Source organism: Dermacentor silvarum, chromosome 7 (genome assembly GCF_013339745.2).
Source record: "Dermacentor silvarum isolate Dsil-2018 chromosome 7, BIME_Dsil_1.4, whole genome shotgun sequence".
Taxonomy (NCBI): Eukaryota; Metazoa; Arthropoda; class Arachnida; order Ixodida; family Ixodidae; genus Dermacentor; species Dermacentor silvarum.
The window spans coordinates 140,398,436-140,464,437 of NC_051160.1; the positions used below are offsets into that span (position 1 = coordinate 140,398,436).

A 66,002-nucleotide genomic window follows, 5' to 3' on the forward strand; every position below is an offset into this window, starting at 1 on the left:
AAAAGCTAAGCCTTCCTCTTTATTTCGTTGACCAAAAGTGGTCTACATCGAACATTCAAGAAATGAAAGAGCCATGAATTATTGAATCACAAGTTGCCTCGATATGACAAGAGACAAAGCCGCGCCATACGTTTAATTTTATTGTTGGCTTCACACCCTCAACCACTCTACAGATGCAACCGCAAAGAAGAGTACTGATTCTTTAAATCGCGCGATCGTGCCAGAAGCTGTCGTGATGGGCTCACGCTCGCTTAACATCATTGTACTGGTTAGAGCTGGCGTCCGCGCCTCCTTTGTGGTCTGGCGCGCCGGCAAACCTGCGGCGGAGGGGTCCTAAATTACCTTTCTTGTCTTCTGCATGTAATGTCAACGATTGAAAGCGTCTGATTCAGCTTCATTACTTTCTTTCTTCTAGTGCTCGGCTTCTTAACAAATGTTTTGCATGACGCAGGCATCGTCTTATTTATATGTGGCCTATTAATGGTGTAGTCCACATATAAATTTGAGAAAAGCCGTAGGAATCTACCGGTTAGGCGCTATAGTGTTGTATTAGACCCGTTTTCTCGCGTTACCACTGGGAGGCGCATCTTGCACGAGGGACTACGATTCACGCGTATTTTATAGTTCGAAAACGGATTGCTCGCTAGTACCTGCACCCCAACAAACACCCCACAAAGCTATCTAGGCTTAAGTGCTCGATGAATTTTGCCAGCTATCGCGTCCCTACTTCGCGTTATAGGAGAACTAACTCCTGTTTTTTGTGCCTGCAGATGCTCGGTGCTTTTCCCCGTGTAGTGGCCATCTCCTCTTCAAACAACGATACCTCGTTCAAGTGCCTCGCCGCTACTAGAACTCATTTCGACTTGGAAGCAAAGAGGGCGGCCTTTGTGTGGCACTTGGGAGGAAACCGCGCATCCACTGCCACGTGAGAAAGCTTAGCTGCATTTGTTCATAAATGGTTCATCAATTTGTTCATCATAATTCTCCAAGCAAAAGTTGTTCAAATTTTATGCAGTGATTTTGTACCATTGACAGAGCTTGTCTGCCCGCAACCTATTCAGTGCGTAATGTGCGCAAAGCAATGTGCTTTTTTCTTGAAATGGAAATGTATTGAAATGAAAAGGTATTTTCATTTCAATACATTCGAAAATGGATTGAAATTTAAAAAAAGCTTCGTCAGACACGTTGTGCAATGCATTGCACATTGCCTTTGACTTTTCGAAATTCCCTCGGAAGTGAATGCGCAATATATTCATTCTTGGTATCAAGTACCGCTCATGTGTAACTTTGAAGAAGTGGTTTACTCATATTTTGGTCATCCGCTTTCGAGAAATTTGACACTAAATTGATCTAGACCTCTGTGTCGTCCCAGACGGCCGAAAGCAACCTTGAGGTCTGTTTCGAAATAGCTGAGATTGCTTGAAAATTCCGGACGTGGCAGCAACATCGCATTGTACTACACGCAGTTACATCTTCATCTCTACGTTTAAGCAATAAAATTCAGTTTTTACCATAGCAGGGACGAGGAGATTATGGAAATAGTTATTAAGCGAAGATTTATAGGCTCACTTGTTTCTGGGTTGGTGTACGCGTAAGCGCTATCATCATCAGCATTGGCTCGAGCGTCGTCATCTTGTTCCGTAGCTGGCTCGTTGGCACTGCGCTCGTGTTCGGCACGCGTTCGTGCCACTTCTCCCGCGTTCGTCGTCGTCTTCTTCTTCCACAGCTGGCTCTGTTGCTGCTCATCATTACAACGTAGAATTTCATTTCTCTTCTGTCGTCGTAATGGGGAGGCCGCGTTTGCGGGGGTATGAACTATTGCTTAAGGGGACATGGGCCATTCATTGTCTTACGTGACGGGCAGATTTAATTTTGAAGCAATTTAATTTCAAAGAATCGCAAGCGGCAATGGCGGGCGAATGCTGTTAACCACGCCGCCGGGCAAACTCGAGACATCGAACGCAAGCGACAACAGCGACGAGCAGAGAATCGTACAATGCAATGGAAGGAAAAGTTGCACGAAAGGGAAGGAAAGTAGAAGGAAAGGAAAGGACAAGTAGCACGAAAGGGAAGGAGAAGTATAGCAGGAAAGTGAACAAAAAGTTGTAGGTCAGGTACATACACGACAAGCTTCGTTTACCACCATTTTCTCAACAGAGGAGGGCTGGTGATTCTTTTTTCTTTTCTTTACTTCACCTTTATGGAGAAGCATCTCTTGGCATCTAACGGTTTAAATGCGACTGAATTGACCTTCGTGCCGCCGCTCGCTTTGCCGTGAAAACCCAGCCGTGAAAACGCAGCGTAGGGCGCACTTTGCCACCGTCGCAGATGACTTTCAAGATACAGCGGTCCCAGCGACCGCACGCGGCGTAGAACGCGCCCCCTCCCCTACCTACCCTCCCCCCGGAGCTTTGCGGGGCCGCGAGCGCGCGCGGCCGCTCGGGCCTCCCGGAGTTTTCGCCAGTAATACCTTTCATACATGCTATCGTCGATAGTGTCCAGGAGAATCCGATATGCCCAGCAGTCGTGTCGTCATGTAGCGCGTGCAGTACTTCTGAACGCAGTGCTGAGGGAACAAGAAGGTAGGTGGCGCGGAATGGTGAGACATTCTTCCTTACGATGACGTCAATTTGCAGCGAAAACGAAGACAATCCTCGCCTGAAAGCCCTGGGGACAACGTCGTCGTTGCCTTCGAAATACTCGACGAGGCTTTTTAGCTCCGGGTCTGCTCGTTGCTGTTCAGCCAAGTCTTCCGCGCCTATTGTCATCCTCGTCGTATTGCGGCGGCGGGTCGATGGGCGTGCGTCATAGGCAGTCGGCATCAGAGTCTCGACTTGTAGACGAGGGCGATGTTAAATTCATGAGAGTCTCAGACTCCATCTTGCAAAGCGTCCTGAAGGGTCCTTTAAGTTTGCCAGCCAACCAAGGCATGGTGGTCGCTTACGACTTTGAACGACCTGCCATATAGCTAAGGGCGGAATTTCGTGGCAGCCCAAATGACGGCAAGGCCTTCTTCTTGAGTAGTAGAATAATTGGTTCCCGCTTTCGACAGCGACCGGCTAGCGTAAGCAATGACCCTTTCAAGTCCGTCTTTCCTTTGGACTAGGACTGCGCTGAGGCTTAGGCTACTTGCGTCGGTTGGTATTTTGGTGCCGGCATTTTCGTCAAAGTGGGCAAGCACTGGCGGTGACGTCTAATTTTGTGAGAAATATTAATAACGCACCCTTTGGGTACAAGAAACGGAAATATTCACTTTTTCAAGATGTAGGGATACGAAAGCAAGTGTACCAGTTCCAGTACAGTGGGCGGTAATGGGTGAATACGCGATGCATTGTAAGGGCCCATTCACACTTTCGACTAGGTGAGGTCGTGCGACCAAGTTAGTCGCAAAGCGACCAGTCGCAAGTAGTCGCAAATGGTTGCTTGTCTCGAAAGGTGACCGTTTCGGGCCAGTCGCTCGCTGCTTGATTTTTCAGTCGCGCGACCGCAGTCGCAGAAAAATTGAACCAATCAGATGCGAAGGAACAAGACGTCCGTATACGCTGACGCTCATTTTACGCGGCGATGAAATTGCAAGCAGACGTGAACGGCATATCGCAAGACATTTCGGTTTAGTGACTCGTCGGTCGCATTTGTGAGTGTTAACATCGTTCGACTTGAGTAGCTTTCTGGTCGCCAGTCGCAATCGGTCGCGGGACGTCGTCTAGTCGCAAGCGTGAATGGGCCCTAAGAGTGTAGAAGTTGATGTAAAGCGTTCCAATCATTTGTTCAGCATATTTGGTTCTTGAGGGAAGCGCATTCCCTAACCCTTGATTTCGAATACTGCAGTAGGCTACATTCACCGCCAAACTTGCTCACACGCCATGCTTAGGCTAGGATGCAGCATTCCTGCGTCAAGTTTACTCCTCGAGCTTATTTTAAACTGAGAGTAAGTGTAAACCGAATATGGTGGCTCAGAAGGCGTTAGTGGGTGGGCCCTGGAGACCAGCCGTCATATAGGGCTTCCAACGCATAGAGATTATCCTATCGAGCTGGAGGTTGTCCTATTTACTTGATTTCAACAATGCGACATCCCAAACAAATACGGCGTTTGCCATCGTGATTTATTCCATTAGTGTTTTGATTTGTTACGTTATTCCATACAAAAAAGATGATTCCATTAGAGGAGACGATATCAAATAATTCGTAACATATGGTCCTACAATGTATTGTTTTGATTTATGTCCTTTGTTTTGCCTAATCATCTGCAGAGCAGTGGAAGCCTTGGAATTTACTCCAAACTTCCGTTACCGTAGTAACGAAGTTTACCCTCACTTGCATACTAAATGAGCTCTCTAGTAATACCGATCAGCAAGGAATAAGCACAGTGGCCAATAACACTCAATCAAGCACTCAATTACAGCTCCACAAAGAAGTAAGAGATGCTTATGACAATGCTCCTAAAAAGAAAAGGAAAGAAGTTGAATTTTACGAGCAAGTGAAATAAGCGAACAAATACTACGCACGGATGTAGACTGATCTACAGTTCGGCGAAAGTCAACTCAATACTGTCACGTAATTACTTTTTCCCCTTTTGCGCAATAGACGCGCCAAACTAACACCTGTGTGCGAAAGGTGGCTTAGCAGTGTAAGCTTGTCCACCACATGCCTTATTTTGTCAAAGGCAGCTCGCGTTTATTGCAGTTGTAACAAGGGCCCACTGACTGGCATTCGCGATATTGCCAGGTGCGCATCTCCATGCTGTATGTTTGCCCCTTGCATTGCTGTGAACGATGTACTTGTGGTACAAGTTTTCTTTTGTCGTGATAACTCGCGGCTGATTGCTGCTGTAGTAAAGCATGACGTGCACGTCTTATAGAGTTTCGCGATTCTCGGTCAAGGGGTGATAACATGTTTCATGCCGCACTTGAAGAGCCAGCTGCTTCTAGTTGATAGCGTTCGAGCTCACGCCGAACGCCGTTCGTAATGGGCAGGCTTGATGCCCAGCAGCTACCCTGTTATTTTATTTGTGGGCAAAAGGTCAACTCATATATTCTTTCACGTACGTCATCCGCTGCATTAACGCGTGCAATCAGCCATATTTTTTTCTAATAATATTGCACGAGCATTGACCGCATGCTATGTCGGTCTTAGAATGCCGCCTCTCGCGCTTATAATGCCGAGAGGCGGCGACGTCGGCGAGAGCGCGCGCACGTGCGCATAAACACCATTCTAGCAACCGTTGTCTGCTGCGCTCTTTCATTTTAAGGCATGCGAGCGCCCTGTCTTTCTTAAGGGTTGCTTGTGGGAGATAGCACAATTCTAGTTCATGAGCTGGTCTACTCGAAGAGGCGGACATTACTTGCACAAGAAATGGAACTGCATAATCCAATAATTAACAGAAATTTATTAATCAACTTTTTAACTAATTGCCTGATGGCCCATATTGCAATATAGAAATTGTAGCCGTGGAGTTAGCAAGGTGATCCACTTGGAACGAATTCTCGGGATGACACCAGTTTCTAGATATTAATTCCCGAACTTTGCGAAGAAATGCATTGGCGTTCCAGTTAATATTGGGCTTCAATACATAAAGTGACGTTTTGTTAAGAACCTAACTGGAACGCCAATGCATTTCTTCGCAAAGTTCGGGAATTAATATCTCGAAACTGGTTTCATCCCGACAATTCGTTCCAAGTGGATACGCCTTGCGAACCCTACGGCTACAATTTGTAAATTGCAATATGAGCCATTAGGCAATTAGTGAAAAAGTAAATAATAAATTTCTATTAATTATTCAATTATGCAGTTCAATTTTTTGTGCAAGTAATGTCCGCCTCTTCGAGTAGACCAGCTCATTAACTAGAATTGGGTTATCTGCCACAGGCAAACTTAAATAAACTTTGAAAGTGTTCGCTGAAACACCATGTATATATATATATATATATATATATATATATGGCGCAAGTTGGAATACGCTAGCGCAAGACAGGGGTAATTGGAGATCGCAGGGAGAGGCCTTCGTCTTGCAGTGGACATAAATATAGGCAGATGATATATATATATATATATATATATATATATATATATATACCCTCGTGAGTCCTGACACGCCCCTTTCTTTGTTATTTTCTTCTTCTCTGGCACGTGCGCAGTTTCAGTATTACGAAAACAAAAAAAAGGTGGGGCTTCACACCGTTTTTGACGACAAGGTCTGCTTTAGCGAGTCGATATCAATTAGGGGTTCGTGCGATCTGGGCTTACCGTCACTTTCTTTAGACAATTTTAGATTAGACAATTTATGGCGTTGTAGGGCACGCAGGACCCCATGAATTCGTCCAAATGAACCTTGGAACGAAGAAAAAAAAACCACCAAGTAATAGTGTAGCTAGAGCAATGTACTGACCAGTAATATTTCGTAAATACCGAAAAAAAATGAAAAAGCCCATCAGGAAGCCTAGATGCGCTCGTTCAAACAGCGCACGCCTAAAACGAGAACCGGAAGTGCGATTTTACTTAATGAAAAATGTGAGCCAATCCATGACATTGCATGGGCCGATCGGCAATGCGTCATGCAGACTAAAAAGCAAGAAAGTAATAAAGAAAAGGTGATGTAAAGGGCTCACTGTAAGAGTAAGATGTTATAGTAACGCAGGGTAAGGGGGGGGGGGGTGGCGTAAGTGAAGGTAATGTGACTCAACAGTGGTGGTTGACATCGAAGAAAGACAAGGTCTTCGGGGGAGTCTATCTTCCCTCCAGAATAACAAACCTGGACAAAAGAGGGGCAACAGACCACATGGTACACAATTGCGCCCCGGAAGACCTTTTGTTTCTTCGATGTCCATCGTTGCAGGCTTGCCCGTTTTCCTTTGTGAGAACCCTCTGAATGGGTATGTGCCTTCCTTCAATGAACGACACAGTAGACGACACTCGCACTAGAATTTACATGGCACGCTTGCCCGATCTACCACCACTTCTCGTCATCATAAGTAGCTGATGGTCAGAAAGGCCGGCGCTCACGCGATGTTGTTAAAAATCTGGTTGATTCTACCTGCTGTACGTGATAATCAGGAAGGTCGCACCTTCCTTTTGTTATATAGGCACTTTGGCTCGTCTTTTCACTTGAATCGCTCGTAGGATTACCTCCTGACATTCTAGGTTTTATTTTTGTTTTCATGTTCAAGCATACAGAAGTGCAAAATTTCTCATATGAGGCGATAAAAACGAACATTAAAGTATAGAAGAGCCTGACAATGGCAGCGAAGGTTCCCGATACTTGCGAACTACTCCCTTGCAACTTAATACTTGAATGAATGTTGAACCTGGCATATGGAGTGCGATACACTTTAGCCTCATAAGCCCGAACATGCCAACGTATCTACTTGTGGTAGCTTGCAGGATGCACATTGATGTCTTTTGCTGTGACGGCAATTGACTCATTGTTGTGTCATAAACGATACAACAGTGTTATAAATTGATTATTTTGTCTGCTACGGCTATGGTTCTAACTTCTGACATTGCAGAAATACTTAGTGGAGTAAAAATCTGGGGTCAGATTCACAAAGCTTTTCTTTCGTAAGTTCGCTTTGTCATAGGCTGGCCGCCTTTGCTAAAGATATGTCTGGCATTCGGATTGGTTAAAATACTTTCTTGCCAAAAATTCTAGCGTAAGATGGATGGATGGATGGAAAACTTTAATGAACGTCCTGAGGTACGCGACTCAGCGCGCAGCGGGCCGCTCCCACGTTGGGACAGTCAGGCCATGCCCGACCGCCGCATCGTGGGCCCTCTGGACAGCCCATAGTAAGAAGTTTTTGTGAATTCGGGCTCTGTTTCTAAAATTGAATTTTCCTGTAGGTAGCAACAAATAGTCAATGCAGCGTCGCCCTCGGGAGCTGCATCGCTTAGTTTTCCAGAGACCGACGATTTGGCTGCATCGCAGGCGGTCGACGACGAGCCTGAGGCGATAGGGACGATGGTCGACGAACTGGTGACGAACGGGACTGGTGACGTCGGATTGACGACGAGGGACTGTTCCAAGGGGCACAAGCGCCAATGTTTGGCTGTTGCGGTTCAAATGGCGGCTGGTAACGACGCTGGCTCTGTTCCGGGCGATAAATGGCGAATGGTGATCGTCGAGGGGAGGAGCCAGTGCGGCTATTACAATGGAAAGCAACATGACCGATACGCTGGCAGGCAAAACATATTGGCCGATCGTCTCCGGTTCGCTACTCAGCCAGATTTTTGTAGCGTGCAGGATACCGCTGACCAGTGAATGCACAAGGAGCACAGGACAGCTGCGGAGCTGCAACGGCACATACCGAATGAACTCTCTTCGCGGATTATCGCCTGCACGATTGTCACTGTAGGCAAGTTGTTCGGCTAACTGGGGCGGGAGAAAAAGCCTGCAGGAGAGATGGCTTCCAGTTCTCGCGGCTCTATCCACGTCAGGTCATCTGATGATGGTCGAACCGTGCGAACGAGACATGCCAACAGCGTTGCAGTGCGGCGGCTCTTGGCCTGCTCAAAGTGTTGGCACTATTTTATTGCGATATCAATTATATGGACAAACCTAGCGGATTTCTGCTGTTTCCGTGAGGTTGTGTATAAAGTCCATGGGCGATAAAGTCGTCGCCGCGCGCAGTAGCTTGTATACGCGAGTGAAAGCGCGCGTCAGCAAACGTGACATCTCCTTCGCGCGAAACGCCGTGGAGGGATGGAAGCGAAGGAGAGGGGGGGGGGGGGGCACCGTTGTGCTGCGGAACCTAGAATTACAGGATATGCTCTCCTTGGGAAGCAGAGTTGCGCATCTGATTGAACGCGCCGCTCGCGTCCCTATTCGCCAAATCTGGTCACACGCGCAAAAATCACCCTTTTGAGGGAAAGCCAACTTCACGGCTGCACCTGCACCATGGAGTTTTATGGCCTGCACTGCCGCCCGCCGCGCCACCTGGCCTTCGCGGAATGAAGGATCAAGCACACTCGGCTGCTAAGCCGCGCCGCATCCTGCATTCAAGCGGAGTGGCTTTTCAGCTTACCACGGATGCATTGGCGGGCAAGATGGCGGACCTATGCGCAACTCTGCTCCCGTAAGGAGCATATACAGTAACTCTACCGGAACCAACTGCGCATTTAGCGACCCGGCGCAAGGGGATCTGGCGATTCAATCTCGCGCGCGAATGGTGAAAGTGGGAAGGCAGCGTGGTAGGGAGGCGGTGCGGCTTCTACTCTGTCATCAACGGCTCACTTGTACTTTGGGCGGCTGCGAGCGGTCGAGCGCACCGTATCTTGAAAGCGATCTCCACACAGCTCCTACCTTTGTATGTGGTGTGCTTTCGCCTCTCAGTTTCCGTTGAAGCGATAGACCGCACGAATCTTCGCTCGCTGCCGCCGCGCTTGCTCAGGCCAGTGTTTTGACAGCGGTTGTCTGGGGTCATCGAGTGTCATCTTTTAAGTTTGCTTGGGCGCGCTGACAGTTGGCTGACACCATGCTTGGTAATTCAGTTAGTAAGCGAATGTTTCCTAGTTTATACAGCCGATAAAACTACTATCCTTTCTACGTATAGCTTTCTACTATTGTGCTATCGCAGTTGATGAAGCTTCGCCTTTCGGGCGAAACTGCGACGTTTTATGATGTCCTGTACTGTCTCACAATTTTTGTACATGAGCAGGTTGAAAGCATGGTCAGCGATTCCCATCAGTAAATGCGCAGCCTCTTTCTGGCACAGCCATATCGCTGTCGGCCTTACGGCATACAGCCAGCACGTCCTGTATGTAAGATACGTATGATTGTGTGGACGTTTGCATGCGGGTCCCTAGTTCTTTTTTGCGGTGCTCATCCGGCCAGCGGGACGGCCAAACAAGTCCCTCAGCTTCTGCTTGCACGTGTCCTAGTCATTATGTCTCGTGGTTATCATGCCACATCTTCGCCTTGCCTTGCAGGTTAGCTAACATAATCTTCGAATCCTATTTGTTGTGGGCACTTACACGCTCATGTGGCGATCGAGTTTTCCACGTTGAGGTGGTCGGTGCCGCATAACGTGCAGGGATCCCGCAGCTGAGCCAGGAGAACCATCGGGATTGTAGGCGTTGATATGGGGCACGCCATTCCGGGTCTGGTTTCGTCCATCATGTTGTCCAGGCCGAGGTGACGACCACTGCGGAGCTCCGTTGTTGTCGCTTGTGGATACCGGACACCTCTCGCCAATTTGTCACATATAAAGATGTATTTACACTATTTATAGAACAGACAACGATACATAAACAAGATGGCTGTCGAGGCCGAGTCCACCTCTACACGTCAAATTGTCTTCTGAGTGGCGCCAGTCTTGGTTGCGCTGTAATGATATTGTTATTGTCGAATATTGCGGATCATTAGTATAACGAAAAATATAGTGAAGTAAGCAATCGTAGTTGTGGCTATAGTTGTTAGTTGTCACGTTTAATCCCCTAATATTGTTCTCCTAGGAGGAATGTCACTTTCGACATACAAGCGGGAAATGCACCTGACCAGACAACGTACTTCATAGACAACGGTGAGTAAAGTTTTAATCACAGGATTTGGCTGGAGCAGAAATAATAGCGCACTAGACAATGAACGGCCGTAGCAATCAGCACAGGGTGCTGATTGGCTTTATCTCCTACCTTCATTTCAGTGTTTCTGTAAGACCGCGAGAATGCAGCTCTTTAGTACACTGTGCTCTTTTAACTAAGAAAATGCTAGTTTTTGTTGACGATACAGTATTAACATCAGTCTTCTATTTTCTCCATACCTAGGGGGCCGTTATCTCATAAGTTCATTTACTGCGTACGGTAAGAAGGAGGCTACTAATTGATGCCCGAGGAAGCACGCAAATAAGACGGACTGCTCACTTCAAAACATAAAAGGAACGACTTAGCATGGCTGGGCTCTGGAAGCTCACTTCTAATGGTATTTATAAATAGTGAAGCCCTTTCCATGTCCATTAAATAGGAATGTTTGAAAAGGACATCACCTCGAGTACCAAATTGAATACTATTTTAGGGGCGAAGCTCCTTAGGGTGTGGGTCTGTCCCTCCTCTGTAGTATGTAGTAGTAGTAGTCGTCGTCGTAGTAGAAGTCGTCGTCGTAGTAGGTAGCCACGTCTACTTTTATGAGAAAAAAAAACCTCCGAAAGTTGTGTCCGTAGCGGAATCGAACCAGGGCCCCTTGCTTCCGAACGCGCGGCGCTAGCCACTACGCCACGAAGCGCACATGGACACACGCACCACGATGGCAATAAATACCCAACATTAACGAAAGACTGCGCGTTTCTAACGCGTTTGTGCTAGCGCGTTACGGCCCGTGTAAGAAGCTGGTGTAAGACGCTGTGGCCTCTCCGCCTTACCCCCGTATTCATAAACGCTGATGGCGTCGGCAAACGCGGTGCACGTTCCGGCATGTGTAAACGGCTGCGTAAGACGCTGTGGCCTCTCCCCCTTACTAGAGTACTGCACGCTTCAAACGCGTTTGTGCTAGCGTCCCTTTAAGCGGGAGATGGTGCAATTACAATTCAGGGCGCTGTTATAAAATAGGAATTACGTCACATATGGCGCGTGTTATTGGTGGAAGTCAATCGTTCGATTTGGTGCGGCGAGACTGGGCGAATTACACGGAAGATTCACGGTTTACCGATGATTCCCTCCGGAGCTTCGCCCACTCGTCATCATTCACCCCGTGGATATGCGGTGTTTTTTTTTTTTGCAAACGAAAGTGCACCAAAAGTCCGTAATGGAAACTGTAACGTCGTTTCCTATTTAAAACTTTCAGTAGATCTGCTCTCATTCACAAGTGATAGCGTATTCGAAGAAATAAAAGGCAGCCACGTTGGGAAGAAACGGTAGCTACAACTCCGCTGTCGCAACCAGTTGTTTCAACCAATTGAAGCCAGCAGATAATGAGAGCAAGGAACGCACAATTGTTATAATTGAAATGATAATGTTGACGGAAATGAAAGTGGACGAGAAAACAACTTGCTGCCGATGGGAGTCGAAACCGCATATTCCGGAGATGGGGAGGTTGTGTGTTCGGCTCTAACTAGTCTTGCGGTGGATGTGGGTTTGGCTCTCACCGGCGGCAAGCTGTTTTTTCGTCCACTTTCATTTCCCTCAACATTATCATTTCAATTACAACAATTGTGCGTTCCTTGCTCTCATTGTCTGCATGGCTTCAATTGGTTGCGGCTACCAAAATTCAGGGCGCCTCGGTTCCCTGCCATTCTGACCTCCTTCCTCGGTAATAAATATCTTCGCAGCCACGACATTCCCTGCCTTTAACTATTTTTTGTCTATCGTGTTTTTCTAGCAGCGTCGCTCACTTGTAGAGACGGTTTTCGCCCACTGCTTTCCACAGAAATCACCGGGTTGTTCGCGCTGATGCTGGCAGTTCATGCGGTGAGACGTCACGTTGCGTATGACGTGGAAGCGCCACGGATATGACATCTCGATGACGGGGCGTGCGCCTTGTTCCAGAAAACGAAGTCACCTTTGTTGGTGGCTTCCGAAGTCACAAAAGCAGTCTTCTGCTTCTTGCGGTGTACATGGGTTTAAAAATTTGCCGACACAATTGTCCCCACGTGATTTACGCCCTTGTATGATTGATTTGCCCAAATCTGGCGAGAGGCCCTTTACCCCCTACCGCCACTTTGTACTTCTCGCCTTGTACTATCATCTTAGCTATTACTGAGTAGTATTTATTGAATATCAGGTCAAATACAGATAACTTAATAATCATCTTAAACTAAGAAGGTTTCGGAATTATGTTTGGAAGTTTAAATATTCGTGCAGCCGTAGTTTTTCACTTGGCGGAAAGCATTGCATACGACAAACGGTTTTATCTATTTCGATAGCGTGCCCATCATAATTATGCTTTAGAAAAGTCACTTGCAATTGCTTTGCAAGGGCTTCAACTAAACAAATTTTAAATTTAAACAGTTAGTAGAAGTAATATTCTTTCGATGCAACGAGTGGTAATAATGTTCCCGTTTGAAAGGTTATGGCTAAGAACCAAATGAGGATGAACATCTATTAAATTATTTCGATGCAGTGATGACAACTACATCACAAATAGGATTCACGCATGCTGAAGTGAAAGTGATCACCAAAGATTGCATTCCATAGTTCTAAAACGTGGTGACCGTTTTATATACCATGGACTATCTCAAAGAATATAGTTAGCAAACCTGATACAGTACCTCAGTGTAAATATCCATTTGTTCTATTCTTATGACATCTCGCGGCGAGTATTGTTACAGAACCCAGACTACAAATTTTTAGGAGCCCATTCTGTGTATTGATGTGTTTGTCCCCAGAGATATACGTCTAGCTATGTTATTAACAAGATTTAATTTTCTAGCATTTATCTTATCTGTATTCACACTGAATTTCCCAATGCCTAGAATTCTCTGGCGAGTACCCCAGCAATTTTGGTAGCAAAATCATGCAAAAAATAGTCTGTAAAGCAAAAATCGGGACACCTTTCCCACAGGAATACGTAGGGCTCCATAGAAATGCATCGGGTTGGGGTGGGCCAACCTAAATTGGCGGTTGATATGGGAATGGGCCAACCTGAAGTTGGTGTCCGGGCCAACTTGAAATTTGGGGTGAGTCAACAGGGAAAGAAAAGCACAATCTAGGCTGAACATAGGGAAAGAAAAATACGAGCCGAGCCAAAGAACATTACGCATTCGGAGACAATTTTATGTATTTTTTTTTCAGACATGACTCGCCCGTACACTGCCTACTACAACTACACTGACTATGAGACCTGCATGGTGATGATAGTTCCCTACAACAACCATGATCGTAAGTACTCGTTCCAATATGGCCCCACTGCATGCGATTTGCAGTTATCTACAATAATTTTAGGACTTTGCTAGAGTCAGCATGAGCGCGTGTTGTGCTGAGTAAAGAGAGCGAAGCCAATCTAGATTATAAAAAATATTTGTAAAAAAAAGCACTATTCTCTATATAAAGATGCAACTCCGTAATTAGGACGTGATGCGTTCGTACCTAATGGTCGCAATACTTAATTACATCACATTTTTATTTGGACGCAAGAACAACGAAAGTATCAGATCCGAGGGAACGGTCCGTTGCGACGTGGCCAAATGTCATATTCACATTTTGCTGAAAAATAAACAGTTGATAGCTTAGCGCTTGGCGTCCTGTGTTTATGTGTTGGCTTCAGCCTGGTCCTTTTGTAGTTCTTGCGCGCAAATTTACGCATGTTCAACAAAAAATTGACGCTGTCAAATGTTTCTTAATTATAACATAACTAAGTGTCACCAGTTCAGTACACATGCCAAGTGGAGCGCGGAAACGATTCATGAGTGTGTGCTACAATCCGGAAATAGGAAATGGTGCCAGGTGTTATCACAAACCAGTCGTTTGCGTGCCAGTCAGTACGGTGCCGGATTTTAAAGGCATACAATGACCGTGGTGCCGAAAGCTGGCTCTGTGCCGCCAGTCGATCATTCTTTTTTTTTATTCCATGCATATCTGCATCGGGAACTCGTGCAGATGGGCGCTATGCTGACGGTTTTCTCGGAACCTGGGCTTTTCCACTCACTTTCTCTTCTCTCTTGTGCAGTCAAGTGCACAGTGGTCTCAACTTTCCGCGCCACAATCTTGATGAGGGTGCGCACGTGACCACCACTCCCGCTGGTAGCTGCTAGTGGGTCTATTACTAGAGAAGCAAATATAATAGTAATAATAATAAAAACACAGAAGAAATAAACACAAAGCTTGCTGCTGGGGTGTTGAAACTATTATATACAATCAATCATTCAATTCAATTGTATTGCTAAGTAGATAAGTTTGAAATTCCATAAACAGTACTACACCTATGTGACATTATTGTACCTTTACAGTGTGTGATGATTAGGTTCTTTATACTGTGATAGGAAACGCATCCAAGGTGTTGCGCCTTGGTGCTTCCAATAAAAGACAAGGCTGGCTGCAAACCACACGCAAGGGAAACATTTCTCAACAGAAAATAGCACTCTCTTATATACACGGACTAGGAATAACAAAGCGAAAAGATTACAACGACAGTTATAGCACGCGATACACGGATAATTCACGAACACAGCTAGAGTTCACTAAGATACGTAGGGGTAACAAAACAAGCGGAGGTCACGTGAAAGTAAAGTGTTCACCAGTTATAGGCGAGGATGGTGGTCCAGAAGTCTATGTGGAGGTGGCACCAGCAAAATGAAGCCTGGGGTTGGAGGAAGTGAGCATGTTGGAGGAAGTGAGCAGGTTTCGAACGGCCGACGTGACGCTGGCTCAAGCAAGGTCTTGCCGTTGAGAAGAGGTCACATATGTTCGTCTCGAGTGTCTCCAGCAGGTCCGCTGTGATCGAGTGGAAGGCCTAGGTATCCAGGCCCAGTCACCTGGCAGCTCACTCTTCCGCGCCACGTCGTCCAACTTCCGAAAGCGCTCACTGTCGAGCAAACCGTAGCTTGCTGTGAGTAGATGCCAGGTCGTCGGCAAGTGCAGAGCCGGCCAGGTAGAGGCCTCGTAAGCCCGGGTCCAAGCGCCCGTCAAGCTCACACCTCTGCACCCTAGCCGCCTGCCCTTGTTCCAACTTGCTTGCTTGCTTGCTTGCCTTTAAAAGTGGCTCGTACCCACTATGGGGGATTGACCAAGAATCGGGTGATTGAAGGAAAACAGTTATCAGAGTCTAATCAGGAACACTTTTGAAAATTTTTGAATGACGAAAGGAAATTATTTATATATAATTCCAACTGCCGACGTGTCTTCTCCCTCTTTGATGATCATGATGATGATCTTCCATCATGGCACGTACCCACTCTTCCGTTCTTCTCTTCCTCTTCTTTTCTCATAGTCTCTCGTGGACTTTTCTTTAGATGTTGCTTTTTTTCTTGCATCGCCTCGCGCACTTCACATATCACACAGTGATAGCTTCCACTCCATATGCCGGATATGAACATCCAAAGACACTTTGCTGAAAACACAACCTATTGCGGATTTAATATCGCACTTGATCTGTCTGGCTTTTCTCTTGCAGACTGCTTGTTGTGGGTGAAACCTGCCGTGGCACATGATGTTCCGAGGCACTGCTTAGACCACTATGAAGAGTCTTGCGACGTCCGGGTTCCTCAATATGACAATGACCTCTGCGGCAACCTGTCATAAAGAGATTTTACTGAAACTCACTGTTGAAACATTCTGGTCGCAGGAGCTAATGCCCTCCCCCCCCCCCCCCGGCCCTGAAAATTGATTTTGTAGTTTTCAACCCTTTTTCCGTAATCCGTCAAGAAATTCTTCAAAAACGAGGCTCTAAAACCTTTATGTGAGCCATGAATGGATGGTGATGGTTATGCTTCACGGACATGTATTTGTGAAAACCTACGGTATTTTTTAAAATATTAACATGTACCATCACCTTTTTCAGATCGCTTACGTTTAATAAGCGCTCAAATTCTGATTTCTGTGGGTATTTTGGATCATTGACAGAATCTTGATGCGTCCGCTGCAGTACACGTGAAGCCTCACGAAATATGTAACAACCACAATGAAGGCTAACCTTCGCGACGGATGACATGTACACGTGTTTAATCAAAACAAGTGGTCCTCAATAACTGCCGATGACGAACTTTATGAAAAAGATGTATTAATATGCCGCGCACATGTTAAAATCTATGTGCAGTGAAGCTATGGGAAACCGGTAATAAACGCTTTACAACCAACGGCGATGGTTCTGTTTACTTTGGTTACATGCAACGTGTCTTCTCGTGCAATCTCTATATTTACTCACGACATATGTGGAAACTTTATTCTTATCCAATTCTTGTGTTTACTACACCGCTCACAAGGGAAGCAGAACTGCAAACCAGAAATCAGGCGGATGCACATGTAAGACATACAGGCCCACATCGACGATAACGATATATTACGCTTGTCTAGGGAAGCTATATGCATAGAGAAGCTCGTATGACACATGCATAGCTACATTTCAGCATACATTACGTTTTGAGACGCAGGGCCCATACGAATTCTGGAGGGATGGCCAAGAATAGGCACAATGATACATATCAAATGTCTAAATCGAGGAAAATCAACTAAATCAAAGAATCTATTGAATACAATGTTGTATTTCAATTCAATTTCAATTTCAATTTATTTGCGAGAGATGCATACAAAAACGGGTGACAAAAGCATCTGGGCCCTTAGCAATTTGCTAGTTCGGGCCCATGCAATAAGTACACAAAATCAAAGCACCCAGGCGCCAGTAATAAAACATGAATATAATGTTTGAACTTTTACATGCATAAAAGATGGGTTACATGAAAATAATAAAATAAAATGAAAGATAAGAAGTTGGTGTGCTTTGCAGGTACCTGTGAGCCGATGTTATAGAATAATGCTTTATGTAAGAATTTCGTATTTTATTACGTAGAATATTGTGCGCTTACTGGCACTATTTATCGCTCAGCATACAGGGGTTATATGAGCCCGTCTGCTGTTACTTTCATTGGGCGCACATATAAGCTTCTTTTTTTCTTTATTGTATTGGTATAAAAGTCAACCACGTAGTGACAAATTCATAATTTTAGAACTGTTTCATGTGTAGCAAGCATTCCATACGGGGCACCCAATCGGGTACACACTTTTTCACTTTTTCCATTTCGAGAAATGAAATGAGAGACTCGCGAAAGTACTCGATTGCAGAGTGAGCATCAACATCTGCATGGCGAACATCCATGCGTGACGTCCAAATACTAAGCAGAGTCAGTAACATAGTAATATCACATGGAAAACCATCCTCGTTGTCAACCATTAGGTACCTTATTCCTTGTGCATCCAAAGGGAAATCCTTCTTTAAGGTCATTTGCAGAACATCCCACAAGAACACGTCATCCCAGCATTCCAGGAACACGTGTTCAATCGTTTCAGGTTTGCGGCAAAAGAAACAGTGGTCACCCCACGGAACGAAGAATTCCTTATCAGAAAGCCACGTCTTAACTGGAAAAACGCCTGCATGTAATTTAAAGAAGAAAGTTTTCACCCCAGGACGCACAGGCATGCTTATTACACGTTTCAGCACTTTCGCGATCTTCCTCAAGAGAAATGAGTCCGGTACAATGGAATTGGGAGAACAATATCACATAAATCATTATACAATTTTTTACGAGACACTGCGCTTAAATATTCAATCGAGAAACGGGCCTCCAGGAAGCGGCACGACTCAACAACCTCTTTAAGGTAACCCTGTTGTTGACCTTCCATTTTATTGGAAGAGATGACAAAGTGGGCAAAGCGCTGACCAGTCGTACTTGGCAAACTGTGCGCAGGAAAGGATCCTGAGCATCTCGAAGGTACAAAAAACGATTTACAAGCTGTCTCAGAAATAAATGCGATAAGCTTAAGCCCCCACGACGAACAAGCCAAAAAATGTTCGTCCGACTTGTTCGTTCCCATGTCGATCCTCATATAAACACGGCAAATACTCGATGAAGTCTTCGCACACCCGAAAAGCAGCCATGGCAGTCAGCGTTGTCGACCATAACCTTCAAGAGGTGGTCTCGATGAGAGTCCGCACTGCCAACGCCCTCGAAGCGGAGGAGACAGCCATCGCCTTAGCCATCACCTCTAGTCAAACCAAAGAACACGTTCCAATTATTACCGACTCCCAAGCAGCTTGCCGTAGCTATGCCAGAGGCAGAATATCTTCCATCGCCGCCCGACTCCTCAAACAAGCCTCTCAATTAACCGACGTTGAAATAGTATGGACTCCAGGACACGAGTCCCTCCGTGGAAATCAGCGTGCGCACGCTGTAGCCCGAGCTCATGCCACCCGGGCGCCACAAGAGAGGGATACGGCCGCATCTATGGATCCTGTACCTTTACAATACATCGCAATATTAGAACACCACAGATTGAACAGACGACAATACCCACCCCCACACAAGACCCTCTCACGCGAAGACGCAGTAGCATGGCGACAATTACAAACCAACACATACCCCCATTTAAGCAGATTACACGCAATACACCCTGCACTGTACTCGTACAAATGCCCCCTTTGTAACGACTACGCGTCCCTATATCACACCACATGGGCATGCCCCAGAATACAGGTAGCCCCGCATATACCCAACCCCACACCCGAGCAGTGGGAGGCCGTGCTGACTAGCTCGGACCCTCGTGACCAGCAACAACTGGTACAGCAAGAGCCGCAGGAGCCCTGGACTGAGGGCACCTCCCAACACAAGCAGGAAGACGCCTGCTTGTTTTTTTTTCTTTTTTTTCTTAATAAATGTTTTTCTCCTCCTCCTCCTCCTTTGCACATTCAGTCGAGAACAGTAGAGTACTTGCAACACATACCACAATTTACCAATGAAAAACAAATTGCAAACCGTAGCATGAGCAAAGATTGATTAATCTCTGCCCTTCCATTTCTCGGCTTTTTCTCGGATTTCTTCTGTCTGTCTCCTCCAATAGGGACCACTGTCGGTGTAATGTTCTAAGGGTACGCCTAAATACTTCACCGGGGTTGTTACCCACTGCACATTTAGGAAAAACTGTCGTGTGAGATCCCAATCGCCATGCCAAAAACCAATACATTTTCCCCAATTACCTGCACTACCGCTTACCTGACAAAAATGTTTTACAATGGTAATAACCTCCGCAATACTTTCGAGATTTGAACAAAAAACACCTATATCGTCTGCATAGGCCAGAACGCGTACTTCAGATACATGTAGCCTGAAGCCACTAATTGTACTTCGGTTTATAATACTGAACATGTTACTTAGTAGCGCAAACCTCGAAATAAAAGACAACAGTGAAAGACGAGAGGAAAGGAAAGACGAACGCTCGTCTTTCTTTTCCTCTCGTCCTTTCCTCTCGCCTTTCCTCTCGTCTTTCACTGTTGTCTTTTATTTCTAGGTTTGCGCTACTAAGTAACATGTTCGGTAAACACCAACTCGCCCAAGAAGAAGTTATTTTATAATACTTAGGCAAAAGCTTTCAATAAACATGCAAAAAAGGAGAGGGGAAATCTTGGCGAACTGAGTGTGGCACTTGGATGAGACTTCCAACTTCTTTGTTAACAATGAGCCTAGTACTGTACGCCATACGAACAGCTTCAGTTATTACTGCGCCAACATTTGCATGTTCTAGGACACTTACAAGGAAGTCATGTGGCACACGGTCAAAGGCCTTTTCAAAATCAATCTGGAGCATCGCAACTGCACCCTTCACGACGTCACAACTCTCTAATACACACCTCGCTTTGTGAATGTTGGTAAAGATGCGTCTGCCCTTTATTCCACATGTTTGATGCGGGCCCACTATTTCTTTTATTACGCTTTGCAACCTTCTAGCCACTATCTTCATAAAAAATTTGTAATCAACATTTGTCAGACTGATAGGATGAGAGGCTGATACCTGCCAAAGTTTAATAGAATCGTTCGTTTGAGGAATAAAAATGGTATGGGAAGTGAGAAATGAAGGAGGCAGAGATTTAAACTCAAAGTTCTCATTGAATAAGCGCCCCAATATCGGAGATATTTCTCGCTTGAAGGTCTTATACAAAGCCGCACTTAGCCCGTCAGGGCCAGGGGAATTCCCGGGATTTAGGTCTTCGATTGTTTGCTCTACCTCTGCTACCGAGATTGAAAGTTGCAATCTACCCTTTCTTTCGTCATCTAATTGTGGCATGTAGGCCAAAAATTCACTTTTGAAGTGGTCGCTATCTACCGTACCTAAAGAAAACAGAGCACTGTAATACTCGTAAAAGGCTTCCTCAATATCGTCTTTAGCACTTGTCAAGGCACCATTGTATGTTATTTCTGCAATTATATTACGTTGCGCGTAATTTTTTTCCGTCCCTTGTGCGCGCTTTGTAGGCGTTTCGGCCATTACCGTTTTCTCTGCTCTCGCTCTTATAATTGCACCCCGAAATCTGTCCATATCTAACAACTCCAATTTTTCTTTCACCACACGGATATCTCCATTAAAGGTTCCAGGCGTTAGACAGTCTTCTTTGACAAGAGGTTGCAAGTTCGAACGTAACAGTCTTTTGCGAATTCGTTCTTCATGCTTAAGTATGCTGCTTCTTTCTACAGCTTTCATTTAAATTTTTTGCTTAAATGTTTCCCATTCCGGCCCAACTTCTGAGTTGTTGTCACCGTACAGTTCTTGTATGCCCTCATGTACTAATGTTTTGAAAACATCATCATCAATTAATTTATTAGTAATATTCCATGAGTCCGAGTTAAATTTTCCCTTTCTTTCTTTTTTGCTGCAAATGCTAAACATCACGAGGCAATGGTCAGTGAAGGAGAGGGGTGTTACGCAATAATCCTTACACAGAGGCACAATATCCAGCGACACATATGCACGATCTAAGCGTGCGCGACTAGAACCTTGAAAATGCGTGAATTGGACATTATACCCACTGGTAATACATTCTCCCACATCTTTCAGAGCGAAGTCGTTGATGATATCCATTAACTTTATCGTGCTAGTCTCACAATGCGGCGTAGTACTCGTTTTGTCTCGTGCTGAGCATACACAATTAAAATCACCGAGAAGGATCAGTATACGATCAGTGTTACAATACTCACTAATGCAGCAGAAAAAAATTTAGACGCTGTGCCACGTCAGTTGGAGCATACAAACAAGCCACGCGCCATTCATTGCCGGCAAAAAAATGACAAACTACAAAGCGGCCCGATGGACAGCTTATAACAGACTGTATAACAATCCCTAAGCAACTACGCACAAATAATATACACCCTCCTGACGTCCCCACAGCACGACTGAGGCACACACTATAATGCGCCGAGAACGGGCGTAACATGCCGTCGGTCTGGCCCTCGCCTTGAACTTTAGTTTCCTGCACTGCGATTATATCCAACTCTTGTTCCATCGCAATACAATACAACTGAGTTTGCCTTCGTTTAGTCGCTAATCCTCGTACATTAATTGTTCCTACGCGCAGGGACCTTACAACGACACAATTTTCGTGCCGGACGAGACCGCCGGCGAGACCCCCCCCCCAAAAAAAAAGAAAAAAGCGCATATAAGCTTCTTGATATACCCGCAAATACCATATGCGCCGAGATGCCGACTGGTTTAGCAGCACACCGTAAGCAGCAGCAATGGTAAAACTGGGAGCGAAGGCAGAGAAAGCTTCACTTTAGAATAGCGCAATGTGAAAGACCTATTTCGTCAAGAGTGAAAAACGTTAAATGCAGGAAAACCGTCTAGCAAAGCCAAGCGATTCTCACCTGATTCCTCGATTACGCTTTTACTGAGGAACAAAAAACGAGCCAAGCTGACAGTTCTGAGCGTCCATGGTGCTACCGTAGTGGGCACTTTCTGCGGGGTTTGTAACGTGCGCGGCCTTGATTCTGAGTGGTGACGCCAGCGCATATTTTTCGGAGACAAAGGCAGGCAGTCATCGCACAGAGAGCAGCCCACATCGTCATCTTTTTTATTCAGGAGGAAGCAGCTCTAACGACTAGAAAAATGTGAGAGTACCGCCGTCAGCACGCTTAACACGAACGCTAGGCAACGTGGCCTGGACCGACTTGGAGTTTTGGATAAAGCCCGTCTTGGAGTCACGCCACCGCCGCGACGTGTTGCGCGCTGTTATCTCGGCATGTTTGCGGTGGCTGACGATAGCTGGAGCGCAGCTCCATTTGACTGTTCGACTTGCCTTTTGCTTGTCTCTGACCGGCGGGGAGAGTGCGCCCACTTGTCTGGGGCCGTTTCGCCACGTTTCGCTCGTGGCTGTGGTCTCACGTGCGCCCAGAAAACAAGTTGCGGTTTGCTTATCTCGGCAAAGCGAAATGGCCAGCGACAGCTCGCTTTGCCGAGATATACAAACCGCAACGTGTTTTCTGGGCTGCTATGACGACGCACGTGACGTGAAGATTTCATTCCTGCGCACATACCATGTTTTGTTGGTCTTCTTCCCGGAGCCTGTGTATTGTATATATTGCATCCCCCGCAATAAGAGAGTGGTTGTTAGTCAGCAGCTTGTCAATTGTACTCACTTCTTCCCGTCCAAGCGCTGTTTGTTCCTGCCCTAATGTTTTAACGAAAGGGCGAACGCCTTAGCTCGAGCGCTAATCAACCAAGCGGGGCAAAACCAATCGTCTCATCAATCCCCACCCTTTACCTTTGTGCCCCTGCCATTAAATTACTGCGACCGACTCGAGATCTAGCGACTCAACCGAAGGATTTATCCTCCCCCTCACAAGAAGCTCAGCACTGAAGAGGCAGTAGCTCTCAGGCTGATCCAAACAAACACATTCCCAAACCTACAGAAATACAGCAAAATATACCCACAAACATATCGCGGCATCTGCCCCTGGTGCGGCGACACATGCCCTACACTCTTTCACATCTCGTGGGGGTGCGGGGGCAAACCTCAACATTTAAAGACGCCTAACACGTCATTTGAGCGGTGGGAGGTTCACTTGACCGGCGATACCCTGGCGGGACAAGAAGCTCTCGTGCAGCAATTACGTCGAGCAGCCATGGCCAGTGGAGTCCTGGTATGAGGACACCCCCCACTCGTCCCCAAGATCAACGACCTCGATGGTCTAAATAAATGTTTTCTCTCTCTGCTCTAATGATGTACCAACCAGCCAAGACCAGCACACCCCTTCATGATGGCGATAATCAAACGCCGTACAAAAATGCAGTGATAGCGACAACTACAACACAATCAAAATTTAATCAAACAACCGTCACAGGACTTACGAAACGCTATCATAGTGAAAATCATAAGGCACTTGAATCATAGAGACAGCCATAGGACAAAACAAACTATAATTGAAACGACAGTCATAGCTACTGTCAAAACGAGAATTATTCCCTTGCCTGTTTAAATAACGCTTAGTTTGTACATAGATTCTAGAATGTGAGTTTGATCACTGTATTTATATTTTTTTATTCATAGCGGCTTCATCGTCAAAGGAATAATAGCTTGAACTCCATCAGAAGGTCCAGGCGGCCCCTTATTTCAATGTTTCACGTGTTTATTGACGTGCGTTCCTTCTAACATACGTCTGCTGGAAACATTCCACAGCGTTACTTTCTCAAAACCGGATCCGTTTTTATTTGCTGCTGTCACGAAACAACAGAAAAAATAAAGGAAAAAAAGACAATTAATCTCCTTAACTCGCGACTCCAAATAGCTAAACAGGCACAAAAATTGCCAGCAACGCAAAGACCTGCCTTCAAACTTGCACTTTCCAGGTGCCTAGGCCAGCAAAAAGAGAAAAAGAAAAAACAAAAACCAAAACAAAGAGCGGCGCCCCGGTACATCTACCGCTGAGCCACCAACCTGATAGATACGCGAGTGGTTCACAGGGGAGCTTCAAACAACCTGTCCTTCAACTTGTAGAGTCCGGTGCTCCCTTTTTCGTGTTTACACCCCTCTTCCACTGTATCTTCTGTGTTTTAGAGCCGGGACCTTGAGTCGCCACTTAAGAAGCGTGTGGCGCTTTAGCACTCGTCAGTCGTCTTGTATTCCGTCTACCTTGACAGGCTGAACAGCCGAAAAAGACCTTCGTCGAATAATATGGGCTGGCCGAACGCAGGCACGTGCGTGGTGCTAGCTGTGCTGGTAACTGCCATCATTGCTGCGAATCGCCGAGAACCAACGGACGCATTTCGGGTGAGCTTGCCAGGCTTTCGCCAGGCGTACTTCGTTTGCAATGTTTAATTTAGATTGCCATTTTAACTCCACCACGCGCCAACTCATCATACCGCCAGAAAATCTGGTTTCAGCACATTTTTTTAGATCTCCAACATCAAGAAAGTCCACTAGAGCACTACAAGTTATTATATGTCCTTTTTTTATGGAGCCTTGTTCAGTCCGCAAATGGGAACTTCGTGCTAGAACTTTCCAAAGGAGCACGGAATATATGGAAACGTGTACTATTTATAGTGTAGCATACGGCAAAAGCACCCTTACTGTGACAAATTTGAACGATGTGACACCTTTTCTGAAACAAGTGAGACTAGGGTAATTTTTATGCTTATGCTGTGTATTAGATTATATTATTATGACAGAAAAGCTGAGAGGTCAGTCTGAATCAATGTCCTGACATGCTACTCGGCGTAGTTCATAGAAACTGTTTCCGTGAACGAAATGAAGTTATGTAAAAAAAAAATTCTCGAAACACGTAAACTGCATCGCGACAAGAACGTCTAGCGACTCAACATCGCGACACCTGTGCCCGGGAAATTATTTCATTTTTCTAGATTCTGAGGCATTTGCGATCCATCGTTTTCATCACCCTTACTGAATACTTTGCGTATTCATTTTGATGCGGAGACAAAGAGGACTGCTATGCTAGTACACTTTTATTTATTTTCGCCTTTCAATTGAAGTTAGCGTTGGGCCAGCAGCACTCGAATATTGAACTAACGAGTTATATTGTTATATTTGAAATCAGTAGTTTTATCAGAGATAGAAGAGCGGCTGAAATGTGGCTAACGAGTCGTCACTTAAGAAGGCTAGTAAAACATAGGAGCGAGCGCAATAACTACTATAGACCGCTTCTTCTCATCGTATCGAGGTTAGGTCATTGCGTTGTGTTTTCGAGTCGTTTGTTCGCCTTATTCTACGTTAAGCAATTTCTCTTCCATATTGGAAGCTGGAGAATATGCAAGATAAATAAGCTCCATGAAATTTTTTTCGTTTTGTTAATTTTTAGATGCGTGCGAGACGCCTAAAACTATAAGTCTGCTAGAACCAAAACTAGGTTCAGTAACTGTGCAGTATCAACAGTCCGACATTTGCGTTCGAGTAATAATTGAAATGGTTCCACTAAAGACATGGAACGAATAACTCAACCTTTTATTTACGTTTTCTGTTTCTTATCTGTGTATCCCAGCGACAATAGTGACGAACACAAGATTCAACAAAAGCGAAACACTTCGCTGAATAGGCGTCATAAATTTATTTTGGAAAGATACCCTATTATTAGGACACCTGAGGCCATATAACGTAAGACTATTGTAATCTGCTTTTATTCCAATCTCCTGATGTATAGTTTACGTAACCGCCGATGCAAGCATCGGCCGGTGACCCGCAGCGTTGTCAGAGCAGCCTAATCAAACGCTCTCCTCCTTTATAGGAGGTCACCTTTGTTCGCTTTCAAAACGAATAACATTGCCTACACTGAGCGGTTTTTCCATTCTAATTGGCTGACAAGAAGCGAGGAGCACGCTCAAGTGCAGAGGGTTTTGACTGGGCCGAGCCAGCGAAGTGAAAATAGATAACCGGATGAACAGGGTGGTGCCGGCGTCTCCGATTGGAGACTTAAGTTGCGATGGAAGGTTGAAAATGCGGCGGCGTCAACGGAAAGTTAAGAATGCCGCTAAAATGGATCCTCAGCAAAGAAGAGTTGGCAGATCAATGTCGTATGTGTGCCTAAAGGACTCGATAACATTTTACTGCCACGCAAAAAGGTTTATTGTACGCAAACACATCCATGCTCACTGGCAAATGCGAGTAGAGAGTGCCTGAGTGCTCGCCGAGCCGCCATCTTCTATTCCTTTCGGAACGGGGCAGTCTCTGGCTATTCAGAAAAAAAATTCAGTTTTGTTCTGCATGTTAATGCATCTTTAACGCGTACACGTCACTTTGACGCGGTGAGTCTTTGAGGTTTCGTGACGTCACGTGACAGACAGGCGAAATCGCCGCAGTCCGAACATTTTTGAACAATATGGTTAATGGCGAAAAAGCGTTGAATCAGGAATAATTATTTTTGTTTTTGTTCGGTTCCATCACGCACAATGATTGTATACACGTCATATCAGATGGGGAGCTATCGCGGTTTTCGTGACGTCGCCTGACATACAGGCAATGTTGGGGGTGGCCCGAAACATTTTTTGAGCAATCGTTGATGGCCGATTTCATAATTGGAATCAAAAAAGTTTGGAATAGCTCTGCATTATACTGCCCCTGCAGGTGTTAGGTTCGCTACATTTGACACCAACACGCAGCCATGTAGCGCTGTGTTGCCATCTATAAACATACGCAATGGAAGCGCCAAGTGTTGTTAGTAAATTTAAGTATCCTGGGAATCTTTTTTTGTTATTAAAAAGACAGATGTCTTTTTATGCATGACTTTAGGATAGACGTAGGTGCACAGGAAACCTAATTTAGAGCTGTAAACTGCTACCCCAAAATATTTCACTGCATTCGCATTAAGATTGCCTTGGTTTCGTAGTTTTGTTTGCTGTCGTTATTTACTTCAATGATTGAGCCGACCACATTTCAAAAAGCATGGGCACGAAGTGCAACGTGTTTTCACATTCATAATGTTTTGAGAAATTGTTTGAAAAAAAAAGCTTGTTTGCAGCATCTGGTCCATGTAATTCCGTTCGGGACTGAACGTCTATTCAACTATAAAAGCCTGGAATTCAGAAACGACTGAAAGCTGACCACACCTGGTGAACCATCACAATGAAAATAATAAAACACAGGAACGAAACATTACAAAATGCACTTAATTGAAGCCTTGGTTGAAGGAGAAAAGTTTATTACGTACTACAAAGCCGAAAATCTTTTTATACGGAGGCAAACATGACTAGACAATGCAAGAAATGAGCGTTTTGCATAAATTGAGATACAAATTGCGTAACCTGCCTAAAGGTGAGAGGGCCTCTTGGATGACCGCCAAATATGGAGCAGTATAGTTTCCAACTTCCTCCCTTTGCTCAGAAACTGGTTCTACACTGCAGCAAGAGACGCTGGTTAATTTTGGTTACCCTTGGCACAATCGTGCGAACAGGCTCGAAATTTCGCGTTTTTCTTCTTGTACACTACTGTATGTTTTCTATTCTTTTATATCCGAACAAGAATGAATATTCGTTAATTCCGAATAATGCATTTTGAAGTCAAATACGAATCTATTAGCAAATATATACTTTTGATATACATTAAAAATTTCGAATATTCGGACACAGCCGAATTAGTGCATCTCTGAATTTGGGGAATGCCTGTACGGCAGGTACATAAGACAGGCGAATACGCTAATAGGGCATAGGTGCAGGTTTATTACAGTAATAAAGAAACAGTATCAGTGACTAAAATTATTGTCGTTGACTGGTCGAAACATGGTATGCAACTGCACTTCACTCGAGTCCTATACGTAATGCACACCGAATAAATTGGGACAATTTAATGCAACTGCAAAGAGACAAATGAATGATACGTGCAATATTTAGACATTCCAGTCTAATGATTCTAGGGAATGTGAGAAAACGTTTAGCGGATATATGCTGCGAAATAATGGTGGCACTACTTCAACGCTACGCAACAAATGACTTTCAAGGGGCTAAGATTTACGTGTTTCTTTTTTGTTCGCTGGTGTGATGTGGAGTCTGTCCAGCTTGCCCGCAGTCATTCTGAAACAGCTAGCGTATCTTCAAGTAAACAACCCGGCCACAAATATAACGCGAGGGGGGGACTTTCGATCTCCCCGAAATAGAAAAAAATATATTACGAGTATACATGACACGAGCCAGAATATAATGCGAGGCGCGTTCTAAGGCGGGAAATTCTGAAAAAAAAAAGCTCGCGTTATATTTGTGGAAGTACGGCATGCGCAGATCATCGCAGCCTACATGGCGATCCTAGCAGGTAAGGGATGAATTAATTGGCTCTCTTAAAAAGTGGCGCTGCATAGATGGATAGGGCTGTGGCGATATCGGAGGCAACGTTTGAAATACCGGTTCGCGCTTTCAGAAATATTTTTTCGCTGTACACGAAAAAAAAATCACGTAGCACATAAATAATGCTGAAACTGTGCGTTATAAAGAAACCTGTCATACATCGTATTCAGAAATAAAGAAAAAGATCACCGCCCAAGCACTCCTTGAAGATGGTTAACCAGCGCAGCTCAAACGTGTGGCCCCGGTGTTTATCACTGGGTTATTCCCGAGGGTTCATTAAAGTATTTCTCAATTATGAGGTCACACACACGTTCGGCTGCGACGGAGAGAACGACGTCACTGACTACATGCCGGCAGTCCGCCGCTGTCGCTTGCGTTCGATGTCTCGAGTTTGCTCGGCGGCGTGGTTAGCAGCATTCGCCCGCCATTGCCGCTTGCGACTCTTCAAAATTAAATGCCTTCAAAACTAAGTCTGTCCGTCGCGCAAGACAATGAATGGATTATAACCCCTTAAGCAATGGCTCAAGCCCCGTAAACATGGCCTCCGCATTACGATGACAGAAGAGAAGTGAAATATCAACGCTCGAATGATGAGCGTCAACGGCGCCAGCTGTGGAAGAAGACGACGACGATGAACGCGGGAGCACGAGCGCGTGCCGAGCACGAGCGCAACCCGAGGGGCACCAACGAGTCAGCTGCGGAAGAAGACGACGACGGTCGAGCGCCAATGCTGAGGATGATAGTTTTCTGTGGACAGGTGGCGGCTTTTTCGTTTCGCCTAGCCATATTAAGTTTCGCTGTAAAATAAGGTTTGCTTCTCCTGCTTCTTACAGATGATCGCTGCTTTCCCTCGACCCGTGAGCATCTCGACGTCGACCAACGACTCGTCCTTCAAGTGCCTGAGTGCCATTCGAACCAACTTTGATTTACGAGCGAAGAAGGCCACCTACGTTTGGCGCCTCAGAGGCGACGACGGCAGAGTGAAGTAAGCTTTTCTTAATCCCTAAACTTACAATGTTATGCTTGCAATATGTTTCACGAGTCTCTAAAATATTCGAAACGACACCCGCTGCTCCTGATCACTTGTTGCTGCTTCCTGCAGCTAAGCAAGAGGTCGCCATGGTTCGATGCCCATTGCGCACTCCACCTGGGGCGGAGTGCAATAACGCTCATATACTAATATTTAGTGGAACTGTTAAGGGACCCGGAGTGTCGAAATTATTCAAGGGCTCATACTAAGGAGCCTATAGCACGCAAATGGCGGCGTGAGCACACAAAAATCGCTAATTTCATTTCTGTTTCATTTAGAATGCGTTAGAGAGGGAACGAAGGGGGAGAGAGAGAAATGAAGGTATGCAGAAAGATTTTTCAGTGTGCGCAAGTACTCTGTGGTTACCATTATTGCCTCAATCACAAATGTGTGCTGCTCACTGGTACATCGTTTTCTTTCTCGTGACAGGTGTCGTACGGACATATTGACAATGGTATGCCAAAAAAGAGCGGTGTGGATCAGAGAGCAAACGGGGATAGCCGATATTCTAATTGACAATAAGAGAACAAAATGGAGCTGGGTATGCCGTGTAATGCGTAGCATAGATATCCGGTGCACCACTAGAGTTACAGAATGGGTACGAAGAGAAGGGAAGCGCAGTCGAGGGCAGCAGAAAACTAGATGGGGTGATGAAGTTAGGAAATATGCAGGCTCAAGTTCGAATCAGCAAGCGCAAGACTGGGGTAATTGGCGATCGCAGGGAGAGGCCTTCGTCCTGCATTGGACATAAAATATAGGCTGATGATGATGGTGCCAAAATGCCTATACAAGCATTTTGGCAGTGGTAGGAATGATCTAATACGCCGGTGTGCGATTCCATAGGTTCCCACGTGGACATTGTACAAGGCTGGTTTCGCATCCGGAAAGGATTGGCAGTGCGCCCGCTAGACTATTTGATACCTTCTTAATCACTGCCACTAAGAGCCGTCTTAACATGAGAATAGCAAAGCATCTGTTTTAGAGCGCAGCTCTTGGCAGTTCCTGCGGCGCACGTCGGCGTCGTACCTCGTAACCGAGCGAACGAGCACAGCGAAGGAGAGCGAACGCGGAACGCAGCGGGAAATGAAAGACGGCGATAGCGAAACCAGCGCGTGGAGGAAAGCGGAGTAGGAAGGTAAACTGTAAACAGAAATAACACGAAGTGGGAGTGAACCGCTCGTCCCGTATCGCATTTCCGTTTCTGGATTTTTTATACTACGTACAAGTCAGGTTAAACGTTTACTCCCATGGTGACCGTGTTTTTGCATGTAAAAAAGGGAGTAGTTTTTTCATCCGTGTGAAAATTGTTGGGCAGAATAGTCGGGCTTTTTTTTTTACTCCCTTTACGAAGTTTTTGTGGATATTTTTGAGAGTAATTTTTCTGAGAGCTCGCCGGTTATGGCGGCAAGCGTCGTGTTTTCGAGAATATGTCGCCTCACTTTGAATCGATGGGCGTAGCGTAGCTGGCCATCGAATCGAATCGTAGCGTAGCTGCCGTAGCTGGCTTGCTACGGCAACTAGAGCTCCGGCTCAATGAAACAGGCATACTACTTGCATGCACGCGTAAATAAATAAATACGGACATGCTCGGTACACAGCTTTCACTACTCAGCCAACTGACAATTATAAATTGTTCAGTTGTGCGCCCAAGCAAGCACTTACGAGATCTGCGCTGCTGTACGTACTTCTCTCGGATACCAGCTAAGTCAACACATCAATATTTATTCCTTGCATATCGCAGAGAAAGGTATATTCTAGTCCCTGTTGGAAGCGAAAATTCATTTAGGGTTGTATTCTTTTACAAAAATTGCCTAAAACTTCGAAGTTCGAAAAATTAGAAGCTCGATGTTTACAAATCTGTAATACTGCAACGGGAACAGATGTTGCAGTTCTGTAAACTGCATTCATTAGAACATTCAAAGCGGGCAAACTTGATTTAATAATTTGAGTCCCACGTGAATTTGCTACAACGTTTACAAAGGTTTTGCGAGATGCCTACTCACGTATCAGTGGTGTATGTAAAAGCCAAGTATAATCTGGTCCGCTTTAGCTGTACTGTCACATGAAGTTTACAGAATTATGATATCAGTTTTCACTGCTGAGTTATATAGTTGTAAACGTGATATTCCCGTAATTTGTATAAACAATCTAACGGCCTAAATAAATAATATGTTTACAACAGTCACTAGATTACAACTTTTTGTTTGAATGCAAGAAACCTCATCAAACTACTTTCGGTGGTTGCGGAAAAAAGATATCTCGTTTTACATGTATATAGCCAGGAGGCCCCCGAGCTAAAGCTTTCTCTTGAGGCATTGAAATGGGGTTACGTGTGCTAGCGTTAGCCCTTTTGCTTGCGCCTCCGTTAGCATGTCGGGGCTATCATTGTCTTGTAGTCTTTGTGTTTCATTGTCGTAAGGTCATTTCCTCACCTCCTCATACTCAGATTCTTCATCACCATATTTAGAGGACAAGCCAACCTTTGCCTTCTACAGCCACAGTGGCGGTGCGAAATTGGGCGCAAGATGCTATGACCGCTTAGCTATAGCGCAGGTTCCGTGCTTCGCAATTTATTTCAGGCACTTGTGCGTCTGCCTCTCCGCATCGAAGACACTGAGAATATTCGCCAATATTCTGAAAATATTTACCAGATATTTCAGTGGCCATAGCAAGCAATATTGCAGCGGACGAAGGCCACCTTGTGCGTCCCGCGAAGAAGTTCTGGCGTAAATGACTGTGACAGCCTTACTCATTCGAGCTAAATGAAGGCGTCGATGTAATTTTATCCCAATGAACACACATGGCTTACTTGGTGTGCAGCGATGCATTATGATGCAGTCCTTCGCAGCGCGCCTTTTAGCATAGAAGCCATAATTAGCTTGCTCCTTTTGGAAAGATGGCTCTTCGTTGTCCGTGACGCCTGTCTACGAAGCGTCTTCACCACGCCGCCGTCGTTACCATAGCTGACATGCTTCCTTGTCATTGTGACGTCACCGCCGAAGTTGCGTACACTGGAGGTAATTACAAAAAAAAAATACTGCTACTTTACAGAAAGCTTGGGGTATTGGCTGTTGTCGTAGAAGCAAGCAATGCCCCAGAAAGAAAGTTTTGAGCAATAAAGAAAAAGAAACACAACATTTTTATTTCGGTTCACAGTATATACTGCCGACCGAGGAAGATTAGGCTAAAAGACAAAGGCCCAGCCTCCCCTCGGTAGTTCAAGAAGATGTGTTTGCAGCACACGATTCACAAAATGTTACATATAATGTTTACAAGGTCATGAAGTGGGAATCAAACAAGGTCCTTGTCGCACGTAAAATAGCAACAAATACAAAAGTAATATGTACGAAGCTAAAGTTTGCTTGAGCAATGCAAATCACCAGGTAGCATGCAAAACAACAGTTTAAAAAGCGTTCATTGTAGATAGAGATTTTATAACAAGGTCACTGAAGAAGAAAACACGACAAAGGTTACGACAGCGGTTTATATCTCTCCCAAGAGAAAACTGTTTAAACAATTTGTAGGAAGGTTGCCGTTTGAATGTTGCCTAATTAGAAAATTGATTAGACTAATGACTAATTAGAAATTGATGAGCGTCTAAGGTACGAGGTATAATAACGAAAGCTTTTGAACGTCATAATTTGTTCGTCTCGTGTCAAAGTCCTAGTGTGTATGTCGACAATCATATGTGTGTAAACATTTAAATAATTTTGCTCAAAGTTTTGTATATCATTTCTGACCAGCTTATGTATATGTCGCACGAGTAAAAAATCTACGCGCAGTAGCTTACTTCGATGGCAACCAGTGCTAGCCCCGCTGCGTGTTGCTTTTCGAAGAAAACACACATTTAAAAGTGACTGTACATGTTCAATTCGTTGTAGATAAAAGGGTAGAGTATAGAATGTACGTAAAGTGCAAATGCATTGGCCTTCCGTAACGCCAAAATCACCAGAAATTATGATGCAGAATCCTGAGTCGTTTGCAGTCACTGATTAGCATCTACTGCATTGCAACCACTGACTACAATTTGACTGCTCGCGTTAGAATTTTCTATTACTACCCTATAATACCCTTGTTTGGTTCGGTAGCCGATCAATACAGATTTTTTTACGTTCGGATTCTTAGGACACTCTACGCAGTTTCCGAGGCCAATGTATATATCTATGTATCTAACCGTTTTGCCGCATACCTGGGTAATCGTAATTACCCAGGTATGCGGCAACAGATGCAGAGCAACCGGACGACGCACTAGACCTTTTATCAAGTGTGACAAGACACAGCGCCAGAGTGAGGGAGAAGCTTAACGTCCCCCACGGCACTCTCGAACCAAGCGCGCGGAGCGAGACAGCAGCGCCCCGTTGTGGCCACGCAGCCGCTCCGGCCGTTGGAGTCGTGGCCCGTTTACTTTTCTGGCCGATATCATAGTACATATCAGCGCATAGTAACTACGTCAACCAATACAATCGGACAAACTGAACCTAGGCTTGGCTTGCATATCTCTAAGCGCACCGACAAAGTACCCAGGCTTCGCACAATAAACGAATGAGAAACCTGAACCAAAAGAAACTATGAGAGCGGTGTTTGTGGGTGTTACCAGTGTTTTCCAGGTATAATATAGGCATGTAAAATGGCGTTTACCCAACATGCACCGGCTGGGCGTATGAACACGCACGCTCTCAATGGCCATCAAAGTCACTGCAGTATTCAGTAACACAGAATAAACCAGGTAATTTCACTTATCCCCATGGCAGATATACGAGCATGTGTCACAGCGCACAAATTCTAACAGCCGAAATTTTTGGCTCCGACGAACAACTTCAAAAAAAAAAAAATGCGTGACCACTACGTTGCTGATGTCTACGCAATGTCAGTTGCTCAATCAAGAAAATATATGATTCTTTTGTGGAATAACAAGTACGTTTGACCAAGATGCGAAGATGAAATAATAGAGACAGACATTTTCGTGGTCTGCAAATACTTTTTGCATACTTACACTGTTGCACCAATAGTCTTTCTTGTATTTTCTTTATTGTACATGTGTTTTCGTGACCCCAACCGCACTCGCATATGGCACGGCGGTGCGCAAAGGCATATAGGTGTACAGCAGCGGCGCCTGTGGCTTCTCCGTCCGTCGTTGTTGAGTCACGCGTCGAAGGGAAGGGCATGTAGAAGCCTTATAATCTAGGTGGTGTTAAAAAAGGGAGAGATGACAGCAAGCAGTGCGTCCTCATTTCTGTCTGGCAGCAACATTCGTCGAGTCATGCGTTTAAGTAAGTTTATTGCGCTGCTTTTACATGTGCTAGACAGCACATATAAAAACAGTGGTATAAACATGCTGTAAAACAGCGCGATAAGCGTGCCTATCTATACGTGTTACTGGGCTAGTTGGTTATTCTCATTACGCAAAGTTAAGACGGAACCACGGGCGGAAAAATAGTTTCAGGACAGGAAAGAGCGTCACTTGAAACTAAGTTTGCTGGAAGCAGACGTGATCACATTTATAGGAGAAGGTGGCCGCGTGCGCACGTAAATTTGCGCACAGTACCGAAACGAAATTTGCATAGTTATCCAATCTTAAAGCGCGAGAACTGACGTTCTGTGCTCCGTAAAGCTACAGACGTATCGCTGACACACGTCACGTTTCATATTGAAGAAATGAGCCTCCATTAATTCTCGTGCCCAGGAATCGTTGCTTCTACCAACAATGCGGATATTGGAAAAATCTCGCCCGCACTTGCAGAGCACGCAGTGCATAATTAAGTGTGCGCTAATCTTATTCTTCATGGTCAGCTCGTCTTCCCTTGTCCTATCATAGACGCAATTACCTGTCTGGCGATCATATAGCCCGCCACAAGTGAAATTTCCTGCACTACACCGACCGCGCAAGTCCGTCGCATACGGCCTTGCTTGCTTTTTACCACAAAGAATCAGCTTCTGCTGGCCCGAGATGCGTGGGCGCAAACTAGCAAGTTTCCGTGGAGCCACAAAAACAATAGGTACTTGGACCTGCTGGCCACTTTCTTTAAATTTTGAGCCACGTATGCGCGTACGGAGCAACCTGCGGCCTTTTTTCCACTAGCAGCTTGGCTTTCCGCTTACCCTTCAATTATTAAAGGAGGGTCTCCGCTACAGCGACCGTGACAGAACACGGGTATCCGGCTGATCGTAGCCGTGCAACCCGATAGTTAAAGCTTTCCTGAATTTTGTGAAAACAAGACCTCACCAACGCCGCCTCAAGGCACATGGAAGCTATTGCCCTTTGAACAAGCTTAGTATGCACCGAGTCAAGCAGTAAAAGCTCTATGCATGAGTGCAGGCCGTAAGTCCAACAAATGTGTCTTCCAGGAAAGATTAGACCTAAATCTAAGAACTACAGCTTGACATGCAAAGGAAACTCATGCGTGAAAGAAAGCCCTTTGCCATGTTGTCCAAATACCGCTAAAAGTTCTTCCGCTGTATTAGTGGTCATAGCAGAAATGGTAAATTTTAAGATCCCCCCCCCCCCCAAAAAAAAAAATCGTCCACATACCTGAAAACTTCTTACACCTTTGCATCGTCAAGAGCCAAAGGCGAACTCTCGGTCAACAGCAGATAAAGTATGTTACATAAAGCAAGCGCGACACAGGAACCGATGCAAATGCTCTTACGTTGAATGTACACATGATCAACATAAGGGACAAAAGTTTAACAAGGATAAATTCTAGCAAAGTCATGAAGTTATCAACCGATATGCCTGTGCCCCTCTGAAAGGCGAGATCACAATTTTCTTCGATGCAGGCCCTAACGATCGGAAGCAGTTCTGCATGTGGAACTGAATAAAACGTCCACTCAGAAGGCAGACCCAGTGGAGTCCAGGTTTTGCAGATACCATTTAACATCTGTGGAATTCTTGACAGCAAACGGGTCATCTACATTCAGTGCACTTAGATGCTTTAGTAAATAACGGCTACCATTTCGCACCCAGCACTCACGCTCACTAAAAGTGCACGTAAATGGCATATCTGGCTTGTGGCTTTTTACACAAAAAAAAGACATTGACAAGGATGCACGCTTGGAAGCATACAGAGCTTTAGATAATTTCTCGAGATCTTTACACAGCGCTTATGGCCTTCGTCTTTAGCTTATTTGCGTAGCTCTTTGCTGGGATGAAATTCTTGACGTTTGCTTGTGCAGCTTTTTCACGAAAAGCCTGACAGGGTAACACAACATAGCCACCTTCTTTGTCTGCTTGTTGGAAGCGAATATTGTTTTATTTGCCAAAATTTGGAGGACGCTTAAGCTTCGCTTTTAAGATTGGAACGCGATAGCATTCAAAGATCCCTGACTGCTTCTCACGGTTCCTGACGACCACAGCTTATGCAACCATAATGTTACGGGAAAACACTGGCGGCGAACGCTATGAACATAGGCGAGCTTTCTGATAGAAACGCAGCCTCTTGCGTGCGCCGATACCGGAGATAGTGCACAACCGCGCCAAAGAAAGTATATCATTTTTTTTATCTGGTTCCCGTGTTTGTTTCGCACCTTTAATATTTCAGTCTGAGAAGATTTAACATAAGAGGCCTGCGCTGTGGGTATTTTGTTTCATGACATTTGTTTGTGAATTGTCATTCTCGAAATTCCGAGGAATAGCTTTGCCAGGAATGCAAGGCAAGGTATGAGCAACATTAATGATAGAATGGTCTGGCATACCTAAAAGAGGTTGGGGATGATTTTCTCGGCCGCGGACGCTAATGCCGACGCCGACGCCGGATTTTCTGCGACACGGGGCCCTAGACGTTATGGCGTTAATGCGCATTTGGTGCGGCAGATAAACGTCGCCTCCCCTCCCTCTCTCCCGTCCCCCCACAGCCTTTCAAGTGACGGAAGAAGCGTTTTTGCTCCGCCGTGCGTCAAGAATGTGAGACAAGGTATGAGCAACATTAGTGATAGAATGGTGTGGCAAAATAACCCGCATATACCACACGTCATATATGAAGGCGGGGCATATGTATATTCCTAAGTATATTCGGAGGGCATGCATGGTTGGGGATGATTTTCTCCGCCACCCGCCGACATCGCACGCCGGTTGCCGACGCCGGATTTTCTGCGACATGCGGCCCTTAACGCTGTTTCGTTAATAAGTCACGACGTCACGGGTTGAGTCCTCTTGGCGTAGCTGAGTATGTTGAACGGTTTGCAAAAGGCAGTCCACAACATCCAAAAGTCACCTCTCGCGGTCGTCGCTGTCTGCCTTGTTGGCTACACGCACATTGAACACCAGCAGGTCATGCGCCTGCACACCAGGATACACAGAGTATTTGGGTCATTTCTTCAGTGTGTTCGAAATGTCTTCAGGTAACGTAAGGTCCCCCAGGACCAGAAGTTGGGCTGGCCTCGACACTTGTTAATTTGCCTGGTGTTTGTTAACCTATACGGTCAATACGAAACGTGACATTTGTGTCAGCAATATGTCTGTGGCTTTACGCAGCGCAGAACACCAGGTTTTGCACGTATGATTGGATAACGATGCAAATTTTGTTTGAGTACTGTGCGCACGTGGCCACCTTCTCCTATAAATGTGATCCGATCTGCTTCCAATAAAACTTTGTTGCAAGTGACGCTCTTTCCTATCTTGCAACTTTTTCTCCGTCCGTGGTTGCGTGTTAACATTGCGTAAAAAACGTGCCTAAACGCATGGTGCAATACATGGGGCTGTCGAGTGGTAGTGAGGATGCACGGCTTGCTTTCATCTTGCCATTGTCATATGCAAGTGGCAAAAAAAATATTTAGCCCCGTTAAAAAAGTGCCACAGAGAAAAAAAGAAAAAAAAATATTAATCGGCGGTTGCAAGATCGAAGGCCAGCGGCGCTTGGTCCCGCTCACGCCTGATTGAGCGGGCCCTGTTAAACAATAATTTGTGGACACCAGACACCAACGTCTGTCCGGTTTATTTCTCTCCCGCAAACGTATTCAAAATCTACAGCCACTTCTGGGCGCCTATTTTGTTAAGACAGCGAGCCTCAGCCATGCTGGCACTGACTGTCATCAAAGTCAGGTACTGGACGTATATTCTCCTACTTGTTTGCATAGAATACAATCTAACAAGCAAACATGTGATGACCGCAAAATATCCTTGTATAATGGACCACTGTGTGCGTATTTTAACCACTGTACTCTGCAGGAAGTTTGAAGCTTTGCGGGATACGGCCTTGAGGAAGAATTTCTCCAAGTGGTTTCGCCGTATCTTTAACACCTGATCAACTGGATACGTTGCGCGTATCTTTAGAGACTTAGTTTTACAAATGGTGTTATCAATATATTTGTAGCTTGAAAGCCTCACGGCAGCAGCTCAGAGCTGATCCTGCTAAGGACAATTTCGCGGTACTTGTCGGGATGGTGGTGGTGGTGGTGGATTGTAGCAACAGGACGGTTTAGCCTCGCGATCAAGGCCTGCAATTGCTCCGCCCGAGCGTCTCTTGCAATATCGCTGAAGGGTTTCACCGTATGTTCATCAAAGCAGTCTCTCTTAAGAATTCGATAAGGAGACGTGAAGTTTCTTTGCGGGCTATAACTGATCTCTTGGGAAATACAAGGTGCTGTGGGCACGCATGTGGAAGGTCCTTTTTTTTTTTGCAGATTCTTCAGGAGAGCGTCCCTTTCATCTTGGAATTTCGGGCACGACCACAGGAAGTGTTCAATATCTCCTGTCCCGTCGCATGCCGTACAGTTCGGAGAATTGATTCTCCCCGTCTTAAATAACCGGGCCGGTTTACTAGCAGATCCTGTCCTGATTCGATATAAAAATGAGCCTTCCTCTCGAGGAAATCTCTTGGTTACGCAGGGCATATGTGGTGGAACCCAAAGCGACCCAAAGTGATTTCGAATGTCCGATTTTTTCACTTGATTACTCTTTGAAGCCTTGACTTTGGGAGGATGATAGAGCGCTGCGTATGCAAGCGCATCAGCTTTTTCGTTGCCAGTAATACCAATGTGGGAGGGAATCCACTGAAACTTTACCGTGAAGCCTTTGTTGTTGAGTTCTTTCACGAGGGCTAGTGATTTGCGTGGAAACTTGATGGATGGCAGACCACGGCATAGTTGTTGTAACGCGGCCTTTGAGTCCGTAAGGACAACCACATTCCGGGAATATTGCAGCTGATTATTTGTTTCTTATGCGAAACGGTTAGTGGAAGCAGGATCATAACCGGTCACAGTAGTTCGGTGGCTATGGTGTTGCTCTCGACCTCATGCGGCTGAGTATGATGTCGCAAGTTCGAGTTGCAGCCGGGGCGGACGCATTCCGATGGGGCGGGATGAAGAACCACTTGTCTACCGTGTTTTGGGCGCACAATAAAGAACCCATGATGTTTAGTTTACTCCAGATTCCCCACAACAGCATCCTTCATAAATCACTGTACAGTTTCGGCAGGTTAATTCTCACGATCATGAAAGCATGAGAATACATTACCTTCAGCCGCAATAATTGAGGAGTTCATTTTTTTACCACGTTTATGATTTCGGTCTCTGTTAATTGAAGAGATCATAGTTGCTCAAAGTTGTGGAACGCAGTGCATGTCTTATTCAGGTCCGTGCAGTTTTGTAGTGGCCCGAAACAGCAGGATATTGGCGCCGTGAAAAAATCACAATGACTAGAGAGGAAGGTTTACGCAGCACTCACACTTGTGCGAAGGATATGAAAAATCCCGAGTATAAGCGTGTAAAGCTTCAACCTGAACGCGTACCAACCAGCTGAGTCTTCCATCTAAATTTATGGAGTAAAGGGTTATCAGGTACACACTGGTATGTCAATTTTCACTACGAAAGCTTCAACTGCGCACCCTTACTGTCATAACGTGGTGGAAATAAACGTAGCGTTACTATACATATCAAATCATTATTTCTGATTTTGGGCGTGGGTACCTCACAGCCAGGAATTCTTCTCGAGGAGGGGGGAGGGCACATGCTTAACCGGGGAAGTAGGTGGCGACTGGGCCTAAGTGTTTTGTCGCACATCGTTTTGGGCCAGGTATATTGATACATATAAATTCCGTAGGTGGGGAACATGGCTGGTGTACCACTGCGTTTAGAAAATTCAGGGGCTTTACTAGGGTGCCTCGATACCGGATTTTTCCGTGCAAGAGGTCGCACGTTCTGTCGCGCTGCCATATTGTGTCGGAAAATGTACGGGCGCGCTAACACGCAGAGTGGGAATTTAGGTGCTGCGCTTACTACAATGTAAAAAATGTAATTCGCATTGAAATATTTGCACGTCACCTTAAAAACGCTGGTGGAACGCTTTCACTAAAACAATGCTAGAATAAGTTTCGAGCCCAGCAGATTCGTTTTTGCCGTGCTTTCGCAGTTGCTCACAAATTTATTTCGGAAACAAAGCTGACCCATATGGTGTACCTAATATTTTAGAGGTGGCCCTTCAAAAATACTGACGCCAATTTTTGCAGCCAGGCCACAGCGGTCGTAAACTTATTGATGTACGTGTAAAGTCGTGAAAGGCTATAGGGTAAAATGAGGTGAATAAATGCTGCAGCGTTACCGATACTGAAGGTACAGCAGTTATCGAGATACAGATCGCGCGTGTGATAAGAGGAACAATTATTATTATTATTATTATTATTATTATTATTATTATTATTATTATTATTATTATTATTCCCGCAGCATGGCGCCCAGTAAGGACGCATGCTTGCTCTGCTCGTGCCGTTTTTTCGGAAAGCAGCAGTTTTTTCGCTGTGAAAAGTGTGAAAAACGTGTGCATGCGAAATGTGTGACCTGGCCAGACGACGAACTGGATCTTTTGAAGTCGGGATCGCGCTCCTTTTGCTGTAATTTGTGTGAGTTGAATCAGCAGGGTGTTAAGCCTAGCGACAACGACCCGACGGCGTGCTCCCTGCAGCTTTCCCTTTCCCGAACTGGTTCTCCCTTCTCCTCTTGTGCCCCACCGGGTGACCTTGACGGTAGCCTGGCAGGTCTGCGGCGCCTCCTCCTCGACGCGCTAGAGGGAATCTCGTTCCTGAGCGAAGAAGTTTCCCAACTGCGAGAGGAGAATGAACGCCTTCGTAAGGACCATTCCCGCGGCGTGGAGCAACAGACCCAAGTCGTCGCCTCCCTTCGAGCGGAGGTTCGTTGCCTGCGCGACGAGCTGTCGCGACGTGCAACTGCCATGCCTGTGAAGACACCTGCCGACTCCGGAAAGTCACCCACCCTTACTACTTCTACTCCTGCCTCAACGCGAGCTAATGTACCTGTGTTACAACGCACTGCTGAACGACGAGATGCTGTTTCCCCACGTGATTTCGCTTCGTCCACTGAAAAAGCACCCATGACTACACAAAAAACAAGAGTCCTGCCTCGGTTGGAGCGCGAAAGACTTCCACATTATCTGTAGCTCAACGGCAGCATCGACCTAAGGCTATTTTTGTTTCTAATTTGAGCTCTGAAACAACCTCTTCCGACCTGACCAACCACTTAAAGGCCTTGAATATTTCTCCCCTCTCCTGCCGGCGACTTAGAACTAAATATCAATCGTATTCTTCTTTTCATGTAACCGTTGATGAAGAAGCCCTTAAGCGCTTGAACGACCCGTCAATGTGGCTAATGGGTTGCTTGTTCAAGCCTTTCCGTGGTGTGCTACACGATGACATGATTCATGCTACTGAAATAACAACCCCCAAGGATCAAAGTTGCGTGTAATTTGGAATTTTTTTACCAAAACGCTCGCGGACTTCGCACCAAAGCACGCGAATTTTTTTGCAATGTAATCTCATCTTCTTTTCCTTTTTTTGTTATTTCTGAAACTTGGCTGTGTGTTGACATTTCGTCTTCAGACTTCTTTCCACCGCACTACAACGTCTTCCGCAGTGACCGGGACTTCAGTGGATCTCAACAAAAAGGTGGTGGCGTGCTGATTGCAGTTGACAATTCACTGAGATGTGTACGGCGCATCGATATAGAAAGTGTACGGGAGTCGATATGGCTAGAAGTTAGCTTAGCCCGATGTGAAAAATTGTTGATTGGATCGTTCTATGTACAGCCGAAAATTTCTCCTGTTTTGTATGATGAGGTCATCTCTTCCATTGAAAGTGTAATATCCTCCCATAGTAAGCACAAAGTAATTCTTCTTGGTGATTTTAATACACCAGGTATTGATTGGAACACACTTAGATATTCTCATTACAATCACTACAGAGAGAAGAAATGCAGCCTGTTGTTGGACTTTCTGTCTTTCTGTTCCCTTCAACAGCATAACTTAGTCGCCAATTCCTGTGGCAACGTCTTAGATCTTTGCATCTCGAATGCTCAGGTTTTAGATGTCTCTCGTTCCGAAATTTTCCTTGTGCGTACCGATAAGTTTCATCCGCCACTAAAGATAACTGCCTTTGTGTCAGCACTGAGGCAGAGCTCCTCCAGTGACGTAAATGAATCCCCACGCTTTGCTTTCAAGCGTGGTGATTATGTTGGTTTATATAATTCCCTGTCCACCACCGACTGGTCACTGGTTACCGACAAAAGCAATGTTAATGACCAAGTAGATCAGTTTACAGAGCTTGTTTTGAGCAGTATGCGCAAATACATTCCCCAGTACAGGCCTAGACGCTCTAGATATCCCCGCTGGTTTTCGTCTGAACTCATAATTGCCCTAAAGCATAAAGATCGCGCACACCGAAAATCCAGAATTACGTTGCCTAATGAGTACAGAGAAGAATTCCGCTTTTTTCGGGCTCTCTGTAAACGTCTCTATAAGCGGGATCAAGATTCATATATGGCATTCTTCGAAAAAAGCGTCTCCGACCGGCCGGCAGAATTTTGGCATTATATCCGTAAGCGCTCCAATAAACATGGAGAGGGTTTTCGCTTACTTGACTCTAGAGGGGCAGAAGTCCAAGCAGTCGCGGATTGTTTTGCAGCCCATTTCTCTTCCTTATATAAAGATGCAGGTTTCAACGCTGATGTCAGTCAGCAGCACACGAGGGTTCCTACATCTAGTGCGGTGCTGTTTGATGAAGAGCTTGTCCACGAATGCTTTAGGCGCTTGAAGCCTTCCCTATCCTGCGGCCCTGACGGCATCCCTTCCGCAATTCTAAAAGCTTACGGCAGTATATTTGCTCCTGTATTGACATCTATATTCAATAACTCTTTGACTACTTCCACTTTCCCTCACATGTGGAAAACTGCTCGTGTTTTTCCTGTATTTAAGTCTGGATGTAAATCAGATGTGTCGAATTATCGCCCAATTTCTCTTCTCTGTGCTACGTCCAAGATTTTTGAGCTTGCTCTTCGCAACATATTGTCTTTTACTGTGAAGAACTCGCTCATTCCGAATCAGCATGGATTTCTCCCCGGCCGCTCCACTATCAGAAATCTCGCAAGTTTCATGACACAGATCTCCACGCCGGTACTTCAAAGGGGGCAAGTTGACACCATTTACTGTGATCTCAGCAAGGCTTTTGATGTAGTCAGCCACTCGCTGCTTCTGATCAAGCTTACGCACCTTGATGTTAACTCGTCAGTTGTGAATCTCTTGCGCAGTTATCTTCTTGATAGATCGTGTTATATTAACGTCAATGGCCAAACATCTTCTTCTTACTTGGCAACTAGCGGCGTCCCTCAAGGGTCAGTATTAGGACCACTCCTTTTTTTAATTTTTATTAATGACGTTCTTTCTGTTATTCGGAACTCTTCTTTCCTTCTATATGCCGATGACATCAAGATTTTTAAGAAAATTCACACTGTTGATGACTGTCACGCCCTGCAGTCTGACCTGTTTTCCTTTTCTAATTGGTGCAAGGATAATAACCTTACCTTGAATGCTGCTAAGACCAAAGTCATGACTTTCACACGCAAAACAGCAAGTATTTCTTTTTCTTATTCTATAGATTCTGTGCCGTTGTGTAAGGTCTGCGAGATCAATGATCTTGGTGTACTTTTTGATGCAACCTTACACTTTTCGGCTCACACTAAACGTGTTGCAATGCGGGGTATGCGCTCTCTTGGTTCTGTATGCAGACTATCGAGGGAATTCAAGTCTCCTACACCGTTCCGCAAATTATACACAACCATCTGCCTTCCTCAACTCGAATATGCGTCGGTCGTCTGGAATGGCTCTTCTAGATCCAACAGTGACATTATAGATCGTGTCCAGAAAAAGTTTCTAAGCATATGTAATCACCGCTTTGCAAACCTGGACATTGCACCCTGTACTAGCACTGTTGGATTGTCATTGCCTTCGCTTCGCGACCGACGTAATCGCGCTGACCTTCTGTTTCTCTTTAAACTCCTTCACGGTAACCTCACGTGTCCCGAACTTCTCAGCTGTGTCATGTTCCGCATCCCACGCAAGATCACCAGAGAACATAGACCTTTCCATGTGCCTGCCTGTCATCACGAACACTCAACTGTCCACAGAATACAGAATCTTTATAACGCTTACTTTCGTGAACTTGATATCTTTCATAAATCCTTGTCATCGTTCTTGTCCGAGCTTTGCCTTGTATTATAATATCATGTATTGTTCAAGTGTCCTTCTCCTCCTTTTTCTTTTGTATTTACTTTGCGCTTTGTTGTCCGTACTCTCTTCTTTTCACAATTTTTATTTTTATTCATTTATTTTTTAATGATTTTTCCCTGAGTGTCTTGTTTTTGGTTTGTAATGTATGCGTGCGCCAGCACTCAGACCTTAGGGTTGTTCCTGGGCACGTTAAATAAACATGATTGATTGATTGATTGATTGATTATTATAATAATACAGACGTCCGTACTAGGCGCCATCTTGCTTAGCAAGATGGCGCCTAGTACGGACGTTTGTATTCTGTGCTCCCAGCCTTTTTACGGAAAACAGCAGTTTCATCGCTGTATTTCGTGCGAAAAACGTGCACAAGTGAAGTGTATTGCATGGCCCGACGAGGACCTGGAGCTTCTGAAGTCTGGTGAGAAAGCTTTCACGTGTAACCTGTGCCAGAACGCCGACCACGCCGACATTCCAGAGGCTAGGCCTAGCGATCCCAACACGCCCGCTGCTTCCCCATCGGCGACCCCTCCACAGGGCCCCGCTCTCGTCGAGACCGGTTTTGAGGCGCTTGGTGACATGGCGGCCCTCCGTGGCCTTCTCCTTCAGGCGCTCGAGGGAATATCCTTCCTCAGCGATGAGGTGGCGCGGCTGCGGAGTGACAACGAGCGTCTGCACAGGGTAAACGCGCTGGCATCCGCTCAGCAGGCCGAGACTATAGGTGCGCTACAGGTCGAGGTGCGTTCCCTGCGTGATGCGCTTGGCAAGCCGTCTCCAATTTCTCCTACTGTGATGCTGCCCATTTCTCCTACTGTGCTGCCGCTCCACCCGTCCAAGAAAACCTATGCTGCGACCGTCCAGACTGCTTCGCCGAGTGCTGTCACCGCTGACCATCTCTCCAAGGCAACTCGGAGTGAACGTCGGCCTGCTTGTTTTGGTGCTGGGGAGAGCAAGGCAATATCTGTAGCGAAACGCGCCCCGCGACCGAAAGCCATTTTTGTGTCCAGGCTTTCTCAAAATACGACGTCTGCGGATCTGACTGCTCACCTGTCAAACGTCGGAGCACCGCCAATTGCCTGCAAACGCCTGAAGACGAGGCATAATTCCTATGCCTCATTTCTCGTCTGCGCTGATGAAGCCATCGACGATGAAGCTATTAAGCGCCTTAACGACCCGTCTATGTGGCCAATGGGGTGCCTGTTCAAGCCGTTCCGTGGGGTGCTACACGACGGTATGCTTCATGCTTCAGAGAAGACCCCAAACGATCAAAGTGGTGTGTAATCTGGACATTTTCTACCAAAACGTTCGTGGACTTCGCACCAAGGCACGTGAATTTTTCGCCAATGTCATTTCGTCTTCCTTTCCTATTTTTGTTATTTCCGAAACTTGGCTCTGCAGTGAAATTTCCTCCTCAGACTTTTTTCCGCCACATTATAACGTCTTTCGCAGTGACCGGGACTTCAGTGGAGTTAAGCAAAAAGGTGGTGGCGTACTTTTTGCCGTTGACAGCTCACTGACATGTGTAAGGCGCAGCGACATAGAAAGTGTACAGGAATCGATTTGGCTTGAAGTCAGCCTAGCGCGCTGTGAAAAATTGTTAATCGGAACCTTCTACGTTCCACCGAATATTTCTCCTGCTTTGTTTGATCAGGTCATCTCTTCTATTGAAAATGTCTTATCCTCCCATCGCAAACACAGAGTAATCCTTCTTGGTGATTTTAACACACCAGGAATTGATTGGAACACGCTTACATATTCTCATTATAATCATTACATAGAGAATAAATGCAGCCTGTTCTTAGACTTTATGTCTTTCTCTTCTCTTCAGCAGCACAATTTTATCGTCAATTCCTGTGGCAACGTTTTAGACCTTTGCCTCTCTAATGCTCAAGCTATAGATTTTTCCTGTTCTGACATTTCCCTTGTCCGTCCCGATAAGTTTCACCCCTCACTTAAGACAACTGCCTCTGTGTCAGCCTTGAAGCAGAGCTTCTCGACTGGCATTAATGAATCTTCTCGATTTGCTTTCAAGCGGGGTGATTATGTTGGCTTGTATAACTTCTTGTCCACCAGAGATTGGTCCCTGGTCACAGATAAAACTAATGTTGATGACCAAATAGATTAGTTTGCAGAGCTTGTTTTGAGCGGTATGCGCCAATACATTCCTCAGTACAGTCCTAGGCACTCTAAATATCCCAATTGGTTCTCATCTGAACTTATAACTGCCCTAAAGCGTAAAGATCGCGCGCACCGTAAATCCAGAATTCCTGTGCCTAATGAGTGGAGAGAAGAATTCCACTTTTTTCGAACTCTCTGCAAACGCCTCTATAAGCGGGATCATGACGCATATATTGCATTCTTGGAAAAGAGCGCCTCCGACCGGCCGGCGGAATTTTGGAAGTATATCCGCAAGCGTACCAGTAATCGCGGAGAGTGTTTTCGCCTGCTCGACTCGAGTGGAGTAGAAGTCCAAGCAGTCGCGGATTGTTTTGCTGCCCATTTCTCTTCCTTATATAAGCCTTCAGGTTTCAACGCTGGTGTTAGCAGCACACAACGGCTCCTACATCTAGTCCTGTGTTGTTTGATGCAAAGCTGATCATCGAATGCCTTAAGCGCTTGAAGCCTTCCCTATCTTGCGGTCCTGATGGCATCCCTTCCGCAATCTTAAAAGCGTATGGCGGTATATTTGCCCCAGTATTGACATCTATATTTAATAGCTCTCTGAATACTTCCACCTGCCCTCACATGTGGAAAACTGCTCGTGTTTTTCCTGTATTTAAGTCTGGCTGTAAAACCGATGTCTCAAATTATCGCCCGATTTCTCTTCTCTGTGCCACGTCTAAGGTTTTTGAGCTTGCTCTTCACAACGTATTGTCTTGTACTGTGAAGAACACGTTGATTACGAATCAGCATGGATTTCTCACCGGCCGCTCTACTATCACAAATCTCGCAAACTTCATGACACATATCTCCGCGCCGGTACTTCAAAGGGGGCAAGTAGACACCATATATTGCGACCTCAGTAAAGCTTTTGATGTGGTAAACCACTCACTGCTTCTCATCAAGCTTACGCACTTTGGTGTTGACTCGTCAATTGTAAATCTATTGTGGAGTTATCTTATTGGTAGATCATGTTTTGTTAACGTCAGCGGCCAAACGTCTTCATCGTACATGGTAACCAGCGGCGTTCCTCAAGGATCAGTGTTAGGACCACTCCTTTTTTTAATTTTTATTAATGACGTTGTTTCCGCCATTCGGCATTCTTCATTCCTCCTATATGCCGATGACATAAAGATTTTTAGGGCAATTCACACTGTTGATGACTGTCGCATCCTGCAGTCTGACCTGCTTTCTGTTTCTAAATGGTGCACAGATAATAACCTCACCTTGAATGCTGCTAAGACCAAAGTCATGACTTTCACCCGCAAAACAGCAAGCATCTCTTTTTCTTATTCAGTAGATTCTGTACCATTGTGTAAGGTCCGTGAGATCAATGATCTTGGTGTACTTTTTGATACAACCTTACACTTTTCAGCTCACACTAAACGCGTCGCAATGCGGGGCATGCGCACTCTTGGCTCTGTTTGTAGACTATCGAGAGAATTCAATTCCCCTACACCGTTCCGCAAGTTGTACACAACAATCTGTCTTCCTCAACTCGAATACGCGTCGGTCGTCTGGAATGGCATTTCTAGATCCAACAGTGACATTATAGATTGGGTCCAGAAAAAGTTTCTAAGCATATATCATCACCGCTTTGCTAACACGGACTCTGGGCCCTGCTCTAGCACTGTTGGATTATTGACATTGCCCTTACTTCGCTGCCGACGTAATCGTGCTGACCTGCTTTTCCTTTTCAAACTCCTTCACGGTATCCTCATGTGCCCCGAACTCCTCAGTTGTATCACATTTCGTATTCCGCGCAAAATCACCAGAGAACACAGACCTTTCCATGTTTCTGCCTGTCACCACCAACACTCAACCGTCCATAGAATACAGAGTCTCTATAACGCCCACTTTCATGACCTTGATATTTTTCACAACTCTTTGTCTTTGTTCTGCTCTCAGCTTTCCGTTGTTGTGTCTTAGTTTCACATATTGTTCAACTTCCCTTCTCCTCCTTTTTATTATGTATGCATTTTGCGCCTTTGGTTGCATGTATGTACACTTTTCTTTTCAAGATTGTTATTTTTTATTCATTGTTTTTTTTACTGATATTCCCCTGCCGTATTTCTTTTTCTATATATACGTGCGCCAGCACCTAGACCTCACGGTTGTTCCTGGGCACGATAACCAAATGATTGATTGATTGATTGATTATTATTATTATTATTATTATTATTCGGTTTGTACCCATATAACACAAGGACACGAAGCAAATAGGGAGGAAGCAAGCTGACAACTGCCACCGAGAGGGGCACAACGCCTGCCTACTCTTTCAGGAGGAGGGAATAGAGGAAATGAAAAAAATGAGGAAAGAAAAAAAGGCCGGAGACACAGACAGAACAAAACAAAATACAAATAATGTCTATAAATGGGAGGCCAAGTCAGTGTCCTTCAGAAAAATTAGCAGCGCTCGATATGCCTGGTCACGTCGTGAAGCGCACCTTCTTGGAAATAGGCAATCGTCAAGGGTCGCACATTGCAGCCCAATAAGTCTACATTCCTTAATTACCAATGCGCACTGCGCAACGAATGCGGGACGCTCTAAAACGAGATGTTCACGTGTCTCACGGGAGCCACAAAACGAACACGATGGGCTGTCCACACGTCCTTGTCGGTATAGGCGTTCGCGCACCAACACAGACCCAACCCCTAACTTATATAACAGTGCTCCAGCACGACGGGCAAGCCCCGACAACGAACACGGGGAGGGAACGATTCCTCTGCAACACGTCGGTCTGGGTGCTGCTTTAGGAGGTGTCGGCGTATCAGAAGACGAGCGTTTGCAAACATGCAGGAAATGTCAGGGCAGTCACATTTGTGGTGGCACAACTTGAATAGAGGTGATCAGCCTCTTCATTTCCAGCGATTCCCACGTGCGAGGGTATCCACTGCGCAATGAGGGACACTATACAGAAGTAATTTTGCCGGAAGTTTCTTTGACACTGCATAAAATTGGGCTATCGGCATTTTGCCTGCTGAGGGCAGCACGGGAGTCTGTAAGAATGACGACCTTCAATGCGTTTAATTTTTCGTGTACGTACTTCAGAGCAACATCAATCGCTGCCAGTTCTGCAGTTGGTGATGAGGTTGGATGCAGTATTCTAAACACCCTTGTGATGCCAGTCGAAGGGCAGAAGAAAGCTGCAGAGCACCTCGGGCGTCGCTATGTATAGATGCGTCCGTGAATACTTTATTATAACCTCCAAATTTTTCAAGCAGGTGGGACTGTGCCAATTGAAATAGTGCCGAAACCGGCTGGGTAGACTTTTTGTGTATGTCGGGAATTGACAGATAAATGGGAAAGGAACATTCGTTGCGCTTCTTTGGAGTTGTGAATGAAGTAGTGTCTGCTGAACTGCCCACAAACAATGCCCGATGCTGAACTGCCCAATGTCCACAAACAATGCCGCCATTTTCCCCATCCGAGAGAACGGGCGCTGAATCAGCCGTTTAATCAGTGCTTTGCCGTCTGATGCTCGGTGCAAACGCTCGATATGGTGTAGCGCTCTCTGGTCTGCTTACAACCTCAGGGGCAACTGGTGCGCTTCTATGAGTAGTAGAACAGATTGCGCCTCACGAGGTAAGCCAAGCATGACTCGGAGTCCAACACGATAGTCCCGTTCCAATTGAGACATCACATTTGGCGGCACGTTCAATACTGTCAAGGCATACATCATGCCAGAGAGGACAGATGATTGGTATACCTGGAGTGCTGTCGGCTGTTGGTAGCCAGCACCCCTATCAGTCAAGGCGGCCACATACTTGAGCAGCGACCGGGATTTGCCCCGCACAGAGGTAATGGCAGGGCGCCAAGAGAGGCGATCATCGATAATTACGCCCAGATAGCGGTGGTGTTGTACCCATTGTACTGGTGTATCTCCGAGCTATACAGCCGGCTCATGCTTCGACGAGCCCGTTGCCTTGGATGATACGCAATTGCGGCTGACTTAGCTTGCGAAATCTGCAGACAATAAGTACACCTGACCGAAAACAGCGTTACATTAGCGAAGGCACACATTGCGAGTAACACCAAGCTCAAGGTCGGGGTTTCGATCACAGCCGCGGTGGCCAAATTTTTACGAAGGCGAAGTGCAACAACGCTCGTGCACTTAAGTGCACGGTAAATAACCCGAGGTGGTCAAAATTATTCCGGCGTCCCCCACTACATCGTGTCTCATAACCATATCGTGTTTTAGGCTTGTAAAAGCAAAAAAAAGTTATATTTTAAGTATGTAAAGCGTGATACGATGCACGACCTTCAAACACTGCCGAATTTAAAGCATCGTTACAGACACCTAGCCTAACGCATAAGCCCATGTGTACCGCTTGTGAACATATCCTGCGTGTCAGCTAGCTATTGGTACTAAATGTGTTGCTGGAATAGATACTTGCTTTATGTTCTGTTGTGAAAATAGTGAAATAAATGAACCTAAATAACCCATAAATGAGAACAGGGATATGAGAAAGACCAGCATAGTGAGATATCTCACCAAAAAGAAGGTAAAGCTTATTGCGAAAATATACCAAATAAAACCAAAGAAAACAGCGTCTAAATATTTCATATGTGGTTCAGGGCAGCTCACCAAATACGTTCCATTGCGTAAAGCCTCTGGAGGCCATAGACATAAGTTTCCGTGCATTGACACAACAAAGCTGAAGATAGGCGCTTCTTGCAAACATGAAAACAGGTCAGCCCAAGTTTACACCTACAGTGGTTTTACTGCCACATTACACCACCCTCATTACATCTGGATATTACAATCGGTGCAAGTAAATGCTGAGCAAAACTCCCTAAGGACATTTTCCTAACATTTGGATGCTCTGTGCCTTCTGATCTCCTTGAGAATCTAAGATACACGTGTCGTTTTTCCGTGGAGCTCGTTATCAATGGTGCGCAGCAACCAGGCATGATGGACTATTTTCCGCTATAAAGTTGTCACGCACCTTTTATCCCACGTCGCGAACCCGAAAAGTCAATTTAGTGAACACGTCTACGGCACGGCGGAAATTACAAACGCCAGGCAATATGCCTGACAGTACCGCAATAATACACGCACATGTGTGAGCGCTTCAACAGCTCCGACACACTATGGCGGCCGTAAGGCGCAGGCCTGGTCTAGGGTCGTCAGCACCTGAATGGCGGGAGTCGGCGCTGACATCGAGGTACCTTAAGTTTCACGGCCGAGAAGCGCCAGCGCTACAATGATTGACGTGTTCATATCAGCAAGAGAATGAGCCGCGCGTACCTGTGAATGTTTGCTCCAACCGATACCGCATGAAACTTTGCAGGGCTTACTGCGCATAATATTGTGCCGCTGCCTACTCGACACCAAAAAGAACATGCGTCCTTATGCTTCGATGATGCGGTGTGATTGGTTGACGCTTGACAGCGGATCTGTAAGCGAGCACACTGAGCTGAATGAATTTAAGTAACACCACTCGCACGAAATGAAAGGCAAAATAGGCAATAAAACTAGGAAAAAAACCATGCCTCTCCACTTCACCCCCGGGGAACGCCAGCAGCAAGACGACACCCATAGCCTACTGTGATTATATGACGGGCCTAAGCAATGAGTTTGCAAAAACAGCTGACAGAGAAGCTCGGGCAGCTTTTTACGTATTTCTAACGTTTAAATGCCAGAGCACCCTTAAACATATTAAGGTTTATGTTTCACAAAAATGAGCACAACTTGCGCTAGTGGTGCAAGGCTGGAGCAAACAGCGGAGCTTGTGATCGACCAAGCTACAGCCAGAGTCGCTATGCCGACGACGCTGGATACTCGAACGCAGACTCTCGCGCTCTCGTTCGCGAAACTGGTGATCTTCGACTCGACGACGGCTCTTCTCGGCTGCAGCTTCAGCACGGTATTCCGGATCCGCTCGCCGATGACGCGCAGATTCTCGCTTGCCCGCACGATGCCCTTTAAGACGCGGCCTGGCGAAACGTTGATATGTGTAGGCGAAGCGATGTACATGTGGTTGCTAGGCGACGCGACATGACGTCATGGCTAGGCAGAGAAGGTGCGCGTTCGTAGCAGCTCGTCACGGCAGTGCGGAACGGCGGCGAATCGAGGGGCAGCTGTGCCAAGTGGTTGCTAGGCAACGCGCGGTGAGGTCATCGCCAGGCGCAGTTTCTGGTTTACGCTATACGGGCTAGCCTACGGCTTAAATAGCTCCGCTGTTTAAATAATACAAAGGTGCAGTATGAATGCCTTAAGGGCATTCTGCTAACGAGTACACCATTCCTAAAAAACTGCAAGAAACATGAGGCTGAAGAAAGGTCTTTCGATAGCCTATGCACGCACGAGGGTGCAATTTATTTAGTGTGTAGCCTTGGCGCGAAAAATGCGCCACGGGAGAAATACGCAGTTATCAAGGATGCATCAACACAAACTCACGCACTTTTCTCCCTTGTTACATCTGTCGTGACGAGCAGTGAATCTAGGTGCATCATACTCATGCCGTGCATTAAGGATAGTTGCACCGGCCACCTATCTTGTACTGCGAATGAGATTTGTTATACCTATTTTGTTGCGACATCAATATAATGGACACTCCAGGCGCATATCTGCCGTCGCGGTCGTCGTGAGGTTACGTATGAAGTGCAACGGCGATAAAGTCATCGCCGCGCTCCGTAGACGGCATGTGCGACTGAAACCGCGCTAGGGGTGCCGACGATTGCGGCTCAATCTGGCGCGCGTCAGGGAGCAAGCCGTAGAGCAAACGCGAAGTCTTCCGTCATGCGAAAGGCCGTGGGAGATGGGAGGAAGGGAGGGAGGAGGGGGGCGATGTTGTGCCCCGGCACCAACTGCTTATTTCGCGACCGCGCTCAAGGGTAACTGACGATCACGGCTCAATATCGCTTGCGAAAGGAGAAAAGTGAGGAAGCGGGGGAAGGAGGGGCACGGCTTCTCCGCCAGCAACTGCCTAATTTGGGCGGCCACGCTAAGTTGCCCGCGCCGTATCTTGGAAACGATCTGCAGATTGCTCATACTTTCGTGAGCGCTGTGTTTTCGCCGTTCAGTTTCCGTTAAAGCGATAGACAGCATGTCACTTCGCTCGCTGTAGTCGCGCTTGCTCACACCAGCGTTTTGACCACGAGTGTCCGCGGTCATCGACTGCGATGTGCTCATGTTTGCTTGTGCACGCTGACACCATGCTTGTTAATTTAGTTATTACGCAAGTTTATACGGCCGATAAAACTACTATCCTCACTCCGTATAGCTGTTTACTGATTTGTTGTCGCAATCGATGCTCCGCCTTTAGGGCACAATTGCGTCTTTTTGTGTAATGAAATAACTATTTCATTCTAAGCGCAAAATGTATTATTGATTAAAACTTTGTTTCTTCCAGGAAGAATGTAAGCTTTGATATCGAGGAGGGAAATGCCATTGACCAGGTCACGTACTTTGTTGACAATGGTAGGTTTTCTTTCTACTGGCTGTTTTCTGAGTGTTCTCTCCCTATGAGCATAGCATGAGCTTCGTCATCGGTTCACGTAATAAATTGCACGCCGGATATTTTATATAAAAATTGATCATCTATCCTACAGTGCGTAGGAAGCTGATTCATGACACATTTATCACCATCCGAGTCTAATAGGATACTGAAAAAGAAAATTTAGCTTCTAGCAAATCAGTTCCGTTTTCAATAGACCCGAAGGGAAAATTGACTCAATATAGACGACATTGAATGCAAAACAGTTCAGTCTTGTGTTTCAGCCTTTCTTGACTGTACACAATTAGGAGAAAATACTAATCGTTTCACGGGATAAATTTATGTAGGACTTTCCGTTTTAAATTTAGTGCCGACGATGACACACTAGCGTTATAGATTTAAATGTATTCTTGCATATTTCGGACGTTTTCGGGGAGCACGCTTTCTCAGAATTTACGATATTTAAATTTTAGTGAGATTTGAACACAACAAAACATTTTGATATTGTTCAAACGTTACACATGCATCCACCAGACCCTGTCAGAAGATGTGAAGCAGTGAGAAAATTGAAACATCTTGCGGCCACCTCTTTTTTTTCCTTTTTTGCTTACTCAATGCTTTACAGATCGCTACGCTTCCTGTAAGAATAACTTCTCACAGATTCCATGAGTGGCATTCTATAAGTTGTAACAGTGTCATTTGGTTACAAAATTCCGATTGTCGCCCCCAAATATTAAGAAAAAGCCTATGATGAAAACTGGAATTATACTGCGCTATTTCGGACAAGCTCCGGGAAATCTCGACGCTCTGGTTACTTGAAAGTAGGGCATAAAATAATAAACAGAGATCACAACTCATAAGCTGTCAAATAATAGTCAATGTATAAGCCTTCTTTTTATGCCATACAAATGGTAAACCTGTTTTATTTTGTTTTTTTTTAGTAACGCGTCAACCTTGTCTGACGTAATGCCTGTCTCCACCGAAGTTATCCGTGTCTTTTGCTTGCTTGCACAATTTAGTTTACTGGCAGAATATTTTAAGCACCGGGAAGGTCGGTTGTTCTTTCGCCAATGCATTCATAACGTATAACTCGTGTATTACTCTGCCGATAACTCGTGTATTGCCGATAACTCATGTATGACCGATAACTCGTGTATTACTCTGCAATCCATTATGTCTGCGTAGGCACATTTAAAGACAAGAAGCGAGGCACGAGGCTGCTTGACAAGCGTTTGCGTGTCCACGACGTTTTTCACATTGGCGATCACGCGTAGTGTGAATATTTCACATTCGCAAGCGGTAATGAACATAACTTAGCAATAAGTCTTCAACTGAGGCTAGTCTGTTCAACATCGTTCGGCTTACTGAGCAGTAATTACACGTGAGCGACAATAAAAGGCCCCGGACGGACATGGTAGCTCACGTTCGTCTGTCTTTTTATTGTCTGTTGGGTGAAATTCCAGCGCGGTAGACCACCCAGCAAGCGTAACACCGCGCATAGTTACTGTACTTTAATTAGTAGTACAAAATGACGGCTCATATTTTGTGGGTTTTCGCGTGTGAAACGACTAAATTGCCTTTCTTTTCAGATCGCACTCGGCCCTTCACAGCCTACTACAACTATACAGACTACAAGAACTGCATGATCGTAATTATTCCCTACAACGACCACGATCGTAAGATTCAGCAGCTTCTACAACGGCATTGGTGTAGCTTTAAAGAGAATTACTTTTATTTTGCTTCGCTCGCACGTTCTAGTCAAGAACTATGGTTTCAGCAGCAATATGGTATGAATTTGAGTATACGTAGCAGCTGTTCCGCCTGCACAAAAATCAGAGTTGTCGTCTTAGAAATGTTTGTACAGGGTGTCCCACCTAGCTTAAGCTAAACTGGAAAAATATGCAAATGCCACATAGCTAGAGAGAACCAAGGTAACATTATTTGCCGTCGCTTGGAGATACTGAGATTATTTTTTGCATTCCACCTAATTACATAATTAGTCTTCATTATTTATTCAACTTCTGAAATATTATATTAGATGAAAGGAGTCAATGAGAAAATTGTAGAGCAACATGAAAAACTACCGACAGAGCTTTCCGTGGCTCAATATGTACTACATAACAGTGTTTTCCCGAGCGTGAACACACGCAAAATTGTGTCCGCGAACACAACGGCGTGTGTTCGCGTTAACACCCAAAATTGTCGCGCAACTGGCCGCTCGAGTCACTTAGGGTGTATTACACAGCTGGTGTAAACACGGCTGCTGGCAAATTGTGCTGCGCAAAGCAGCTCTAAGACGGACAAGGGTTAAAGAGTAAACTTTATTACTACATGCACATTTCAATATCTGGGACGAGCATGCCTTTACTGTGATGACGGCATGCGTAGCTACAATCCCGGATCGTAGATGTAGGAATTGGGTTCAATTGGGTGACACTTAGCGAAATATTTTTTGCGCCCCCTCCAGTCATGGTAGCGGCCTTAGAACACGCGTATGCTCGTGCGTGCGGCTAAGGATCTCTAAAAAGCTATACAGATATGTAGCGTAGGTATGCGTGGAGCGTTGCATTGATCGAAAATAAATTCAGTAATAGTTTAAACATAAATCATAATTAGAAGTTTGTTCAGCAGTTACAATAACTACTCAGGAATAAAATGGAAGATTGAGCGTACGAGTGTTGTTTATTCATACCTGAATTCCTAACGTCAATGGCTGGAAAATAAATAAGAAAGAGTAACCGTTTTTTAATATTAACATCTTCGTGGAAAATATTTTTTTGTAGACCAGGTGGAAACAAACAGTTGGAGTGGATGCTCTATATAGGATATTGTGTGCCCCGCAACTTCTTTATGGGGAAATTTAATCAACAAATGTATATGAGACTATTTATTCTGAGATAATGGGGCTTCTTGTTCTTCTAATGCGCTGTTATGCGTGAATATGCGTTCTTTGCCCGTTTTTTTTTTCAACCGCTGCATGAACTCTGGCTGCATGCTTTGTCTCATGTATGGCTTCCAAAATGCATCTCTATTTGTCCTGTCTACTTGCAGATTGTATGATGTGGGTGAAACGCGCGATCGCTCATTCAGTTCCTCAGCACTGCCTGGACAGGTACGAAGAGAATTGTGACGTCAGAGTGCCAACATTCGATCACGACCTCTGTAAGGACGACTAAATAAAGTCGCGACATTTCACTAAGTGTTTCTGCGTGTGTACACTAGCCGACTAATATACTCACTGGGCTAACAAAGCAACCATCAGGCTGGTTCGCTGCTGTCTCGCATCATTTCGGGCTCCTTCAATAAAAGCAAAGATTTTGAGGAACTGATGGTGGTTCGAATGTGCCTTGGACTCCGAGCATAACTGCATTATTTTCTAACGGTTAGAACACAATCTTTACACGCGATGAGCGTTGTTAGGGTACTTCAAGCACATTCCGAGGGCTATCTATCTATCTATCTATCTATCTATCTATCTATCTATCTATCTATCTATCTATCTATCTATCTATCTATCTACCTATCTATCCATCCATCCATCCATCCATCTATCTATCTATCTATCTATCTATCTATCTATCTGTTTTCCCGATAACCTGGGCAATCTGGGTCGAATGGGTAGCGTGTCTGGCTGTTGTGGTGAAGGAACAGAGCAAGAAATCAACTGTCAGAAAAACGGGTCACTGCGCATGAGGCACTGTGTGCCTATGTGCCACTATTCAACGAACCTCTTTGACGCCCTGTCATTGAATCACTGGGGATTTGGGACTGGATATGGGGCATGAGTATGCGCCACTCTTCAGTGAATCTCTTTTACGCGGACTCGGAGCACTGTGAATGTGCCAAACGATCTGACCTGCTCTTCACCGAGCCTCTTTGATACTGGCAAAAAGAGGAAGCCCGATGCACAAACGTATATACAACTATATACATAGGGAAAAGCAAGTGGTAGTCGCGCAGGCTGGCAGAAAGGTCACAGCTCGGGTAGTCAGTGTACAACTTCCTTTTCGTGTCTCTCTAGCGCGCACGCTGTTTCCAAATGAACCGTACGTAACATAACCCCCGGGGGAGGAGCGCCATCCCGGCACTTCTTACAATGATAGCGAACTAGACGATCAGAATGTTTTTAAACGAAACACGTGGACGACGTCAGTTCGTAGTTGGGATGAGGAGGCGTGTCTTCAACAGGGGCGACTTTATAATTAAATCACTTGATCTTTAACGAGAATATAAAAGAACACTGCCGAGTCCTTAATCAACAGCAATGGGCGGAGCTTTGCAATTCTCTAGACGGGCAACTCCACCACTCCCGCTCGTGGAAAATCCTAAAACATCTTCTCGACAATACCAGCACCCGTTCACAACAGCAGGATCGTCTTACCAAACTCCTATTCACAGAAACCAAGACGCACGGCCAGGACCACGTCACAAATACCTTATGCCAAAAGTACATCCCCTCCGGGCCAGCAAAGCCTCACGGCCCGTACACGGGGTCCTCGAACTCAGCCCTCGATGAGGACTTCAGCGTGGCCGAGGTACACGCTGCTCTGCGCAAATTGAACAGCCGTTCAGCCCCAAGTCCGGACGGCGTCACCAACAAAGCTCTGAGAAACCTAGACGACCCCTCGGTGGAACAGCTCACCGAGTACATAAACGACTGCTGGCGGCAAGGGTCCATTCCCTCATCATGGAAAAAGGCCAAGGTAATTTTGATTCCAAAACCTGGCAAGCCATCTAGCCTTGCCAATCTCCGCCCCATCTCGTTAACCTCGTGCGTCGGCAAGGTTATGGAGCATGCACTCCTTACCCGCATAAACTCTCACCTCGAAGATACGTCCGCATACCCGTACTCAATCATCGGCTTTAGAGCTCATCTCTCAGCCCAGGACGCCATGCTCCAACTCAAGCATCAAATCCTCGACGACAAATCTCGACACACGAAGGCGATCTTGGGCCTCGATATCGAGCGTGCCTTCGATAGTGTCGCGCACTCTACTATCCTCGAACGCATCTCCCTACTAAACCTCGGCGAGCGCACCTACAACTACGTACGAGACTTTCTATCCAACCGAAGGGCGTTCCTCTCGGTTGGAGATATTCAATCGGAGAAATTCACTCTCGGATGCGCGGGAACCCCACAAGGCTCTGTCATTTCCCCAATGCTGTTCAATTTGGTCATGCTCGGATTAGCACAGGAACTACAGAAGCTCGACGGCATAGAACACACCATCTATGCCGACGACATTACCATCTGGACCACTACGGGCAGCGATGGACAAATTGAAACCGCTCTGCAAGACGCCATCGATGCCGTCGAAAATTATCTCGAAGGCACGGGACTCCGATGTTCCCCCGACAAGTCAGAGCTCCTCTTATACCGCCCCACGCTCCGTGGACGCCCACCACTACGATCTACGCATAAACGCCGGTTGGAGATATGACTCCACATGAGGGATGGTGGAACCATACCCGTGGTCTCCACTATCCGGGTTCTCGGCATGACCATCGAAGCCAACGGCGCAAATTCAACGGCTATATCCAAGATCCTCCGACAGACGGCCAATACATCGCGGCTGCTGAAACGGGTGACCAACCGGCGACAGGGCATGAAGGAAGAAAGCGTCATTTGCCTTGTTCAGTCGTTCGTCATCTGTCACATCACATACGTCGCCGCCTTCCATAATTGGTACAAAGCAGAAAAGACTAAATTGGACATCATTATACGCGGCGCCTACAAGCTAGCCTTAGGACTGCCAAACAACACCAGCATTGAATTTCTACTCCAATTAGGACTCCATAACACCCTAGACGAATTAATCGAAGCACAGCGTCGGTCTCATCTGGAGCGTCTCACCCTCACAGAAACGGGCCGGCACATTCTAACTAAACTCGGCATCACCTACCACCGTCAACATGGAGACAAATACCCAATTCCACGCGACGTACAGACTTGGCTACATGCCGACCCTATTCCCAAAAACATGCATCTGGACTACAATAAAGAACGTCGGAAGTCAAGGGCTGCCTCCCTCATTAAAGCCTATGGCGACACCACGGGCGTCACCTTCGTCGACGCAGCTGAATATCAAGACGCGCACCGCTTCGCCGCGGCTACCACAGTAAGCGGCTCGCTCAAACATGCCGCCAGCATCGTAACCCAAAACGCCGAGACGGCCGAGGAAGTGGCCATCGCCCTGGCCATCCTTGATCCGGACTGCCATACCATCGTGAGCGATTCCCGCACGGCAATCAGCAATTACATCAAAGGTCGTATTTCAAAACAAGCGCTACGCATCCTAAACCAAGCCTCTCACTCACTTGAGAAGCAAATCACTCTCGTCTGGTTCCCAGCGCACGCTGGCGACGTACATCCGCACCTCACCAACCTCAACGAGGTCGCTCACTCCGTAGCACGAGGCCTTGTCAACCGTGCCGGAGAGAGCGCAGGTGCACCCGCAGAACGCGATCGCCTCACCAGCTACAACGACCTCACGAAATCATTCTATCTCAACAGAAGAACCTTCCCCATCCCTCATCACAAGCTAAACAGAGCACAGGCAACCACCCTTCGCCTGTTACAGACAAACACGTACCCCTCACTAACACGTTACCACAGGATCTACCCGGACACCTACCCTAGTAACATTTGCAAGGTCTGTAAGACTGAGGCAGCATCGCTTCCCCACATGCTATGGGAATGTAAAAACCAATATCCGACAAATAATACCGTGACCCTCTCGTCGAGATGGCACGCCGCCCTGCGCAGCTCCCAACTCGACGACCAACTCTGGGCTACCCAGCAAGCCTGCGAGGCGGCGAAGAGGCAAGACCTCGATGTCCCCACGTGGGAGGCCTAGGCCCAGCCAGCTAAACTGCTGGTTTAAATAAAAGTTTGTTCCTCCTCCTCCTCCTTGATCTTCGCAATATCCTGTAGGGCTTGGTATAGCGCGACAGCAGTTTTTCGGACAGGCCGACGAGGCGGCTTGGAGTCCATAGAAGAATGAGATTTCCGAGAGACAACTGAAGGTTTCGGTGGCGACTGTCGTAGCGAGATTTTTATGACGGCTGAGCCATTGTAAGTCAATCACAGGTGATCTGGCAAGCCATACGAGCCCGACAAACGGCGTCATGGACGTATTCCGTGGTGTGTCGCGACACCAAACCTTGCAGGGTGACAAAAGGCAGAGTGGGATGGCGACCAAACAAGAGGTAGAAAAGCGAGAAATCGGTGGTATCATGACGTGACGAATTGCACTCAAATCTCACGTAGGGCAAAGTGCTGCCCAAATCGCGATGGTCTGTTGAAACGTGCATAGACAACCTCTCTGTGAAGGTGCGATTTATTCGTTCATTCAGTCCGTTCGTTTGTAGTTCACATGCGGTTGCGAGCTTGTGTTCGGTTGAGCAGGAACGAAGTATGTCTTCGACAACTTGGGACAGGAAGTAGCGGCTACGATTTGTCAGCAGCTGCCTTGGCGCGCCATGGTTAAGAATCACATCCTGAAGTAAAAAAAATCGCCGCATGTCCACGACGTGAATGATGCTGAGTGGGCGAAGCACCAGGGGATCATTCGGGTAAACCAGAGCTACAGACGAGAGAGAAAGAGAGCGCGCGTCGGGAACGAACGCTCTTGTGCACCGCAGCTCTCCTCGCTACGGACGAGAGAGAGAGAGAGAGAGCACTTCGGGAAAGAACGCCCTATATATATAAAAAGTAGCGCCATTCTTAGATCTTGCCGCCACCGCGCTCACCCCGGCGTTTTCTCCTTGTTCCCCAGCCTACTCCGCTCCCCCATTGGCCAATCTGTGTCACGTGGAAGCACGCGTGGCGCTTTTGTATGTTATTTTTTTTTTCTTTCCAGTGCTCTCCGACCGCCATTCTCGGGCCTGTGCGACGAAAGTGCTGTACGCACAAATGAATCAAACGTGTTAAGACTGTTTCACATGGTGCGATTTAGCAATGCGATTTTCGCAGCTGCGATTTCCGCAGATGCGAAATTCGCAACGGTCGTTTCACATGGTGCGATGTCAACAATGCGACTGATCCGACGCCCAGAGTTGCTTGCTGCCAGATTTTGTCGCACAAGCTGCATACATTCTTTTAATGTAATGAAAAAGACATGCACGTTATAATATAATTGCCCTCTCTTTATTAGGACCAAGTGATACGTGCGTTTTGTAGTTTAAAAACGCTTCCAAGTTTAATTTGTTTTGGAGTGCGCAACAGCGGTTTGTGAAGTTCAACAAGAGGAGAAATGGCTGACGTAAACAGCTGTTCGCAGGTTATCGTTCAGCGCTGTGTGCTATCTCGTGTGTGTTTTATGCCTGTGTCATTCTTCCTGTGGGTAAACAAATTACAAGAGGACCTATCAACAAGCCCCTATAGCTGTTGTCATCGCATATGCAGTATTCGGAATTCGGCTGCAGCAAAGTCGTCATGTCAACGCAGAGACCCTCGCGCTACCCGTGCTTAACGTCATCTTCTGAAAAACGGATGTGTGTGTATTGCTCGTGATTTCGCATAAGCGGTTCCTGCTCCTAGCAATATTCTTGCACCAAACTTAGCAGCAAGCACCAAGCTCACGTCTGCCCCTGAATGAAGCCGCAAATGATCTGTGTGTAATTACTGAACGTGCAATGGAATTTGTGTTGTGAACGTTTATCTTAGCGCAGCCTGGTTCATCCGTCTCGGCGCGTGTGCTGTAATTATTCATACAAGTGCTCTCCGAATATTTCGAAAGACGTAAAAGCCGACACCACATTTTTTAGGAGCTGCAGTCACTTGTGTACGTAGCATCGTATCATTCTGACAGACATCCATGGGCGTCGTCTATTTTCTCGTCCTGTTTCTTGCGCTCTTAGTGTGCTGTGAATCTGTATCAAGAAGCTTAAGTTAATATGCTGCAGTACGTAGCGCAGCCGCGTAGCCCCACGGCTAACATTAAAATACCTTGTTAGGAGCATGTTTGTTTGTTTAATAACAAAATCGACGCTAAAAGTTTGTATTCATGGTGACAAGTGTAAAGTAAGAAGCTATCGAAACTATCCGCTAATAGCATACATGTTCTTCTACCTGCTTGAGCACATTATCTTAAAAGAGGCTGAAAACCCCAGATAACCAAAACATACACAACTGGAGCAGGCACTGTGGTTCCGTTCCTGTAAATGAAAGCCAGCATCCCAGTCTGTTAAGTTTGTCATGTACTTAACCTATATTAGACCAACGTTAGAATGTGCTAACTGGAGCCATTTCAAACTACGTTAGTTGAACAAAATAAGAAAGTGCAAGGAAAGTGTCAAGGTACAGTCTAATCTGGTATTCCCGAATCGATTGTATTAGCAAAACTTTATGCCTCCCTGAATTGCCTACATTAACCCAATGCTGCAAACAGGGGAAGCTGATTCCCTTTCTTGCTGTTGAAAAGCTGCTAGAATCTCAATAACAGACTACTTATGTTCTGAGAGAAAGTGAGGGGCACTGACAATATCTCTAGTCTTTTGTATGAGCCTTCACCTTGAACAAAAATGTAATAAAAATATTTATCTTTGCAAGCCTCGGAATCCAAACATTCTCAAAATTTTGAGGAGCCACATTCAATTTTTCAGATATAGACAATAAAAAGTGTGCCTAAGTACAAGTGCACACTGAACACACTTGAGTGGTTGAGTGGCCAGCTGCGAATACAAAAGCGCCCATAGCTGCTACCTCGAGGTAACTGCTAGGTTGCATGTGTGTTTCTCCTATAGCCCATGTACCTGGCTAGGGGAATGGCTATACGTAGTCCTGTGCTTTTTTTTCAATAGGTGGTGGCTAGCTGATGCCATCTGTTTATGTATTTATCATTTGTGTGCATCTTATGTGCATGTGTTTGTATCATGTTCTGATTGTTATACGTGCAGTGATGCAAATATCTTTTTTTAATATATTGCACTACAGCCATTTATTCAAAGTTGTGTTAAAATGTACAAAATGCGGCCACCCAGTAATGGCCAGGACAGCCAGCAGGATTGGCAAAAAATATGATGCAGATCCAATGCACTTGCTTGAATCGACATGAGGCGAAACTTTCAAGCAATCGTTAGTTAAACTCTAGAAAACTAACTGCAGTGTTTACAGTTGTCCTTATTTCACCCGATGCAACACGTACTCATAGGCAATGTTTGCGCATTCACCGCACAGGTCACATAATGTAATGTATACATAGGACGGTGAACTCACTCAAACGTCGGCTCAATAAGACTTCGAACTAACCATGAGTTCGTTTGAGCCTGACTGAGTAGAATTTTGGTGAATACGAGTAAGAGCAAGCTCAGTTGAGTAAACTTTTAGTGAATATTGTCATGTGGGAGTCGGGGAAAGATCATCCGAGTATAATTTTAGTGATTATGAGTCAAAGCAAGCTCGGCAAGTAGATTTTTCGTGAATATGACTCGGTGCAAGCTCACCTGAGTAGAATTTTGATTAATATAAGTCAGAGCAAGCTTGGCTAAGTAGATATTTGAATAATATGACTCGGTGCAAGCTTTCCTGAGTAGAATGAATCTTTGTGAATATTAGTCAGATCAAGCTAGGCCGAGTATAATTTTGGTGAATATGAGTCAGAGCAAGCTCGGATAAGTAGAATTTTGGTGAATATGACTCTGAGCAAGCTCGACTGAGTAATGATGGGATATGGTTATACGAGTTTATGCAGTAATACATATAAGTGCAGACTCATTAGCAACATTGCCTTCATCTCGATGGGCAATACCTACGCCTCGTGATGAGTCTGCACACTTTATGAGCTGTGGACATGCAAGACCCATCCACACTTGAAAAGATACTATCATTCACACGAAGGAATGCAACCGGCTGACTTCACTGCACAATTTTGATCTGCTTTTGTTTAATGTGTTATCTACGACTTATAAAAAACCAAATGTCTGGCTGCTTTTCGCGTTATTGCATGTGTTTTACAGGAAGTAGTAACAGAGAAGCAAGAAAAGGCAAGGATGTTTATGGCTAAGTAGTTTCTTTGAGTACTGCGATATGTTACAACCAGCATAAACAAAAGTAATTCTATGCACTGAAGTAAGCGAAATGTGCAATTACCTTTTAATGTGAGGGTTAATACAGATGCAGTAAGGATACAAAGTCTGCAACACATTGAAGGTTTATTGTTTTTTTTATTCAGGAGAAAAATTATGCAT

General features: G+C 45.7%; 2 protein-coding genes across 2 annotated transcripts in view; both read left to right on the forward strand.

Annotated features, from left to right (window-relative positions):
- LOC119457345 (uncharacterized) overlaps positions 1-16,228 on the forward strand; it is a 20,573-nt gene extending 4,345 nt beyond the window's left edge. Inside the window, exons 2-5 of the mRNA XM_037718962.2 lie at positions 771-925; positions 10,447-10,514; positions 13,714-13,800; positions 16,031-16,228. Of these exons, the coding sequence (XP_037574890.1) occupies positions 771-925; positions 10,447-10,514; positions 13,714-13,800; positions 16,031-16,158 (438 nt within the window). The 3' untranslated portion in view covers positions 16,159-16,228. The remainder of the gene's footprint in view (positions 1-770; positions 926-10,446; positions 10,515-13,713; positions 13,801-16,030) is intronic.
- An 8,105-nt stretch (positions 16,229-24,333) lies between these two features.
- On the forward strand, positions 24,334-58,007 carry LOC119459227 (uncharacterized). Its single transcript, XM_049671271.1, has 5 exons — positions 24,334-24,664; positions 29,511-29,662; positions 54,729-54,796; positions 56,402-56,488; positions 57,864-58,007. The coding sequence occupies exons 1-5, from the start codon at positions 24,569-24,571 to the stop codon at positions 57,986-57,988; spliced, it is 528 nt and encodes a 175-aa protein (XP_049527228.1). The 5' UTR covers positions 24,334-24,568; the 3' UTR covers positions 57,989-58,007.
- Positions 58,008-66,002: the final 7,995 nt, after the last annotated feature.

Coding starts and splice junctions, on each gene's coding strand:
- LOC119459227 (XM_049671271.1), top strand. CDS start 24,569: ATGGGCTGGCCGAACGCAGGCACGTGCGTGGTGCTAGCTGTGCTGGTA. Junction 54,797..56,401: donor CACGTACTTTGTTGACAATG/GTAGGTTTTCTT, acceptor CTTTCTTTTCAG/ATCGCACTCGGCCCTTCACA. Junction 56,489..57,863: donor TCCCTACAACGACCACGATC/GTAAGATTCAGC, acceptor GTCTACTTGCAG/ATTGTATGATGTGGGTGAAA.